Source organism: Serinus canaria, chromosome 3 (genome assembly GCF_022539315.1).
Source record: "Serinus canaria isolate serCan28SL12 chromosome 3, serCan2020, whole genome shotgun sequence".
NCBI classification, from domain to species: Eukaryota; Metazoa; Chordata; class Aves; order Passeriformes; family Fringillidae; genus Serinus; species Serinus canaria.
Window position 1 is genome coordinate 94,428,687 of NC_066316.1, and position 72,089 is coordinate 94,500,775.

The window sequence follows — 72,089 nt, forward strand, 5'->3', positions numbered from 1 at the left end:
GAACATAGATACAGCATTGGTCTTCATGTGCAGATTTAAATCTTGAGAATATAGCAAAATGAACAAGTCAATTTAAAACTTAATGATATTAATATGGTGAAGGTTCACTGCTATTCTCAAGAGTTCTGTTTAGCATAAAGACTGTTTTATACTGGTTTTGTACTCCATGTTTAGACCATCATTGGTCTGTGCAGTTTCACTGCTAGGCATGAAGGCTGAAACCCTTTCTGCAGGGAGAATGGCTTAAGACAGACAGATAATAGAAAATCTGTGATGAAGGGGGTACATTCAACAGGATATTCATTGAAATTTTCTGCACTTATAATGGCAATATGTGAATCTCAGAATAAAAAAAAAATAAGGCTGTTCCTGAGCAACTAATTTACTAATTTTACCCTCTTAATTCTCTTTAATCAGATTTAGATAACAAGATTCTGAATGAGGTCCAGTAAGAATAGGAATTCAGCTGTGCCTGTCTGTGTGAGTCCAGTGTAATTAAGACTTTGCACAGGTTTTAGCTAAAACTGTGTTTGTGGCTCAGCGGGCAGTTAAACATTCATACTCAGAAAAACACAAAATTAATGTTGCCATTCCATTTTTTCATCATAGACCAATTTACTGTATGTAAACATTTAAGGCCCACTGTTGGCAAATACTTCAACTGCAACCAATGAGCAAATGTTGAGAACCTCATTCGTACAAATCTTGATGTAGGTATTCTCTTTTTGAACTAAATGGGGAAGCTTTGATTTTTGGCTGTGAAACAGCAAAGAAAATCAAACCTTTTTTTCACTTTAAGGATGTCTCTCATCTCTCAGAAATTAAACCTTGTGAAGTATATGAAAGGATGTAGTCCAAGCTTTTTATTCTATTAGGTGTTTTGAATGGATTTCCTTTTCTCAGTGCTTAGCTCTGCCTCAGAAGAAGTCAATCTCCTTTATACTTTCTTATGTAAGGAAACATAATCTTAAAAGATTTACAATTTGGAACAGGATAAAGATGTATTGCAAGTTTGACTCTTTGCCTGCAATCTTAAATCCTCCAGCCAGGGACCATAAGCCTACTTTTCCAACAGAGGTCTGTTCCCCTTTGCTCTGTGCTTACTTCTCAACCATGTCCACTCACTTTGCAGTGAACAGGTTATGGATGGTATTTCCAAACTGCTCTAATAACATCCTGGAGTTTACAGTCAGTTCACATGCTCCTAGGTTTCCTTTCACCGCTGTGTACCACAGCCTCCAGCTCAGGATGCTCCCTGCTACCCACTCCCTACTCACCTTGTCCCCTCTGTGATCAAACTCTGATCTTTGGCTCCACCTTGTGATCTCCTGGCCTCACCAGCAAAGAGTGAATGAGGGAATCCTCTGAACTGATTCCATATCTGATCTTGACCTCTCTGCCTCCATAGAACAATGGAAAAAATCCCAGCCAAACAGATTCTTTAGGTCAAACTACTGGCTTTAAAAGAAGTAATAGGGCTGAAAAGTGTAACTAAAGAAATATAGTTAGGCTTGGAGAAAAAGACTGAATAAAAAGTGCTGGAAGGGAGTTGGTGGGCAACCTGGGGATTAGCATCTGGATTCCAAATAGTTGTTTCAGTAAAGCACAAACTATGGAATGCATAAAATTGGACACAAAGCTGCAAAGTTGTGTGTGTGTATACCCACATACAGACACACACACACACACACACACATACACACATATCTATATACAGAGACTTATTTAATATGAACTTATTTTCCTTCTAATTTTAAGGAAAATAATTCTGATGTAAGAACTGACAACACATCTTTTGCTTCCCAGTAGGAAAAAATAAACAACTCAAGTATTAACGTCAGTTTCTGCTTTGTGGGAACATAACTGTGGCCAAAAAGATTTTGAAATCATTTGCACTGCTAAAGCTTGAGTGAGTACCAGTGCATAAAGCTGATAGCATAAACTGGGCCCCAGGAAAGTACTTAGCTTTCATAATTCAGAACAGTTACTGCCATCGATAAAGTACAGAACTGTTGAAGATAATCTCCTCAGCAGACAAAAGGTCAGACAATAAAACTTTTGCTTGACATTTTCCAGAAGTAATTCATCATATTAACTCATGAAATGTAAAAGAAAGGGGTGTTTTCACATTGAATTTCTGTGGGCACTATAGTGTCTCTGAATTTTCAGACTTGATTTCTTTTTTTAATTTTGATAGGATATGGAGCTAAAAGTATTTCAAATATTTCAATTTCCAGTCAATATAGTGCATGCGAAAAATGATACCTCTTGGAGAGTTTATATATTTGCTCTGCTCTAAGAACTGCTAGAGTACCAGCACTGAAATGGAGAATGCTTCTCTCTTCAGCAGAGTGAGCATATTCACTGTGCTGCTTTGATACCACAGTAATCTATGGATAGGAGCATAGATTAGGGTCTGACTAATTGTTATTAATTTGGCCACTTCATTATCTTATGTGCAATCATTAACTTACAATCAAATCAGTCTAGTGAACAGAGAAGTTCAAAAGGAATTGTGGTAAAATGATGATGAATTTCTAATGTATAGGCTAAGTGCTGCCTTTATTGTGAGAATGTATTATGTTATAAAATAAAGTTATGTGTATCATTGTGCTAGAAGCTTCTCAAAATGTAAAAGAATGTGAAAGAAAATGTAAAAGAAAAGTAATAAGTAAGGAAGGGAAAAAGAGAAAGTGAATTACTTTGAACTTCAAAAAATAGTCAGAACGTGGCTGAAAATCTAATTTTAAAGTAAAATTTGCCGTATAGAGAAAATTATTTATAGTCTGGTATATAATTAGAAGATGAATGTATATGTATTTGCAACCGTTATTTCTTCTTTCTTGTAGATGAAAGTTTTCATTATTTTGGGATTTTCAGCAGCTATAGCCTTCACAGCTGTTTTCTTTTCTTTCCCTAAAATAGGGAAAGATACCATCTTTGGTAAGTAACAGTAAAAATGCACATTAGTTTCTTATGTTTACTGTTAAGCTGAAAATACACAGGCACTGCAGACAGTTTAGCAGCAGCAGTATAGCTTAACCTCTTTTGTGTGCAAGATGCACTATCTGGTTTTTGTGAGAATTATTCCATGGAGGTGATCTTTTAAATTGCAGTTTCATAAACTCAGTAAGTAAAACTTTGTGTAGGGTATCTCAATCACTGCTTTGACAAGGAGTGATTTTACTTTCTTAGTGGCATTCATGTGTCAGATGGCACGTTGCCAAGCACCATTGCTGGATTTCTTTCCCCATCTGCTAATCATCCTGGCTGAGAGGTGGTTGCCATAGGATGTCCCACCTGGAACCCTTCTGCTGTCCCATAAAGGTGCTTCTCTCCTGTGGATCTGTTGGCTGCTGGCACCCTGAGGATTTTAGAGCATTTCAGATTGCCTTATTCCTTATGTTCAAGAAATGTAATCTTGTAATTTTCACCATCATTTTGCATCTGTTCAATTTAAATCAGTTAAATCTAATAAACTAGAAGAGTAGCAGACACCAGACTGAATTTTAAAAGAAAACTGCAGAAACTGATTTTACATGAAATTAGGGCAAAGATAGTAAAGAAACAGGAGTTAAAACCACAATCTCATATTATATAGCTGTATGCATGATTCATAAGTCTTGGTGATATGATTTCTTAGGAAAGTATTCACCTGAATTTAGTGTAAAATCACAAATAAAATGAAACTATATGCAAAAAAAAATTAAATTATAAACAAATACCCAAGCTATTACTTCCTATGAGAAATCTTTTTTGAACCATTACTGCAAAACAGGAGATCAGGTTTTATTTACTTTAAGCTACCATACAAATTTTTTGGAAAGATGTTGTCTAAAATGACCACATTATATGTTAGTTAATCCAAAATGAATCCAAGAATAATAGAATGGTTTGGGTTGGAAGCAACCTTAAAGATCATCCAGGTCCACACCCTCTGCCACCAGCAGGGATGCCATTCACTAGCCCAGGTTGCTCAGGGCCTCATCCAATCTGGCCTTCAACACTTCCAGGAATGAGGCATCCACACTTCTCTGGACAAGCAGTTCCAGTGCCTCACCACACTCACAGTAAAGGATTTCTCCCTAACATCTTATCTAAACTTGCCCTCTGTCAGTTTAAAACCATTGGCTCTCATCCTGTCACATGAAAAGTCCCTTTCCCTCCTTTTTATATTCTTCCCCAAGGCACAGGAAAGCACCAATATATAAAATATACATGGACTACAAATAAATAGAATAGATGCAATGTGATTCTTTTTTATAGTAAGTGTTCTTGGTCTGATGAGACAGTACAAGATAATGTTTATTATTCAAGAACCACATATTTAAAGACATGGTATTGGTACCAAATTCATACTTCTTAGAAGAAAAGGAAGAGAGACAATGGAATTTAGATATAGCAAGTAGATATTCTCTTTTACATCAGAGTATGAATTGATATCACAGGATGAGCAATACTTCAAGCATGTTATATTTCTCAGAGCTAAGCCCCTAAAAAGTAATTTTAAAATATGCTATATTAAATTCTAAAAGAACTACTTATTGTATGGCCTGTAAAAATCAAACTTCTTTTTTAACATAGTACTCAAAAAGGTTTTCAGAAGTAGTGGAAATCCAAATGATAATACCAAATGAATCATCTGAATATTTTATTATGCATAGGTGAAAAAGAGAAATAAGTACTGCTATACTTAGATACTGAAAACTTTAGTAGAGTATAATTTAGCCAAGGAGAGATTACTCCTTATCACACATTTCTCTTCCTTGAGCTGAGTGCCCTATTCAAAAAATAGATTATAGAAATAGCACAGACTGTACTACAAATAATAGATCTCCCCTAAGATTAAATTGTACATAAAATGATGAATGATTGTAAATAAATGGTTGCTATTTTTTATTATTTGTTTTCTAAGAAAAAAATGGGCCATCCCACAAAATTCAGATAGAAATAAAGCAGTTGAACTTTAAACATGACTGTTTCTTTTGTTATAAAGTGACATGTACACAAAAGAGGGATAAGCTAAGCCTCATAATAGCATTATACAAAATAGCACAGCTGAAGTATTGTTATGTTCACATATATCTTTCCATTGAACATAGGTGAAGAAATGAGAATAGGGTTTTCATAAACTGGCCCAATCCCAGTTCATAATTTTGCTTGAATACATTCTTGAATTCTTAATGTGGCTCATACCAGCTCATATTACCTGAGGGAGGGTCAGGTTTGGCCTGTCAGTACAAGGACAGTTTGATGAAAAATACAAATGAACCTGAGGAACACAGCTGCATACAGACAACACAACATGTTTCAGCTGGACCTATTATGTTTGGTCTTATATTACATGTTCATAGCTGGATTTATACTTCAAGCAAGGAAATCTAAATCCTCAACTCTTATAAATTATGGAAGAATTTATTTACCACACCTGCCTTATCTTTTAGAAAGCCACAACAGAAATTTCAGGAATAAAATGTGTACATGGCTTTAAACAGCAAAAATTGTACCTTAATATTATAAACTTGTATATTTTCTCATTGTAAATATTTTAATGAATTTTCTATTAACATATTTATCTTTCTTTCTGTTTTTTCCCTGTTGAGAACAAATTGAAGATAACTGCATCACTAAGGCTATCCAGAAGGTTTCTAGTCTGGTGGATTATGCTGCACATTATGAAATTAAGAGGTAAAAAAAAGAAGTGAATAATGTATTCAGGAAAAAGGCGTTCATAACAAAAAAATTAATGTCAATCTTTCTGTTTCTTTGAGAACCCATAGAATTAAAAAATCACTGCCCCCATTACCTCTGAGGGATCTGATCTAGAGGAAGATGTCCTCGCCCATGGCAGGGGGGCTTGGAACTAGGGGATATCTAAGGTCCATTCCAACCCAAACCCTTCTATGATTATGTCACTGATAATGTGATCCAATAGGTCCTTGTGCATTGTCACCATATAAGTTGCTCTTTTAAAATGTGGGACAAAATAAATAACACAAATCCAAATGTGGATTTTTTTCTGAATAAATACCTCAAAAATCATACTTTTATGGTCCTATTTTTGAACACTGATTATGTTTTTCCAATGTAGTGAGACAGGAACAGCTCCTATGCCATCAGGAGCCAAACCCTCTTGCCTTAAATTGGACTGTTTAAGTGAAATTCTTATTTCCTCTTTCATCTACAACATGTGTGAAAAAAGATAAGGGAAAAGAAATGAAACATTTGTCTTGGACTGTGGATAGGCAATGAATTAGAGGAAAGCTCCTTTGTGCTTGAGTTACAGTATGAGAATGAGCTCTTTCAACCATTTTCTGACTAGATTTCTGTGCAACACAGAGTTAATTTCTCTCCAAAATTCAGAACACATTATCTAAGTTTTACAGGGTACAATCCCCACACTTTTGCACCGACTTTCCCTAAAGACTTATCACTGTGATTTGAAAATGAGTCATGATTTGCAGAGTGTTAACTGATTTTATGGACAGAACTTGCAAGAACTGTTGCCCCTCTGTATGTAGAGACTGAGGTCACTCTGGGTTTTTAGTGATAGTATTTTGGTGGCAATCCTAAGGCATTTAAAATTTAAAAACATAAGTCTCAAGCTTTCAGTGGCTCAACTGCTTCATTTAATAGATGGAGATACTGATATTTATGTCTCACAAGATATTGTGGCAATTATTTGGTCAATATCTTAAACGTGATAAATGCTAAGAGTTGTTAAAGATAAATGCCTAACAATGCTTATTTCAATCAGGAATTGAAATTTTATTAGGAATAAAACTGAGACCACTTACCCCAGACTCCAGACTATTAAGCTTCCTTTGAAATACTGTGTATGTGGATATATAGACTTTAAAGGGAATTGGTGCTCAGAAGTTGATTGAGGATGGTCTTGGGTATTAAATATTACATGAAAGCAAAACCTACTCACAGCAGTGAGTTGGGAGACCTCTTTTGTGACTATCCTGCACAAGGTCTTCCACTTGGTGCTGCAGGCTCTGCTCACCCCAAAAGTTTCTTTCTCATCCTAAAGACTTCCCACAGGATGAACTCTGGTTGTGTGTCCAACAGAAGCACAGTTTCTCTTTTAGAATTTTGCTTGCAGAACAAGGTCACAAAGCAGCCTTCCTCTTTGCTTTCCCAGTGTTCTCTTCAATCAAAATATACCCTAATACCTTAAATACCTTAAACTTACAACATATCCAGGACAGACAGCTTTATTGTTATGAAAATATTCTAAAAATGCATACATTGCAAAACCTTCTGTATTTATCTCAATTACAGAAAGATCCAAGGAAGTGGAATAGCAACCCCTACCTTACTGCTGACTTTCTCAAAATTTCCTGAACAAGAGAGCCAAGAGATTTCCCAAGCAGCTGAACGAATGGAAATGTCAATTCGGGTGCTGAAACAAAAAGTTTGCCAGAAGCACAAGCGTTCATTGCATCCAACTGGTAAATGCACTGTATTGACATTGGCAAACCACACTATTGATTCGTTGAATGCTGTCTTTTAGATTAAAGTTCAGTTAAGTTCGCTTTTTATTTTATTTTTCACTTTCTTTTGTTCTTGAAAACACCTCAGATAGGTTTGCATTTTTCTTTGCTGGAGTGTGGGTGGTGTTTTTATAGTTGAGGAGAGCAGTATTACACTGTTGGCACCCTATGAACTCATGTCTGTATATTTGTATTGCCTATAAATCAGCCTGCATATCCTCAGTGTTGCAAGCTTCTTGTTTGCAGTGAAATATCTATCTTCCCCAGCAGTTTGGGTTTAGTGCTTGATCTTTTATCACACTAGGGCACTGGCATTTTCAAGCACACCTCCTCTCAACATATGCATATCGCTCTTCAAAAAAAAAAGTTCCTATTTCCAAAACTAATATTATAATGAACTGCTGCTGCACATCTATTTCCACTTTAACTGGGTTTTTTTTATATCAAATGGGAAAAAAAGAGAAAGTTCAATTTTGTATAAGTGAAATACTTGCTGTTAGTTAGATCTGAATTTTAAGATGTCCGTCTGGAGTCTGGAAGGCTCAAAATATCAGAACCATTGACTTTCTTCCCCCCTTCTGTCACTGACACAAACTGTTCTATCTTAGTATTAGAACATTTTTTTCCAAGATATAGAAGCATTAGAGTGCTGTAAACACACATAAATCACCCACCGCAGTTATTATTTTATTTCATTGCAGAAATATCTGGCTTACAAAACTAATGGGACGTTTGTAGAAGTAAAAACATATCTTTATGTATATGGATATGTCTGTGCATATATTTATATACACACACACATACACAGATGCAATTATTTTTGTGCTGTGCAATTTCAAAAGAAGTTGAATTTCTAAACTGCAGAAGTGGACAAAGCTCTTGTTAGTTTTCAGAACTGAAACAGCATTAACAGAATGTGAATAGACACTGTACAGTCTATGTGCCACAACAGAACAGTTTTACATGAATTGAAGAACTAAATTGACTTTAAAGAAAACATGTGAGTCTCTAACTAGGCAGCCCAGATAACTGGGAAGTTGGGCTCTGAGTATAATTTTGAACCTGAACTAACATAGAAGTACAGCTCTATTTGCAAATTTGGCACGAGTTGCTAGTACATAATGACAAGATTATGTAGCCAGTCTAACAACCTATTCTTCCTCTGTTCTCACTACTGCCTTATACAGGTTCTAACTGCTCAGCAGAACATGTTTTGAGCTGATTTGGTTTTTAAACCCCTGTTCTTTTTTTTGTGGCTTAATATTTTGGTTTGAACAATGGACTAAAGCAGCTTACTTCAGAGTTGAATGGGCAGAACAAATAGATATTGGAACTGGATGGCATGCATTAGCCAGTGGGGAGACAAAGGCAAGAGTTATAAGTTACCTCTACCCTCATCCTTCGTCATGTGATGATTGTAGTCACTTTGAATGTCAAGGGTTCTCTGAGTTCAGGCAGGATATTCATAGAATTGTAGAAAGGTTTTGAGTTGGAAAGAACCTTTGAGACCCCCTGGTTGCAGCCCCATGCCGTGGGCAGGGTCCTCTAGACCAAGTTGCTCCTATTTCATGGGTACATCCACTTCTAACTGGCCACACGTATTTCAGTACCTGCAGAGGTGAGAAGAGGTACCAGCTCTCTGCAGCTTGCACTATAGTGTGGCTTTATCCCTCATCATCAGATGCTCACTGGGAGACCCATCTTGGATGGCATCAGAAATCTATAACATGCTGTCTACTGGTGCAAAGGGACTTGATTTTACCTAGCTTCCAAATTCCAGCTAATAATTCTGATTCTCTTCCACTCAACACGGAATTCTATGGTCAGCTGCAGGGTCTTTAAATTTCTGCATCTTTCCAGTCACACATTTTTCTTCTTTGACATATACTTTTGTCCTTGAATGGCATTTTTTTTCACCTTTGTTGCAAACACAAGGATCAGGCAAGTAAAGGACTACAACACAGGGAAAGAAGAAGCAGCAAGCGGGTCAACCTCAGTTCTCAGCTATTGCTGAACCTCTTTCTTCTCATTCTTTATGCATCAGCTAATAAAACCAGCTCTTCCTCTAAGTCCCAGACACAGCCTCTTGCAGCACTTCTCACTAAGTGCTCTTTCCGAGGAAGAGGGAGAATTCTGTAGATGCAGCTGACAATAATGCCTTTTCTGCTCTAGCAGCTAAATCCAATACAGCAAATTGCTTCTCTGGGTTCTTCCTTTCAGATCATTTATCATCTGATCTGCTCACTATGATTGCTAATATTTCTGGATGCCTGCCTTATATGTTGCCACCAAAATGTCCAAATAATTGCTTAGCTAATGAATATCGACTCATCACTGGTGCCTGCAATAACAGGTATGTATGATAAAAATTGTGTCCTGAAAAATCTTTCCTTCTCATTCTTTAAACTCAAGAAGCTGTGTTTACTTTTTTCAAGGAAATTGGTGAAGGGGGACTGGTGTTACTCAGTGTCTGTAAATGAGGTGCCTGCGAAAGCTCCTGGAGGAAGAACTCATTATTTAAACTTTGGTGCACTACTTTTTGTAAACAGGCTTTCCCTCTGAAAGGTTCTAGGATTATGTGAAGAACTTTATATTTAGGGAGAACTGATCTAGTAGATGCCTTCTTCTATATAAAAAGAAAACTTAATTCTAACCCAGCATTTATTTTTGATTCAATTGGATAAAATTATATAAAGCAGGAAAGCAATATTACTTCCCAAGGAGAAATATTTTTGCATTTTCCCACAATTCTAACAGTTAAAAAGCATGAATTTAAATGTTCTAGGTGTTATTTTTAGTTTTACATATCTGGTTTTATATGTTTAGTGACTATATTTATAACCAGTATCTACTTGTTGCCTAATCTATTTGGCAATTGTTTCCTGAAAACCACATGTAATAGATGTGCTCTTCTTTTCTGAACCCTCCAAATGAGTGTAAAACTGAGAGCAATGAGTGTAAAACTGAGAATGAGGGCCCTTTTAAATAGCAGGGTAAACAATATCTGTACTCAGCAGCCTCTGGATACATAGACCTAAGGTCACAAACTGAAAGTTGCACTGTAGGTTTACAGGTGAAGTGCTACTGAGATGAAAATGGAATGCCACCATCATTGTACAGGTTAAGGTACTCTGCAATGTGGTGAATAAAGAGCAGTACAATTCTGCAGTTTTATTATTCAGTGAGTTTGGTTCTAGGAGATGAATCTGTTTTGCTACATCACAAGTCATTTGCAAGGAACATGCCTGATAGACTCTTTGCTGAAAGGACACAACCTGATATGCATCAGTGTTATAAATCTAACTATGTGGATATCCATAATTTCCCCCAGGCATGTTAAGAGTTGCTTTGAATCTGAACTAGCAGCTAGTACAATATTTGCACTGACATCTCCATCAGGCCTTGAATACATTGGCCAAGATTTGTGCAGCTGAACACAGACACATGGATGAAGCTCTTAATTTACAGGAGTGGCTGTTTAGTCTTTCTCCCTAGTGATGGAGAGAAGCACTCTGCTATAGGTAAAGGTAAAAGACCTTTTTCTCTTCAGTGACTGATAATACTAGGATGTGTACAGGCATTTCAGTCTGCTATCTAAAGCTGGGTGTGGTAAATATGATTCATTGAGTCTGGTCTGTAGTCACTCTGTTGTACTTTTCATATTTATGCCTTGCACCACATCAGAACTTAAACCCTGGTAGTATTTTAGACTCTGCTCTAAATGTCTGTAAAAGGTGTAAGGTGACAAAAAGCCCTTCAAAACCAAAGGAGTTGAAACCAGTGAATCAGATCTTACCTGAATCTAAAAATTTTTGAGCCCCTTAAAATACCTCTAGTTCTACTGAAATACATCAGCCTAAAAAGCCCATAACACTGTAATGTAAATAACATATTCTGTGATGTAAGCCAGCTTTGAGGACTTCAGACATTAAATGAAATACCAGTCTGTGCTTTTTCCTGCTTTACAGCTTCCACTTTCAGGCAGAAAATACATCAAGACCTATGTTGCATTTGTACTTTTGTTCACTCTGTTTGAATCTATAGCTGAACTATAGATCATGAAATTCTGCGTTTCATGAGTGAAATTTAGAAATGAAATTTTTAGATTAGAAGGGAGCAAGGAAATGCTTTACAGATATTATGCTAAATCAGTTTGCACGTTTGGGACAAAACAGATCAATTGCAAAGGATGTTTTCCTTAGCACTGAGATTGCTTTGTTTTAGTGTGCACTTCCTAGAAAAAAGGTGTAGTAGAACAGCATAAACGTGACCTTAGATGGACAGTATCAACATAACATGTGGCAGAAATATTATCCTCTTTTATTAGTAAGAGATATTAACAGATTTAATTTCCTTTCTGCCTAAACAAGCAAAATAAAATTGGATTATTTTAAAATGAAGAATAAGGAACAGAAGGAAAATACAAAGAGGTGGGGTTTTTCCCCATTTTTTAATCCCAACTAGCTAGCATTGATCTAAGTATTTTTTTAGTGTCTGGTACAAGGAGAGGAATTCAAGGATGAAGGAATTACAGGTACTAAAGGAAGGGACTCTCACAGTGCAATTAGCTTCACCTCATCCTAGCTTTCAGAGGTAGTTATATGTCTACTGCAAGGCTGCATCTTTGGCTGCTCCTGGTAGTGAGAAATAGAATGGAATGACAGGATGGCACCCAGGAACTGTCTGTCCCTCTGGCTTGATGGACAAGTTGTTCCACGACTACCTTACTTTTTGTACACTTAATATTTGGGGCATCTGGGAGGAATTTTATCTGCAGCACTTCTATTTCCTTGCTGTGTCATTAACCATTCTCTCAGGTAAGGACCTGATGCTCAGTCTGGAGATCCAGTACCAGCAGAATTAGGAGTATGAGTATGGCTCACCTAGTGGAGGGAACAAGCAATCCTGACTGAGTCCATTGACTTCCAGAAGAAGGAATTGAGATGTTTCCTTTAGGTTAGCTACTTCACCTCAATGCAAGCTAAGTGTTCAACTCGTCGCAGACTTTTCTTCCAGAAGTGTCCCATGTTTCCAGAAGTTACACACAAGATAGCTCAGCACAACATAAAACATCACAAACTCCAATTATTAAGTTGCCATATGGCATTCATTCCATCTACTTGAAACTAGGAAGAACATTAAAATAAAATTCAAAAGATAAAAGTCTGGATAGTAAACAGTAGCTTAAGACTCCAGGTTTCTTCTCAGGCAGCCAAAAAAAAATCCAAATGGTACAATTCCAGTATTTCAAAAGTAAATGAAAACTCCCACTTTCCATAAAAATAATATATAGTAATCAAATTTGAGTACTTTATAAATCTGTATGGTAGTGATATCTCATTATTTCAGCTGCCTTTTTAACTCAAGCAAGATTCCAAGACATTAACATGTTTAATGCAATAATAAAAAGGCATGTGAGAAGGGTTTTACTAAAGTAGCATTCCAGTGATCTGCTAAAATACAAAAGCAATCAGGAGAAAAATCACTGGTTAAGCAGTTACATTAACATTTCATTATTTTTAATTGAGTGAAATAGCACTACACTATGTGCTGTATTTTATGCAATTTCAATAAAGGCAAATCAACTGTAACTAATTTGAATGCTTTATTAAAGCATACTTCAACCTTCAAGTGTGAATTATTGTAGATAATTAAGTGTATTACAGCCCTATATAGCTTGGCAAACTGAGTCTCTTCAGTGTGCTGGAGATCAATGAAATAATAGTATAATTGTTTATCATCCCAATAGACATGTTAATGTATATTTTAACACTATTTATTTCCACCAACATTCCAGAAATATTTCTGGTTCTTTGTGGCTTACCTTACAAGTTTAGTCAACTTGAATGCATTGAAAAAAAAAAAAAAAAATTATTTTTTTCTTTTAGTATTGCTATATATTTAACAATTATGAAAAATATTGAACAGGGTGATCTGAAAAACAACCAAAAAAACCAAATCCTAAAATTTCTAATAGTCATGAAAGAGGGAAAAATAATTGGGTCAGACTCAAGACTCACTGAGTATACTAATGAATAGAAATTACCAAGAATCATTTGCTGACCCTCAAATTAAATACAACCTGATTCTTGTCACCTTCTAACTTTTACACGTTTGACTGCACTTTTCTACTCCTCTTCCCCCTTCCAGGCAGGCTGATTGTGGTGTGACAAACTGGTATGCAAGGATGCCAAGATGTGCTTAGGGAGGTGATATTCAAAGAAAGTATTTGTGAGGAAAAAATACACTGCTGTTAATATTGACAACCTAGCAGCATAGTTCAGAGCCTGGGATTGTGCACAGGCCCTCCCAAAGATGGACCCAAGAAATTGGTACAGATTCAGCCAGAGGCAGCATTGCCACTGGATTCAGCTCCCATCTCCTCTGCCCTGGCTCCTTTGGTCTTGCTAAATTATTTCTTCTCTATGACTAGTGTCCAATTTTCATTTAAGTTTTCTTCATCTTCACATTGAAGGGTTTCTTCATATTTTCCCAAGTTTTTATTTCCTCTCTGTTGCTTTAACACATGTTTTTAAAGAGCATTTTTGTTGCTCTAAAATATCTTTTTAAAGATGCTAGGAAAGGCACTTGAGAGTATATCTGACTTTATGAGGAATGAGGACACTATCAGAACTCACCTTCACAGCAAGTATTTAAAAAGTCAAAAGGTATACAATTGAGGTTATAAACACGAATAAAATAGTAATAATTCATTAGCAATTTAAATTTTCATAATTTTCCTTTTGAGTAAAATTAATATTGGCATACATGAAGACAAGTATTTTACGCACTTTCAAAGATTGCGACATGAAAATCATATTATAATGGCATACTGCTCTGTGGCTAATGATTATTTCATATTATTTTGTTTTTATGGTCAGATCTTATATTCAGAACATATATATTATATAAATATAATATAAATATATATATGTATGTATGTATGTATGTATCTATCTATCTATCTATCTATCTATCTATCTATCTATCTATCTATCTATCTATATTTTATTTATTCAGAGGTTCTGCTGCTGCTGCTGCTTTTGGGGCATTTTTAATTTTGTTTTTCTTTTCACAGGGAACATCCTAGATGGGGGGCATCCAACACAGCTCTGGCTAGGTGGCTTCCAGCAGCCTATGAGGATGGCCTCAGCCAGCCTCGAGGATGGGATCCCAGTGTCCGATACAACGGATTCCAGCTCCCCTCGGTTAGGAAGAGTACCTCCAGATCACCTGAAACACTTACCCATGGCCATTATCACACCTGCCACCACAGACCTCCATTTGCATCAGTAAAGGAAGTGTCTGTGTAAAATACTTCAAAAGTGTCTGTTGAGCCCAGTTAAGAAGCCAGTGGCTTTGCTAAAGCATAGGTTCAGCCCCATGGGGAGAGGTTCCCTGCCCCCAGCTGTGCAGAGGGCACTGACATTCCTGAGGGGCAGCCCAGCACTCCAAAGATTGCTGTAGGGGAGAGGGGCAGGACAGGAGCCAGCCAAGTGCCCGGCCTGGCAGGCACCAGGCAGCCAGCAGACACAGGGTGATGATTGCTCAGGTAGAGAAAAGGTGCACAGTGGACCTAATTCTGACCTTCCCATGATGAAATAGATACCAGGGAGGCCTACAAGGATGCCTGCTGCAATGGCAAGAGGCAATGGTCACAAGTTGATCCAGAGAAAAATTTGTCTTGAAACAAGAAATTAAATTTGTTGTAAGAGCAATAAATGATGGAAAAGGTTTTTATTGGAATATGGATTCCAGCCTAGAGAGCTTCTGGCACATCCCTCATGGGAAATACCCAAGATCTGTCTTCATGGGGCTCTTAATAACCTGCTTTTAATTTAAAGTTGCACATTGTGGTCTCAAGAGTTTCCTTCCAGCCTAGATTTTCCAGCAATTTTATGATTCTTTGTTTTAATAATGGTACCTTATTCAGGGAAGGAGGGAGAAAGAAGGTTGGATGTTAACTAAACAGATATAAAGCACATGGACATGCTAGCATGTGTATAGGTGTGTGCATGTATGCTATTCCACACGGGCTAGCAAGCCTTAACTGAAGAAATATTGCTATCAAATCATAACTTCATTTGTTAGCTAGTCCAACTTACTGGTCTTAGAAAGTATTACAATATTTATGGATTATAGCACCTCATATACTTAAAAAATAGCAGACCTGCCACAGAGGGAAGTTTGAAAAAAGAATATTTGCACAGAGAACTGGGAGAAAAATTCCCCAGTGCAGTCTACAGTGATTTGGGCTGGATTTACAATTTGTGATTTGTCATCATTGCTTTGAAACCTGACTTTTAATGGACTCAAAGTCTTGTTATTTTAACCATTGTATGTTTAATAAGGATAATCAGGAGAATTTAGTGTTAATGTCACCTGCAACTCATGTTATTAATTAAATAACATTGTCTCCAAGTTGCACAATTTAGCACTCAGAGATGAAAACCTGACATTTACACAGGCAAATTTCCAGTAGATAGTACAAACTGCCTTTTTCTAGATTCATTAGGGTACCTGCTTGTAAAGCAAAACTCTCTTTGGAAAAGATTATATAACTGTACTGAATCTGAGTATCAACATCTGACCATCAGCAAGGTTCTCTGCTTTGTTTTGGAGTGTAATATGTAAAACTGATGTCAAAAGTGTTTTTTCTCACATACATAATTGTTCTTTTTTTGTACTTTTAGCTATCTGACTATATTCTTTCAAAAGTAACATGAAAATATTTTGAAAGTGATAGATAAGTGTGAGGATTACTATAAAGTAAAACAGTGATAAGAAAATTTTACTAACTTCAAGAAAATATTTGTGGCAACCAAAGCTATTAAAACACTGATCTAAAGATTTGGATTCCTGATGAGCTGTAGGTGGCTTGCTCTCGACTATTTCAGTATAAATCCAGTTGTTCCTAACGAGTCCCATGTTGCCTGTTGTCCTTACCAAAACTATTTAACTGAACCTGCCTTATACATTCATTATTTAGCCCTTATATTTATTGCAGGCTCTGTGAGTCGATTTTATGTGCTGCCCTTTCAGTTGCTTGACTTCCAAGGCAGCTGCTATTTGCTAGGGAATGTTTTGCAGCATGAGGGAGGAATCTCCACAAACTGAGCCCTGATTTTGCCCTTATGGTTTTGCTTGGTTGTTTATGTAGGCTGGACATGTAGCATAGATGTCCCTATGTGCTCCTCCTCAGAGCATCTGTATCTCTGTGCATCTTGCACACAATTGCATCAGAAATATTTTTTTGGCTTCTCCTTGCTTGGGAAAAGAAAGTAAGAAAGTTGAACTTTCAGCTACTGTGTGTTTGCAACCTGCCTCATGTCCTGAGCTGCATAAGCTCCTTCATTTACATATTGAGCTGCTCAGACTTTCTGAGTATCAACAGTGATTTGAGATTTCCCAGCAAATCCTTTTGTTTAAGGAGGAGAAAACAGAATAAATAGAAAGACAACTTTTAGACTGTCTAAAATAGATGTGTGGTTTTCAAAATTCTCTGGAAAGGAACAGATGAAACATACACTGCTCACTGGCAAGAAATAAGCACCAGGTAGAGGTTGGAATTTATATTGTTGTTGGTTTCTTGGTTTTTTGGGGTTTTTTTGGTTTGGTTTTGTTTTAGTAAAATCATTAGAAGCACTCTACAACATAAGGTTGGGGAGAGGGAAGATAGATTTTATCACTGTCCCCCCTACTTTGTAGTGTTTTATCACTTTGTGAGAGGTAAAAACTGTTTGACACTCAAGGTAAATTGGTTCTCTTCTCAGGTTCGTGAAGTGACAAGAAAAATTATTCATGCACCTAATGAGGCTGTTACTGAAGACAGCCTGTATTCTGATATCATTATGGTATGGGGACAGTACATAGACCATGACATTGCATTCACACCCCAGAGCACAAGTAGAACTACCTTCCTAAGCGGGATGGAGTGCCAGATGACTTGTGAAAAACAAAATCCATGTTTTCCAATAAAGGTAAGATTCTAACTTAAATTCTTCAAGAGAAATTTCAGGCTCTAAACAGGTGAACAAAGTCAAGAAACATTAGAACAGATAGCAACAGAAAAATAAAAAACAGTACCACTATTAAATGAAACAGGTAGACATTTAATTTTTTTTTTTTTTTGTAGAGATAACAAACTATAGTTAATGTACTTAATAAAAGCATCAATTTTTAACCTAAGGTTTACATTGCAGAGAAGCCTTACTGGTGTCTCCTAATGTTATTGTTCTCATGCTTCAAGGTTTTAAGTTCCATTGGGGAATACAGCAAAGCAGTCACTTACACTTTGAGTCAGATAAAATAAAGGTTCTTAATGTTATTCATTTAAAGCAAAGATACTTCTTCCAGTTAATGCAAACTTTCAAAGAGAGCTGCCTTTTCAATGTATGTATAAAAATGATCTCCAGGGAGCTGCAGAAACCTACATACATCATATCTTTGCTTTGAACAGATGGAAAACATGAATTCAAAGCTTGTTAGAGGGCTAGAAGAAATAAATAGGTATAAATTTAGGATACTGTATTTTTGATCCTTAATTTAAAAGTATAGTCCTTCTTTCACTCAAAAAAAAAAAAAAAAAAAAACCACCTAAAGTAAAGTAAAACCATATTTTTGTTTCTCAAAGCAGAGCCTATCCAACTCAGGCTACAGGAAAGCCCCATGCCCATCACAGCCCTTGGCAATGTTCAGATCAGAGCAACCTAAATTGCTTTACTTAGTGCTGGAGCTTGATTATTGACCTGCTTCTCTTAGTACTGCCATGTAGAGCGTCTATCAAAATAGAAAACCTTTTTTGCCTCAGCAAACTGTTGTTGATAAACATTCCACAGTCTCCTTTTGCTTTAAGTGCCTCATTCCTCTTTCATTAAATGTAGAGGAAAATATTTGGGTTACTGTAAAGAGAACCAAATCAGGTTGGGTTAAAAGGTGGCTTGTCTTCCATACAGTGGGAGAATTTCAAATACAGGGAAGGTTAAGTGAAATTAATGAATGACTACAATTTGACCACAGGCAGGTAAATCTAGTCCCTCTCACCCTGGAGATATGGAATTTGAAAGTTTGCAAACATATCTTGACAGCATTCAGAAAGAACAGAGGCTTCTTAAAGAACCACATTCTTTCAGACAGTGAGCAACTGAGAGTACTGAGTAACCTGAATCAGCCACCACAGCCCTAATTACTAGGAGTATGTCATAGTTCTGACAGAAATCTCTGGTTTGCTGTGTTTCAAATTTCCATCTGGGGCAAGAAATTTGGTTTCTTCTGTTTATGTTTTTAATTCATAGTCTTAGAAATATTCCCATTTCCAAAGTCTTACCAAGAGAGGTTAGGGTGGACATCTACTCCCTGACTGGCAGAGCTTTGTATGATGTGAAGATGGATCCATCTGAAACATATACCACAATACACTGACTCCCTGTTTTAAAAAGTCAGTTTTCTGTAGGTATAAAACTGCGAAAGTCTTCAAAAGTCATTAGTGTTTACAATAAATTCTTCAAAATAGCGTGACTAGTATTGATTTCTAAGTGCAAAACCCCCACATTTTTTTTATTACTACATGGGTCTTTTGATTGAGAGGAGACCCATACTGTTTCCCATAACTTGAATGAAATGTGGATCACCGGGGCCACAGCAGTCTAATTACTGAACCTTGACTAATTCAAGTCTTGAAATCTTATCTACTTTAAAAAGAGGACAAAATAAGGAATCTTTAAAAAATACTCCAAGGTTACCATTATTCATGTGGTAGAGGCATTCAGTGCAGAGGGATAGAAGGTGCACAGATTGTCATGGCATAGACTTGCAAGTGCATCCTTCAGTGCTCTAAACAAGGCACAGACTTTGGATTTCTATCTTGGAGCTGTGACGAGGTTCAGAGAGCATGTTTCAAGGAGGCTCTTGAGTTATGTGAACATGTACTAAATCTATCACTGAATATTTAATGTGTAGCTAAATCTAGAACTGGATGCTCCTCCTACTCAGCAGTGTAGGCCAGCAGGAAGATGACTCAAGGCTACCTTCGATGTATTTTATTGTGTGTGTGTATATATATATATATATATATATATGTATGTATGTATGTATGTATGTATGTATGTATGTATATAAATATATATACACATTTACACATTGGCCATGGCAGGGGGCATACAAAGAAATTCAGTCACAGCTCTGAAAGTATCAGATAAGTTTCCCTTTACATGGTTAGAGTTCTACAAATTTTTCAGCTCCATTTTGTTATTAACCTGTTATTCACAACTTTGACGGACAAATACAAAGATGGTTGTTCTTTTGCTTTTATTATATATGGTCAGTATTTTGTGACTGTTTTTTCTCAAAGACAGAGAACAGAGTCTGTATTAAAAAAAAAAAAAGAAAAATATTTAAAAAGGAATTTGTTTTGCAGAATTACTGCAAAACAATTTATTTGTTGCAGTAAATGCAGCAAATAGTGTGATCAGCAAGCTAATTTTTGAACGCTGAAACAAAATGAAATTACCCTCTAGAACTACTCTCCTTTCAGAATTACTAACTAAATAAATCTCCACATAGTAAATATTTGGAAAACTGCCACAGTCAGTTTTATACATTAATTTTATGTATGAAGAAACTGTGGTTGGTTTCCAATGACAGTGAAATCAATAGCATATCATACAACAATGTAGACATAGAGGCTGCAGTTTGCACTCTTGCTGTTCTTACAAAAGCAGCACCCAAGGGAAAATCCACCCACAGAAAAGGACAACTGTGTCTGCAGCTGCACATCCTCTCTGGGGGATTCAGCAGGGAGAGGAGGCTCCTGACTGCACAGGTTAGGGAATCTGCCTAGGAAAATATTCAGTCAGTGCAATTCAATGAAGGATCAAAAGCTGCAATAGTGCATTGATATTAATAACAAGTGTAGGTAAATGATTCATAGGTTCCCAGGAACCATTGTGATTTTCTGTTCTGGACATTTTTATAATAAATGCTATAGAATTTCTCTCAGCAATTCTCACATAGAGCCTGTAATTTCTGGTAGAGCCTGAACATTCTTTTTCCTGTATATTTTCAGGGGTCCTGCAATGGGAAAAAAAACCCCAAACCCACTAGCTTTAGTTTACACTTTTTTTTATAACAGCCTGGCATGCAGAACAGGGCTGTGGAAGAAAAGTTGTCATTCCTCAGATTATTATTTCAGGTTAGGGCTGAGACAAAAAGAATCATTAGAAAGACTTTCATAAGAGAGCTACTGACTTTATTCAGTATTAATTACATTGCTGCCAATAAGATAGACACGATGCATAGTTAGCATGACACAATCCAGAAAAGCTTACAGTTTTGCCTGAGCAAAAAAAGGTGGAAAAGAAACAGAGTCACAGAAAATTGAGGTGATTTGAAAAAGGTGAGATGTAACATGACAGGTTACTGTCTCAGCTACAAATAGATCTGTCATCTGCACTCAACAACCAGCAAAGTGAGTTCCTGCCTTCTTCTTCTGTTTCAGAAGCAGCAGCTTGCTGTCAGATGGGACCATGCACTCGTCTCCAAGCATTAATATTTTCTTTTTTTTCAAACTTTCAGAGGCCATAAGCTAGGTTTTCTTTTAAATCTCCTGTAAAAAACCATTTACAAGGTCATTTCCCACAGGATGAATTCACAATAAGCAAGATTTTTTCTTTAAGTGAAATAACAGTTTAGAGATTGCGGTACACTTAAACAATTATTACCTTTTATTTTCCTTCACATAGAAGAATGTCTCCATAACCAGGTTTGACCGTGCATATACAATAACCATTTAAATTAACATGCAGCTATATAGGAAAAGTATTGCAGCCAAACAGAGTTTTGTTGCAATTTTTTCCCTTCTAGAATTATGCAACACAAACAAAAAAGAATCACATTCATTTTAGTCCTTAGTTTAGAAAAAAAAAAATGTTACTCAGTACCTATTTCAGTAGAAAAGGGTCTCTTTTTTCACTCCAATTATTTTTAATGTCTCTAAATAATAATGTAAGGAACTTCTATTTTGCACATTCAGCTGCTGGCTGCAAACTACTAATCCTATGAAAAAGGAAAGGACAGCATAATGCAGCTCTGCCAGTCTCTTAATGTTCATTACTGCAGTTTTTTTCTCCACTGGGACCAGAACGGATTGAATTGAAATTGCAGAGGCAGTTAACTAAAGATTATTCAGTATGAACTTCACTCAGTGTTTATGTTTTGCTGCAAGCCTTGCTGTTTAACAGCATAAAGGCATCTCCTACATTCTTTTCTCAGTGATATTTGAATTCTTCCTGGAATATCTCATGATGACTAGAAGCAGGAGACACTCAAACACATACAGGGCTGTGGCTGTCAAGCTCAGATATTTGTATTATGAGATGAGCTGCCTGCTTACATTACCAGCTGAAGGGAAAAAGAAGCCACACTAATAGCAAAAGACATAATAACAAATGCTAAAAAGAAAACACAAGACAGAGAAATTACTGATTTCAAAAATCAGTGAAAAAAATTACTTGTTTTTTTCAAACACAACCTACCTTGATTTGCTAAAACCTAGGCAACGAAGAAATAATGGTGGAATTTCTTTACAAAACAAAATTAAACCATTTCTTAATGTAAATTACTTTTTGGTATCGATCTCTACAGACATGAGCTCCCAGTAGTAGGAAGATTTTACCTGGTATAATAAGTAACGTTATTATATAAAGTTAATTAACTTCATTCCACAGTAAAAGTTGTTTTGTTACTGTTAACCCAAATTCAATGACTGTTCTATCTTTGCAAACTGATCTCTGTATTATTAGAAAAATGAAGAATAAATTACATCACATATGTAGCATTCACTGTCTTCTGCCAAAGAGTTCTGAAAAAATAGAATACAAATAAGACAGAATACAAATAAGGGTTAGCTCAGGTGTCTGTATAAAACATTTCTTTTCTCTTAGTCAGACTTTTGAACCTCATTATTTGACCTCTGTGTCTTAACTGTGTGGGGTTCAAATCAATAAAGGACTGGGCAATCTTTCATTTAGCCAAGTCTATGTGCCGCCTTTGCTTTTTATAAAGATGGTCAGAATTCAGTACTTGTAAGACAACTGTTGCAGCAAAATAATGCGTCAGAAGACTTGTGGGAGACTGGCAGAAAGCAGTTAGGAAGCTGAATTAGAACTCAGTATTGAACCAAAGCTTTCACAGAGTGCTGCTGAAGACACTGAAACTCCTCATTATGTTGTGATGCATACAGGTAAACCTGCTGTTTCAGCTGCTCTTCAGTAGAACAGAATTTGACCAGATGTTCACGTCTTCACTCTGATACGTTTTATGATGAATTTTCATTGTAAAGCCAGACTGACTTAGATGTAGATGTATTACATCAACATCTTATGATGAAGTAAATGTTTTGGGATTTGTTTGTCTCTGCTTAAAAAGGATTCATATTTTTCCTTCAGTCTAAGGAAAAACAATCTATACATATTCAGAATATGTCACTCCAGTAGATGAGGTCTGAGCAATGAAAAACTGAGAGAGTGAAGGTAAATATTTAGACAAGACTCAATTCAGCATCTATGGCTGTTCTCCTCACCTCAGAAAATACCCTTATTTTGTATGCAGGTAACCACCAATGATACATTATCTGCAGGGAAGGATTGCCTGCCCTTCTATCGCTCATCTCCCGCATGCGGCACCGGTGATCATGCTATTCTCTTTGGAAATATATCCATGCTAAATACAAGACAACAGATCAATGGCTTAACTTCTTTCCTTGATGCCTCTACAGTCTATGGCAGTACCCCTGCTGTTGAAAACAAACTGAGGAATTTAACAAGCAAAGAAGGCCTTCTTAGAGTAAACCTAAAGTACCATGATAACCATCGGGAGTACCTGCCTTTTACGGACCAGATCCCATCCCCTTGTGCACAGGACTCAAGTGCAAGTGCAGGTGAGAGGGTGGAATGTTTCCTGGCTGGGGACAGCCGCTCCAGCGAGGTCACCTCCCTGGCTGCCATGCACACACTGTGGCTGAGGGAGCACAACCGCCTGGCCCGAGCCCTCAAACGCATCAACGGCCACTGGAGCGCCGAGACCGTCTACCAGGAGACACGCAAAATTGTTGGTGCTCTGCATCAGGTTGGCTGCTTGTTTGCTTATCTACACACTGCAGGGAATATCTCACAACAGAACACACAAAGCTTCACATCTGCTTCTGTGAGGGGCTTTTGAGATCACGTCACCTTTTCTTTCCCACCTATTTCTGTGCTTCACATACGGCATGTTTAAAGTTTGTTTTGCTTTCCACTTTCCTAAATGCAATGTCCCAGTACTTTGTTTGTCTATGCACTTCAGTGCTCTGATTTTCATGGCAGTTTCTACTCTGACACATATTTATGCAGGCAACTACAATGTCTGTTTTGTCTATAAATGAGGCCTTTTCAGATGCTTTTTTTTTTTTTTTTTTTTTTGGTAAGGGAAATTATTGAAAAGTAATGTATGTCTCTGTATTTATATAATGTACAAAATGTTTAATTTCTCACAGGTATATCATAAATAATAAATCCTCTGTGTAAAAATGGCAGTGACGTTCTCAATTAAGTTGTGATGCCTAAACATCAGGAGCTACTGGTGACAGGAGACTGCAGGAGAAATAGGAATGGTAAAATACAGAAGAGTCCACAAGGATGTGTATATTAGACATGTTTTCTGACTTTTATAATTTTTTTTTTCAGTACCAAAGGAGACTTATTTGAAGATAAATTGGGGAAGGATGCAAAAATTTTATTTTTCTGATAAAACAATTTTCCTTTCTTCTGCCACAATTTTTAGACAGTGGAATAGAATAAGAAGCATGTTTCCTTTAAGAAACCACCTACATGATCTAATGCATTGTTACTTGCACTCAAAGCCATATAGCTTCAAAGTAATACACTTAATTGTATTTAGTCAGCTGTTTTGAAATGTTTGGCTTTTTGTTTGCTTTAACCAAGTCAGCTCCTCTGCCATAAATACACAATTTTCATTAAAAGAATGGCATTGACAAGGCAGAATAGTTGTTAATACTTGTTAGAAGAAAATTGCATTACAAAAGCAGGCTTCTGTGCATCATATCCTCCCGGTTTGCATCTGCAAACATAACAGCCTGAAAGAAACAGTTCTATGCAAGGCACTGCACTGCATGGATCAGCACTGCTCATTATCTCTGCTGGTATCACAGACTAATGAGATTTGCCTGTGGCTCATTAAAAATGGGTTTGAGTTATCTCTAGCTGGTTTAGAAACATTCATTCAGGACAGATAATTGGAGTATCTCTATTAGTGTGGTATGTTAACTGGCACACTAATGACAGCTCTGGTTGAATTTACCTTGAGATTTCCACTATCAAGTTTTGTTTCAGTTGCTAGACATCTCTAAAATTCTCTTTTTTTGGAAGGAATGCTTTCAAGCATGAGTCCTGCCTGTGGGTGTGTAATTATAGAGAATTGAATAAAAAGCCTATTCTTCTTTCTAGAATAAAGAAGATGAAAAAAAAAGATCTATTTAGACCATTCTTCCTGGATATTTTTTTGGCACCATAAATATCTCTAGTGACAAGAATTTGATAATAGAAACTTGACAAAGTTAGCAAACATAACAATTGTCTGTTGATATCCTGCGCAAAACAGGGGTTTTTGGCTGCATTACACAGTTTCACTGACAATGAGTAGTAACTGTCCTTTCTATTTCATGGGAATGACACATGCTTAACTTTATAAAGTATTAATACTGCAGTATGCAGTGTTAAAGACATATATTCTTATTTACCTCATGTTTTGTGCAAAGAAAATTTTTTCATTGTCATTAAATATCTCAAGAAAAAATGTTCAATTATGCAACTGCTAGTCTAAACATTACTGTCTCATACATACAAAGTTTGCAGACACCTATGCTGCTCTTTTTGGAGAGAGTTCCCCCTGATGTGACATTTGGATTATGAGAGATGGACTATTTGGCACTAGTCAGATGGAGCAGGACTTCTGCAGATCAAACTGAATCCAATTCTCTTTGATTTATTACAGTACCAGAGAACCATCTCTGAATGAATGAAGTTGCTCCCACTTAATCCAAATTTTAGGTGACAACTGCCTTTAGTTTTCAGTGTACATGTAGGTGTTTATTTTGCTTCCTTCTGCATTTGCTTGTGTTCTCTGAGCATCTTGCATGGTCCAAGGCATGGGTTGAAAGTGGCTGAAAGTCTCTCTTCTGAGACATACATTAACTGCTTAGATGAAGCTTGTTTGTGAAATTAAATTATTAGGTAGCTCCTCTCAGAATATGAAATTATAAAGAATAAATAGATAAACAATATATCTTATAAAATAGTATGTATTGAATAATGTCAGAACTCATGTTTATAAAGTGTATAGTTTAGACTATTAACAAAACTATAATAATGTGTCCATTTTTTAAATTAAAAATTGAATTCTTGTAAAATCACCTTTTACCCAAAAGTTTAGGACTTCAACATCATCTTCATCATCTCTAAATCCTTTATTATTTTCAATGAGAACAGCAAACTAACCATGCATAGCACTTTAATGAATAAAACATCTTTGCTATATTTGATAGTTCTCTATTTTTTCTGCAATCTTTTCCAAGTGCTGAAGCTTCATTTAATTGGCACCACACGATCTCAGTGAGATGCTATTCCTCTGCAGTTACAGCTGGCCAATGGCAATGACAAGACACACTTTTGGCCTTACTTATCCTTATGGTGGTTCACACATTTTTATATTCACTCTTCCAACCTTTTTTTTTTGTTTTGTTTTCCTGTTCCAACCATTGTGCCCCACTTACACCTACTTTGAGGTATACTTGTAGAGGCTTTTGAAAGGAAAGTCTCCTGAACCCTATGAAAAGTGATAAGAATTTCTGGATCTTTTTCATCTAATTGATAAAAAACATTTAGCTGTAATTCTGCCTTCTGAATGAGAAGGGTGCTGCCTTTAACAGTAACACCATGTCTGACTTGCAGTGTTCTAGTGTTTACAGGTCAGGATTAAATTACTTTTTCTGTAAACCAGTGCACATAGGTTTCATGATATGATGCAAAATCTATACAAATCCTTTTTGTGACACTCAGATGCTGTTTCTGTCTGGATACTTACCAAATGATTGGCAGAATTGTTAAGAAATTAGTATTTTATTTTCTCTGGTATGACTAAATGAATAGAATTTAAATGATCCTAATTTCTCAGTTAATATATGGTTATATAGATGAAAAAGGTCACATTAAAACACCAAGCATATGGGCCTCTGTTTAAAACACAGTGCTCATTTGTCATAATTTTCCACTAAATTAAACTATTGGAACAATGACTGCCATGAGATAGCAGAAATATTGATGTTACTGATTAAAATTGTTTTCTTTGTGAGGCTTCTGCAGAGTTTGGATGTGATGCTATGAGGTGATGAATGTAGCCTAAGAGGAATTTGGATTACTACTAATCTCGTTAATGTCACAGAATTGAGACCACTCAGTACCTTGCAGGTTCAGACTTAGGATATCCACATACATTCCCTTATGCTCCTGCAAATGCCCAAAAGTTAACTTTTTTTAAACAAATAGACTCAAAGTAAGCCAGAAATGATGAAGCCATTCATTAAGCTAGCTTGTGATTTCTTTCTCACATAGTTGCTTGCTGAGTTGCTTTCTGTCTGACTTTATTGACGTATTTTGTAACAAGCGCATTCCTTTCTTTCCACAAGAGATCTCATTTATTGAAGAAATACTCTACTGAAAGAAAGTACTGTGCTTATTCATGAAAGCAAATAAACATTTTATGTCATTATCTGAGAGAAGGGACTGCATGCAAAAGAATTTTAACAAAAATAATTTTGATGCTTGTCAGCTTTTAATATCTTCTTTGAAATTTATATAGGTGTGAGTTGTAGGAACCTGTATTGAGCCTCTCCTTGACTTCCCACAGACAAATTTGGCCACATCCAGAGACTAAAAAAAATTCTAGATGCCATTTCAGATGGGGTTCTTTGGCAGATTCCAGTAGCAATATTGTAGTCTTCTGTATTAGTAACAACTTAGCCTGTATTGTCTAAAACTCACCTCTATTTGATGGAGCCTCATTTAGCCTTTGGAACTTTCCATCAAAGAGATGCCTCTCCTAGTGGAGGGTAGGCAGGCATAGGACACCTTTTTACCCTTAGCTTTTAATTTTTGTGTCTTGAAATGGCAACCCCTCTTTCCCTATCAAGAAAATTAGAAATGAAGATTCTGCCTCTGGAGAAAATGAAAAATCTGAGTTGCCCTTTCCTCCAGGGAGTCCAGCCTTTCTGAGCAGCTTAGCTTGGGATTTCATTTAAAATGAGCCAAAAAATTAGTCATACCAGGATTTTTGTATCCATGACTAACTTACTCCTCCATAAGGTCTTTGATTGTAAAAACTATGTCTAAAACTAGAACTGCTGTCTTGCAAAACCTTTGTGAATAAAGCAAAAGATTAGCTTTTCAAATGACTTAGTGTCAGTACTAATTTCTTGCAATAATTTCATTTGTTTCTTATGCTGCACTAAAGGAGATTCTAGCATATTGTCTTTTACATATTTTGTTCACTGCACAACCTAACCTGAAAAACTAAACCTCTACTTTCTGAGAAAAGTGATCAAATTGTGGAAAGGTCTGCTTGTCTGTGCTCTGTGCCTAAAATAAAAATACAAATTTTTTATAAGGTTATTTCATGCCAGCTAGCTTTTCAATATGCACTATATCAAGTTCAAAGTACCTTTGTCTGTATATTTATTGCATATTATATTGCATATATGAGGTATTTTATTGAGTTCATTATGCTTCATATTTATCTCATATTGCTTTATTGAGTTCAGCATAATCTTTAACCTATAATGCATTTTCATTTTATTTGGTACATTAGAATATTTCCCCCTCTTTCCTTTTCCTCATGATTACTCCTATGCTTTTCCATGCCACTCTAATACTATTACATTATAAAAGCATTTGACAGAAGGTGTTTATCTGTCTTTTCATTTTTGAAGTGTATTTTTTAGAAGTCTATAAATTGATTTAAGTTTAGTATAAAATGTCTACAAGGAGATTTTGGGCATCAGTATTTTAAAGCCTCATAATTTCAAATAAAAAAGAAAAAGAGGATTTGTGTCACAAACATATGTCTGAAAATAGCATCTGTTCACATTAGAAAGCGTTCTTGAAAGATATTATAGTGTTTCTTGCTTTCATTGCCATTTTTAAGGCCATTAAAATTTACATTTTTAATCTCAACACACCTCCGGTGAGCTGGATTATTCCTGTGGTTTGTAAATGAGCAGCACTGGTAATCTCTGCTCAGGAGGCTTTGGTCTAGCATACCTATGGTAAGATCTAACAGGGCCTGACTGTTGCACTGCTTTGAGCTGCACCACCAATTCTCTCTGGTCATTTGTCCCCTTGCTGCAAAAATAAGACTGATATTGTTTTCCAGGTAATATTGCACTTACTTATGCCAAATGATTGGGCATAGATGAATGAAGAAAATAGCATTTAGCACCTGGGATTCATTACTATTCACCTCTAGAAAAGCTGAAATATGTTTCTTTTTCTTTTCTTTTAGATTATTACTTTAAGAGATTACATTCCCAAAATCATTGGTCCAGATGCTTTCAATCAGTACATTGGCCTTTATACAGGTTATGATCCCACAATCAATCCTACAGTTTCTAATGTATTTGCAACAGCTGCTTTTCGTTTTGGTCATGCAACAATCCAACCAATAGTAAGGCGATTGAATGCACAGTATTTAGATGATCCTGAACTCCCAAATCTTCACTTGCACCAAGTTTTCTTTAGTCCCTGGAGACTCATTAAAGAAGGTATGGTCTTATTTAAATTGCTTCTGTTGTTTTTTGTTCTTTTTCTCCCCAGAATACTGTAACTTTTTTCAAAGTTACTTATCCTGAATTAGGAATTGGAGCATTTATTTAATTAAATTATTTATTTAAGTTGTTGACTGGATTCCAGAGCACTAAAAAGAACTTGAATTATTATTCTCAATTAAATAGTTGACTGAATTTGAAGAACATTACTCTCCAGATTAAACCAGTCTGGTAGATTATCAATAGAAGGATGAGTGATGATAAAGACATTTCTGGAATTTTTTGTGTATGAATTTATTAACAGGTTGCAAGTTCTTTTATACCTGAAGAAGATGGAGCTCTTTCATACCACTATTACTTTTTCTTTAAACTAAAGGAGATTTTTGCATGTGTCTGCATGTAAAAATCTGTGTGGACAATGTTATAAAAACATAGAAACATATATGTATTCACATTTGTTATGAAAGTTAAAATACCATCATTTTTTTATTCTTATAGGAGGCTTGGATCCTTTAATAAGGGGTCTTCTAGCACATCCAGCAAAACTGCAGGTACAAGATCAACTGCTGAATGAGGAGTTAACAGAAAAACTGTTTGTGCTATCCAATAATGGTTCACTTGATTTATCGTCATTGAATTTACAACGTGGCCGTGATCATGGACTCCCAGGTCTATTGACTTTTCTTCCAGCTCTAACTGAAGTATAACTGATTATATTTGGGATGTAATCATAAGCTTTTAAATAATAGTTTTAATAATCAGAAAAGCCACTTAAGTCTCTTTTAAAATATACATTGCTAATATTCTTAACTTTGATGGAAAGTATATGACAGTTTTGAGATTAAAATAATCTGGTAAATCTAGAATTTAGAATAACAGTACAAGTGAGTGGATTGGGTGAGCACAGTGTAGGTACCTGAGGCTGGTTTTTGCTGGAACCAGCTCTGAGAAGTGGGGCTTTCTGCCTGAAGCAGCCACTTCCCATTAGCAGGCTGTTCCCAGCCTGTGGGATAGGTCAATTCAGGCACAGGCTCCCCAGCTCCACCAACCACAGAAAGTGTTGACAGATGTCTTCGGGAGTGGTATAGATGGCGTAGTTAGGTACACTCCGCATTTTGAGAAATATTAAATGTTTGTCACTGGTTTTTGCATTAGATTTTCTACTCCAGTCAGCCCAGGGTAAGATTGAACCAGCAGTCAAAGAGTTAATAGCCCATCAGGCCATGGATAAACCTGCTTAGAGAAAGACTGCTGGAGCATAGCTCAGATCCTGCCATAATTTCTCTCATCAATTTAACCAGTAATAATATACCTTTTTTATACATAACAGTCTATGACTATGATCAAGATTGTCAAAATACAGTCCTTATAATTTTTTAATTTTCATATATCATGTCTAACAGACAAATCTAATCTTCCTTTAAATATCATATTTGCAGGTTATAATGAATGGCGAGAATTCTGTGGTTTACCAAAACTGGAAACTCACACTGACCTGAATACAGTAACAACCAATCCCAATGTCACTGAAAAAATCATGGAATTGTACCATAATCCTAACAATATTGATGTTTGGCTTGGCGGTCTCATGGAAGACTTTCTTCCAGGCGCTAGAACTGGTCCCCTGTTCGCATGTATAATTGGAAAGCAAATGAAAGCACTAAGGGATGGTGACCGGTGAGTTTATTATGAGTCAAACCATGTGTAGAAACCCAGTAGCAATGGAGATTTTACAGACACTTAAATATGCTTCAAACAAATCATTCTCCACCCCTTGCACATTTTCGTCTTAGCTCCCTCAGTTTTGCCGGGTGAGCTTTTGATTATTCCTCTTTGGCTGGTACACAGTATCAATTCCAGATGACATGGAATTTCTTTCTATGGTACTGTGGTATCCAGCTGTGCACTCCTGCTGAAAATGCAAGGTGCCACCAGAAGTTAATTGTGGCAGGGGCCAGTAGCTTCTGCAGGGTTGGATGTAGTACTGTGCAGTCTTTATTCCCCCTGAGGGCTGCCCTGGTCTCAGGAGCTGAAAGAACCTCAATATTTTTCTTTGGCAACTGCAGGAAAGTCAGAAGGGATAGGAAAAAGCTGTAATTCAGTCTTCATAGAGGGGATTAAAAAAACACCATGTACTTGGCCTTATGTGAATTGGGACTGCAGAGTGTTCCCAGAGTTACCTCATTGGACACAGCATAGGATGTCAGTTCAACCAACCCTGCACAAGTGCCACCAGGACCTTGTGCCAGTACAACCCTTCATACCAGAAATGCAGGAGGAATGCAGCTTTAGCTCACAATGGGGCACAAGAAGCTGTTTACATCTTGCTTCTGCTCATGAAGCAATTATAAAAACAATTTTTTTTTATTTCTGTCATGTACTTGTGGCAGTAATTTTGGATGTCATGTGACATCTAATTTAAAACTGCTCACACCATGCTAGCAGGGGTGTTTAAGTACATCTAGTCCTTACAATGACCTTTAAGCTCTCCTTATAAGTCACTGTTATGGAAAATAACCATTATGGAAATAATCATCCAAGGCAGAATTTAAATCTGAACTTTGAAAAGTGTTAATTAATTATCACCCAAGAAAAAGCAACGCTAATCATAAAGGTAACATTTTATTTGCAGAAACTGTATAGACAACAAATATTCTACTCCTCTGTGTTAAAAACATGGTTGAAAGCCCTCTGAATTGTACAGGCATACTTTTCCCTATCTGAGGAAGGAGTATCTATGGAGGTCTTTTCAGCCTCCATTCTATTATTCAGTACCTTACACAGTTACTTAACATTCAGTGTCTTATAATGCTACCTGCATTAAATAAGCATAAGCCTAATTTAATACATTAACTCCAAATTGAGAAAAAGAGAGTTCTAATAACGAAAGAATTCCCCACTTTTCTGCCACAAAGTTTGTGGGAGTTAACTTAAATGTGAAATGGTATTCTTCATTAATAATAAAGAAACCACCTAAGAGAAGTTAGAAGTATGTAAAAACATGTTATAGTTGTCACAAAATAATAACAGAAAAGTGTCTGGTCATTTGGGTGTTACCTATAAGTGCACCAGGGACACTACATACACAAGATAACCCAACTGACAGATCTGTAAGCAGGGATTTAAAAATAATTCTTCTAATGCAGTCTTTAGGTTCAAAAATCAGGACTACCTGGAATTTTCATCTGTCTGAACTCTGAATTCTGATGGCCCAAAAAACTTTTTTTCAGTAATCTCAAAAAAAAAAAAAAATGAAAGGTTTTCTTCTTCCTATCTACCAAACTCAGGCACTGTCTAAACCACATCCCTGAAACATCTTGTTTTTAAACCATTAGCCTTCTTCCACCTCTTCCTCCTCTGAATATTTTTGCGATCTCAGGATTTGAAATATTTGGGCAAAACTTCTGAAGTTTTGACATACTTTGCATAGGGATTTGGTCACCTCATACAGACAGAATGAAGTAAATCAAAATGTTTGTTAAAGTAAACACCTATCTTTTGGGTAGATTAAAAAATAATTTTTCATTTAGACCTGTAGATAAAACTGAATTTTGTGATGAAAGTAGAATAGGTTTTAATGTACATGAAAGGGGACATGACAGATGTAGAACTGAGTGGAGGATAGCTTTGGTTATAGGAAGGGGCCTTGGAATCATCAGTGAGGTTTCAGGATGCTCTGAGTAGTTTAGGAACAGTGTGCAGGGAGATACAGCCTTTAGCCCCTCCATCTCTCCTGCATTTCTTGCCACAGTGCTGCTGAGGTGTGGGACATTCACTTCACCCCTGGTTCTGTACACTGCCTCCTCCTTCAATGTAGGCAAAGTGGGATGGGTTTTTTAACAAATCAGGCTCCTGAAGGTAACTATTGACCTACAAATAAAGCCAGTTTTCCAAAATTTCACATGCACTTACCTTATCCAGCAGGTATGCTCCTGTTGGCAGCAGGATCCGATTTTCCCTGAAAAGCCACTCTAGGGCACACTGGCAGTCCTCCCCAGAACACAAACACAATTATCAGACTTCCCATTTGCATGGAATCTTTACAGACAGCTCATAAAAATCTTCAAATGCTGCTCATGTGTCAGGTTTGCATAGAGTCCACAGTCAATACTGCCGCTCTGTTTTATTTGGGAAAATGTAAACACAAACTCACAGACTTTCTAGAAACCTCAGCCATGAGCCCACTGTAGTATGGATCATAAGTCCTCTGTTCAACCTGAGCTCAGTTTCTATAGTGTGATCATTCCCATACTCTACTGCTGACTATCCTCAGGCGTGTTATCACCAATCCTGCCTAGCATTTGGGAAAATCCTAACTGGCCTGGCCTGAGTACCACAGGGAACTAAGCAGTGTAGCAGTGCTTATGACCATTTAATTTACTAATAGAGATATTAAATCAAACTCTCCAGAAGTATTTTTGGCATTAATGACCCTTCTTTATTTACGAAATGTTTGTCTTTCCTTTTCTCCTCATTGTTTTCTTTCCTTTAACCTTTGAATGTATATTGTCTATGCATACATATATATTTTTTATAATGTCACTATTTAATAGATATACATTTGTAGCACCAACTGGTTCCTCTGTTCTGACACCACACTCCTGACAAAAATAAACAGGTCTTGTCTGTTCCAGAGAGTCCTCTTAGCTTACTTTTTGTATGATCAAAAACATAACTATCTTATGTTTTTCTACTATAATTACTCTGCATATCTACAGGTTTCTTAGCAAATTAAACGTTCCTAGTTAACCAGAGAAACATTCAACAATACCTGTTTTCCTACCAACCATTCAGTAAGAGCAAGCAGAATTCAAAAGCTTTGGAATGGGGAAATCTATTATTGTTACTCCTGCCATTCTTCTATAATTTATGCTTTAACAATTTATGAGTGAACAGCACAGGAGTAAGGATCCAGTCCAATCAAGTCTGTCTCAAGTTTTTGTCTCAGGATTGTAACTTTTTTTGTGGACCTGTTTAATCAATGAAAAGCAATTCTGTTGGCTTTAACACAAGACCTGAGTTGACCAGTACAGGCTCACACTAGCCTTTTTATTAATGGTTCGGTATGGCCATGGCGTTTACTCTTATTATTGTTATATTCACATATTTTTGCTGTAATTCTTATTTTTGGTCTTTTATATAATGTACTGTGTAAGTCAGAATAACCAGCTCTTTGAATTTGATCTTTTCAGAAAAAGTTTGTATTATTTTTTCCAGATTTTGGTGGGAAAATGATGTTTTCACAGAAGCTCAAAAGCAGGAACTCATAAAACATTCACTGTCCCGCGTGATTTGTGACAACACAGGAATTTCTGAAGTTCCAGCAGATGCCTTTCAACTTGGAAAGTTTCCACAAGATTTTAAGCATTGTAACAATATACCTGGGATGAATTTAGAAGCTTGGCAAGAATTTTATCAGGAAGGTAATCTGTTGTTACCAATCGTTTTGGAGGGGAAGGGAGGGGTGGAGAGAGAAGGGGAGGGAAGGGGACAATAAAGAACAGTTGAAGTACTGATCTTGGTTCTGGCAGATCTTGAATTACTGGCCTGGGTGAGACCTTAAGTATTTCTATCACTTAGAAGTGGGATTATAGAATCATAAAACATTTTGGCTTGGAAGGGATCTTTATAAGACATCTAGTTCAACTCACCTGGAATGACGAAGGACATATTCAACTATATCAAATTGTTTAGAGGCCTGTGCAATCTGAATCCAAATGTTTCCAGGGATGGGGCTTTCACCTCTCAGGGCAACTTGTGCCAGTGAGGACTCTTGTGTGGTAATTACATATCCTTTGAAGAGAGACAGACATAATTCTCTCCCAGGATTTTCCTGGGAAGCTGTGAGAAAGCTCAAAAAAAACAATCCTTATCTCTACTTGCTGCACCTGTTGTTGCACACATGTGGAATGTGTTATGGAGATTGTTTACCAAAGGGTGATTTCTTAATTGGACTCTGGTGATGGTGTTTTGATTGATTGACTAATTAGGTCAAAGTTGTATCAGACTGTCTGTCAAGGGCAATGGGTTTTTAATATAGTAGAATATAGTATAGAATAGTATAGTGTATCAACAGTAACAATAAAGTGATCAGCCTTCTGCAGTCATGGAGTCAATGCTCATTGTTCCCCATTCAGGGGATTGCTGCTACAATACTCTTTTAAAAAACTTGTTCCTTATATTTAATCTTAATCAACCGTCTTTTAGTTTAAAAACATTATCCCTTGCCCTATTGAATGAGGTTCTGGTAAAAAGTTTGTGCCAATCATTCTGAAAAGACTTGGTTAAATTAGCAGATGGCAAAAAGGTTTCCCTGGAGCCTTTTCTTCTCCAGGCTGCAACAACAACAACAACCCCAACTCTCTCAGCCTCTCTCTTCTCAAAGGAAAGGTGCTCCAGCCCTCTGATTATCTGTGTTGCCCTACTCTGGACTTGATCCAACAGGTCCATGTCCTTCTTATGTTGTAATGCTAGTTTTGTGAGGATTACACGTCAAACCTGTGGTATCCCATATAAATTCTTTTCCACAAATGAACAATGAAAATCTTGATCACCTTAAAACATGTGAAAATTTTCACTGAACTTAATGTTTATAGCAGTAATGAATACCATCCATTTGTAAGTATAAGGGGATGTCATAGTTTGACATGGGATGTCAAAATTTAATGTTTTCAAAGCCTGTTATACAGATTTTCTATTTGTAGATGAGCTATGTGGAACACCAAAGAGTGTGGAAAATGGTGATTTTGTATACTGCTCAGAATCTGGAAAATCTACAGTGACTTATACATGTCACTATGGATTTGAGTTACAAGGAGAAGAACAATTAACCTGCACAAGCAAAGGATGGAACTTTGAGGCTCCAATTTGTATAGGTATCTATTATTACTATTCTTCTTATTTATTTATTTATTTATGAGTTTCCTAACAGCTAAAGTCCACCATAGCTCATCAGATGTGAATTCACTCCTATGCTTCCTTGTAGTTAGCATCCAGGGGTTATAGGTGTAATAGCACAAAAATGTGAAATTCTCTCCAGAATTGCTATCTCAATTTCTACCCATTCTGATTCAGCAATCAAGCTGATGATAGGAAAATGGCACTAAAAATTGCCCAATTAAGCAAAAATCAAGTCTATTAACAGCCAGTGGGAGGGAGGGGGAGGAGAAAGTGAGAAAAAAGGCAGCAAATCAGAATTATACATTGCTTCCTCCTACATTGAACATAACAGCATGACAGAGAGTTGTCATTTTTCTGGCATTGTTTCAATGGATCTTCTAGATAAAAGTTGAACTATGCACGACTAGGTCATGTGTCATGCTAATAATTTTAGTAAAAGTGAAAAAAAAACATTCTGTGAAGTGAATAAGTGAAATTCAGAAAAGTAATAATCACTTTAGGTCCAACCTCCCTCTCCCAAATAGCTGTGAAAAGATTTGCCAGAAGTTAATTATTTCTGCAGGTACAAAAGTAGAGTAGGTAAAAAATCAGAAAAAGGACTTATTTCTGGCACATTTTCTCAGTAACCCTTTTCTGTTCTTTTAATAATTCTTTAATCTTTATTTTCTTTTTGCCTTTTAGTGTTTAATAGAATAGCTCAGAAAGAGAAGGTGGCAAATATTTCGACTTTCACTCTTCATGTTATGAAAAATGAATTCTCTCTGTTCACATTTCAAATGTGTGCATTTACAATGGGGGTGTGTGTACATATATATGTATTATATACGTATGTGTATGTGTATGCATATTCACACTCTTCTGCTTTATAAGAACATGAGAGAAAACTAAACCCAAAAAGGCTGTATTTCAGAATACATTATGGATGGTGGTAAAATAATTTGAGTGCAAGTGCTGCAACTCATCCACAATAAAGTCTGCTTATCGGTATTTCTGTGATAGTGGAATAGAAAGCTCTTCATTCTAATTGTATACCTGGTATGGAAAAAGTGAAATGAAATTTGCAGCTCTTTCCTTTATTCACATCCTATTTATCCACTGAATTCCTCCCACATAAATACTATATAAAGAAATAAAGCTGTTAAGTGAATTATAATAAAACCTTTTCAATAGATAAATGTTCTGGTAGTGAATGGAATAAATAAGCTAAATGAGTGAATCATTCCTTGTCCTAGTTTCTTTTAATATGTTCAGTAATGTAAACAAAAGACTGTATATCTGCTATAGGAAAACAAGTTGCTGCATATATTAAAAAAGCAATGCCTTTATTAAAGGAAAACCATCAAAACCCACTTATGCAGATGCTACTTGAGTTTTACAGTAGAAAGCACTTTGTTCCATGCATGCCTGTGCAATATGTTCCCATTCTTTTAAATATTCAGCAAATTAGGGATAAATCAAGCAATATAATGAGGAGGATAGAGCTTAGCATTTCTGCAGATGGTTTCAAAATTACATGCTGCTCTGGAAAAGACAGAGTGGCTTGCTGGCAAAAGCATAGGATTCAGAGAGCTGTTAATTCCCGCTTACTAACTTGGGCTTTGACTGAAATCATATCTATTGATTCAGGAAGCCATTTAGTGCTAGAATATGCCACCTTTCTTTATATTAAGCGATGTCATACTCCTGATAGATAACTCTTTATTTTGATTTAGTAAACTACAGCTCTCTGATTAACAGGGTAGACTGGTCAGATCTGACATGCACTATTTGGTGATGAAGAAGTGTTAGCTACTTAGCAGATAGCATGACTATGGATCTGCAGAAGTGGAAGTGGCACATTTGAATTACAGTGCAGGCAAGGGTGCAGGTTTTCCTTCCTGGATGATGACTAAGGCAGTGAACATTGACACAAAATTTAGTTTTGAAGGGAGTAATACTCAGAAATCTTCATCCTGAACAACAGAATCTTTTCCTGCTTCAAAGTGATAACACTTTGTTATTGTTATTGAAAGTTATTGTTTCTTAAGGGTTCTCAAGTTTTAGATTTTTCCTCCATGTTAGTCTTTTGACCATCTTATTTGATAATTATCTTTGGGCACAGCGACTTTTTTGTACTAAAATTTGAGAGAATCAGGCTGATCCTATTTCCAATGATGGAAAGTGGTCTCAGTGACAATGGTAAACTAAGTCAGTAAATACAGGTCAGTTTCTTATACTGACTGAAAATAACTGCTTATAATTGAAGTAGCAGCTAAACATTGTAGTAGAGAAGGAAAGGAATAAAACCAAAAAGAGAAGACACTGAAGACTTGACTACTTGTCCACATGGGTTTGCAATGCTTCACAGGACCATTGGTCAGAGACATTAAACCAGCTGTCAGATATACAGAACCAATTGGGAAGTACCTAAAAAAACACTAGACACCTACTTTTAGTCAACTGAATTCAGTCATGCAAGTAAATATTACATAGAAAGAAGAAAGTTGCAAAATTATGAAAAGACCCCTTTCTTTCTTTCTTCTTTCTTTCTCTTCCTTCCTTCCTTCCTTCCTTCCTTCCTTCCTTCCTTCCTTCCTTCCTTCCTTCCTTCCTTCCTTCCTTCCTTCCTTCCTTCCTTCCTTCCTTCCTTCCTTCCTTCCTTCCTTCCTTCCTTCCTTCCTTCCTTCCTCCTTCCTTCCTTCCTTCCTTCCTTCCTTCCTTCCTTCCTTCCTTCCTTCCTCTTTCTTTCTTCCTTTCTTTCTTTCCTTTCTTTCTCTTTCTTCCTTTCTTATTTTACTTTCTTTACTTACTTTCTTTCTTTCTGTACTTTCTCTCCTGCACTGTTGTTTCCCATTTCATCACATGACCAGTGATGAAAGTGAGAGTGAAAGGTCTTGAAAGGCCTCTAGAACAATATGTGTATCCACATTTTCCAGTGGATAATTGTTCATCTGCTCAACATTCTGTCAGGATATTGTCATTTTACAGAATTTATATAGCATCTTGAAACAACCATCCTTGCAGTGGTATCATAAATCGTGGTTATAAATTTTGTAACCAAAACTTACCTGAAAATTTAAGTCCTCAAAAAAATGCATAGAAGTGTAGAGAACTGTGTCTGCATTACTATTTTCATTATTGTTATAGAGCACAGGATGAACACATTTATAGAGGAAGTCAAATCCTAGGATATAAACACATGCAAGAAGAGCTCTCAAGTTTAGAGTTTGCATTTTTGACAATTCAGCCAATTTCCATTTGTAGCTTTTGGAGGATTATGAAAGCAACATTTTGTTTCATCATTTCCAGCTTTAAAATAAACAAACAAAAAAACAAAACAACAACCCTCTACTTTGTCCTTTAAACAGTAACAAGACAGATTTTTATCATTATCTGTCTCATTGAAAATGTACAATGCCTTTCATTTATGAATCCTTGTAAAAAGTGTTTATGAGAAATTAGTAATCCCTTTGTAATTTGTAATTATTATTGATCAGTGTGCGCTCATTTTGCAGACATTGATGAATGTGAAAATGAAATTAATCCACCATGCCAGCCTTCTGCTACATGTGTTAATACTAAGGGCAGCTACAAATGTCTCCACACTGATCCCTACAAGCTGGCAGAAGATGGAAGAACATGCACTGGTAATGGCTGTGAACCTACTGACCATTAAAATGTTCTCTGTTCCGCTTTACAATATTGTAAGAATTCATCAGATTACATTTTATTGAAGAACTGTTAACATGTGTGAATAATCTCTACACAACCATGGGCATAAAGATACAGACAAATTCTGCAAATGAAGGTGTTGAATAAATAATTCTGATACATAAATAAGCTTTTTATTTCTATTCCTATTGCATATAAACACAAAGTATTTCCTGACAGTGCATATGAAGAAGGAATCAAATTTGTCTCAGTTTCTCCTAATTAGTATCTAAATTCAGCATCTAAATATTAACTAAGTTCTACCTGACACATTCCAAAACTGTCTACCCTTTCAGAACCAGCAGAAATGATGCATTTTCTTGGGGTTTTCTACTTTTCAGCATGCATGGAAGCTGGATGGTAGAAATTTAGGGGGAATATAAGTGCAGTTGTCCTCTGAAGCTGAGCAATACCTGTTCTGGGGAAAGCTCCATGAAACCTACAATCCAACCTGAAGTGAATGGGTATTTGCTTTACCTAAGTGCCCAAGGGAAGCACACAATGTTTAAACCACTCAGATCTTGCAGACAGAGTGCTGTACAGCACACAATCATAAGCACACTGAATCTCACTGGTAGCACATTATTTTTTTCCTATTTCATCAATTCCTTGGTTATGATGTGGGACTACACTGTCCCTTGTTATTAATTGCTCTAAGAAAACATAAGATGATAATTCCACAGGAAAAAATACCTAGTTGCAAACAAACATCTCTTCAATTATATGAGGTATATCCAGTCAGTTTTCCAGCTGTGTTTCAGGGTCACATGAGCAATCCAACCAGTGAGACTGCATTCTTAAAATACCACCTTAAGCAAGGCCACAGGACTTCATCAAAGGCCCAGGAATGAAGTACAATGGGAGACTGCACTAGCCCAGAAGGCACTCCAGTAGAAAAGCTTCCCCAACTAGAGGTTGCCAGAAGGGATCTACCTTTTTCTTGCTGTAGAAAAAGCAAATGCAGGTCCTCAGAGCCTATTTTTTCATGAGACTAGACATAAAAAGTTATTGTGGCAACCATTCAGAGTTTTATCTGAATCAGAAAATAGAAAAAACCCCACTTTCTTTGGGTGTTCCTTAACTTTATTATTTATTCCTTTATCCAATCAACCATGGTTACATTTTTTTATTCCTCTAAATTCAGAGACAAAAATCTGCTTTCAGATTAATTTAAAGTGGTTAATTCACTGGTGTTGAATGCAACAATGATAACATGAGGACACTGCATTGGCATATGGCTGCTGTTGCAGTGGGAATGTGCTATGGACTTCCTGATCAGGAAGAAATAGATGGGTCTTTCTTCAAACAACTGAAAGAATTCTTGTGTCCACAAACCCTGGCCCTCATGAGGAATTTTACCCACAGTTGTAAGGACAGTACAGCAGGGCACATGCAATCTGTAAGATTTTTGGAGAGTATTGACAGAAGTTGATCAAGGAGACAACAAGAAAAGGAACTCTGTGGGACCGTGCTTAAAAATGGAATCACAGAATGGTTGAGGTTGGAAGGCACCTCTGGAGTTCATCTTGCCCAGTTTTCTGTTCAAGCAATATCACCTAAAGCCAGTTGTCCAGGACCATGCCTAGACAGCATTTGAATCTCTCCAAGTGTGGAGACTCCACAGCCTCTCTGGGCAAACAGTACCAGTGCTCACTTACCTTCCCAGTCTCAGTTTCCTGATGGACACCCACTGGATACCAGTTTGTGCCCATTGCCTCTTGTCCTGTCACTGGGCACCACTGGAAAGGGCCCAGCTCCATCTTCTTTGCACCTTTCCTTCAGATAGTTACGCAAATTTACAAGCTCCCCCCTGAATCTTCTCTTTGCAAGGCTAAGCTGTCCCAGAGCTCTCAGCCTCCTCTCATAGGAGAGATACTTTAGATTCCAGTTGTCTTTGTGCCCCTTTTTAGGACTCTTTTCAGTCTGTCGATGTCTCTGGTGCACCCACCCAACTCCAGACGATGTTTCATCCAGAGCAGAGGGCAAGGGCCGCCTCTCTTGATCTGCTGGCAATACTTTCTTTAACACATGCTAGGATACCATCATCCACCTTTGCAGGAAGGGTGCATTGATGGCTCACCTTCAGCTTGGTGTCCACCAGGTCCCACAGATCCTTTTCTGCCAATCCATTTTCCAGCAAGTCATTCGCTGGTGTGGATTGGTGCCTGGGGTTGTTCCTCCCCACATGCAGGAGTTTGCATTTTCCCTGTTGCACTGTCAGCCCATTTATCTCATCTGTAGAGGCCCCTGGGCAACCTGCTGTAGCTGATTCTGCTTGAACAGGGAAATTTGTCTAGCTGTCCTCAAAGGTCCCTTCCAGCCTCAATGACTCTTTGATTCAATGTTGAGGTAAACAGAACAGGTTTTAGCAGTGTTTTGTATGGTTTCTCTGTAAACCGTGGTTCTTAACATACTAGTGTACATCTCTCACCGACGTTTCTCATATTTTTTGAGTTGGGAAATGAGTCAATGAGCTACTTGATAGTACATTGCTTACAAAAAATCTTTGTATTAACAAGGGAAAGGAGAATGTTACATCTGAGTGTATTCTACTTTGTTTAATTTTCATATTAAAAAAAATGAAAAATTTACATAGGACGTTTGTGTTTTTATTTCAGACAATAAGTTTTTATCAAGGCCATTGAGTGGCTTCATTTGTTGGTCTATTGTTTTTGCATTTTTAAGAACATCATTCATAAGGCCTAGCTAATTTCATCCTATGATTAGAGTGAGGTTTTCAGACTTGGTGAAAAAAGGCAGTGCAACACTTTTCTAAACCAACATATTGGTGATAATAGATGAGCAGCTGAAACTGACAGTGATAAGAATTTGGGAGTCTGCAGTATAGAGTGATTTAAAATTGTGAGAGCACTTCACATTATTATGAGCATTTCAGTCTTCAAAACTAAAAAGCTTTTATAAATTTTGAAGAGCTCTAGTAATGCTAACTATTCAGTACTAAAAATCTATATAACCTTCAATCCTGCTTTCATTGATGGAATTGATCAGTAGCCTCAAGGCTTTTTTTTCTAAGTTTGGATAATATCTTTGACTCAGATGGAAACTTGCATAGGATAACTTTATTCAGGAAGTAAATGTGTTTAATGGTCTTAAATCAAAGTTGCTCATTCCTTACCACTCTGGCCCATGGTTTGTGATACTTTTAGAAGTAAAAAAACCCAAACCAAACAAACCCCCCCAAAACACAAACAAAAAAAAAAAAAAAACCAAGAAAACCCATAAAATTCCCAATTATCCATCTATTCATACTCTAATGACATTAAAAATACTATCACCTTCACTCTTGATCCACAATTACTTTACCTCTGCACAAAATAATTTACTCTCAGGATTTCTCATATTCATGCAAGCCAAAATATTTTCATTGGCCTCTAATTTAAATTACCTTCAGTTCTTGTTTTGAGTTACATGACAGTGACAGATTGTAACCTTTGGATAAATGTGCTTAATTTTTTGCATGTTTTTACTGCCATGTCAAAGGAACACATAAAGGAACACATTTATAAAATCCTGAAAATGACACTTCCTTAAACTTTGATGGAATTATAATATTGGACCAGCTTTCTTTGCTGTGCTGCAGAATGCTGTAAGTGACTCATCACAGCAGGTGCTTTAGTCTGCAAAGTCAGTTGGTACACTCAGCACTGCACCCTGCAGGGGTGAGAAAGCCAGCTGGTTTGAAATGGCAGAAAACAAGACTTTTGACACTTTTATCAAAACCATAGAAAAAATATGGCTCATTTTGGGAAAATTTATAACAGGAGCTTTATATTCCATGCTACTCATGTTTTTACAAAATTGATCTTTTTTGTATGCTCGATTTTGTATTTACCAGTGAAAGGATATGGTTGTAAAGACTTAACTGAGAAACTGAGATAAATAGTGAGGCATATTCAGGGGTGCGTAAAGAGAATAGACTGAAGCAAAATAGTTCAGCACTTCAAAATAAATATGTACTAAACTCAAAACACAGTTTTATTCCACTAATGATGTGTAAAAGCAAAACTAAGAATTTTAATTAAAACAGAATAAGAGATAAATTTTAGCAGCATTTTTAGCAGCTATATGTCAGTTATTTTCTGAAATATGCCCTTTAATTAAATTGTTTCAATGAAAAATATAAAAACTCTGTTATGATTTCTGTGAATGTTCATAGCAATTCCACTGTGCCTTTCAGCATACATAAGAAAAGTTTTTTACATTTATAGTTAGTTAAAAGCATTGACAATTAAAAAGCTAAGTTACCAGTGTAATCAGTTTTTAAATCTGTACAGCTTTTGGTGAAAAACTAAGAAGGAATTAACACTCTCATTACTATTCTTGATTCTGACTCACAGCCTGCCAATGAAATTGGTGTGCCTCTCTTCAGAAGTCTATCAGTCACATGCTTACACCCTTTGGACACTAGAAGTCAAGAAAAAATGGCAATCGGACCTCCCAACCTGGAAGGTCATTTTTATTCTGGATGGTTCTACATGGCATTGGAAGCACACGCATCTGCCAAGCTGATGGCCGCCTGCCCATTCTCAAAACAGGAAACCAATTTTGTAAGGATACAGATGGCAGATGAAGATGCATGGCGTGCCCATCACTGCAGAGGCAAATTCCACCCTCCAGAAAAGTTTTGTTGTTCCATCACTGCGTGCCAGTTTGTACTTTATCATGTTTTCCTCAGAAACACAAAGTGAAAAACATAAAACATACTGTGGCACTTGACTCAGCATAATATATTTGTTGTAATGGGCCACATGCTGGATCCCCAATTACTGAACACAGTAAAGCCAGCCAACCTCCAGCCAACCTGTTAGCCCGGGCTAAACTCGGAGGCAAACACTTCAAGAGAAACTCAACCACAAGGCTGACAGCCTTGTCCAAACCACAGGGCTGAACTCATGCTGAAAAGCCAGTGGCAAGGCAAAGGTTTGTGTACTGAGATTTCCCCAGGAGGTGTTTGCTTTCTGTTCCATAGTGCAGCCTCAAAACTGTGATTTTAGATTCTGTCTCACTGTAGAGCGATGTCCAGGTGCCTGCCCAATGCTTGGAAAGGGGTTGGCAGCCCATCCTCCATCAGAATTATCATGCTCTTCCCACTGTCCTTTTGGGTGTTTCACTCACCTGCTTGCTTATCACACACATGACCTGCATGCTTCTTCTCTGACTTTATATGACAAAACTGTGGAGCTTTTATCCATTATTTTCACTCATGGTTTTCTTGAGGTTTCTGTATTAATTGTAGTTAATTATTATTAATTGTAGTTAATTATTATTTTGCTGATTTGATTGCAGAATGAGATTTTACCACAAGGGAAAGGATGAACATTATATTTTGAAGAACATAGAGAAAGTTAATATTGGATGAGTGCCATGAAAGTACCAAGAGAATCTTCAGCCAATGTTCAAAATTCACTGCAGTTTTCTCAGTTATTTTTTCCCAGTACTTATCTGTCAATCAGCTTGTCTGAGCAGTACACATTACAAGTGGCCAGTTCCAGATCTTTGATAATTTTTGACATGACTGAAATAAGATTCTTGTATTCCCTTTCCTTTTTGAGCTCCTAAAAAAAAGAATAATGCTTGGTACCACTCTCAGTATAGCAAATTAACAGTAAAGGTAAACAAGTACAGGCTGAGGTTAGGGCCCCACTAGATGAGCAATAAATCAAAGGTAGTGGGTCATTAAAATCCCATGATCCTTCATGTGAATGGAAGGACTTAGAGCTATGGATCAAAGTTTATTCCACAATGCTTCAGGGATTTTTTGACATTTTTCACTATGATGGCAAGTAACCAAGATGTCAGCTGGAAAGCATTCAAGAAACACTGACTTCTTTGACAAAGAAAAATACATCATCATCTGTGACTTTTTTCTCTTTCACCATTTTCCAGTCTGTGAGAAAATTTGCAGTATTTTTCTGTCTTCTATTATTAATTTTAGGAAAAATACAAAGCTCTCAACTTTGGGTCATTTTGCAGCCCTAATACCTCTAGCAATACCCTTAGATTTTTAACACTTCTGTGTCAAAACTTATACTAGGGATTCTGATCTGCTGCAAATGGTGTCTGAATAGAAAGCAGGTAGACTGCTGACCACCCCAAAAATTTGTGAGCTTTGAAAGTAGAGTTGGTGTCAAGATTGTCAAGTTGTTGCTGGCTACAAAGAGCAAGCTGACTACATTTCTCAAAAATTGCTGGTGTTTACTTGAACCCAACAAAGTCAAACGTGACTCTTCATTTTAACTAAAATATAAGAAATATGTGACGATGACAGATTTTCCAGAAGGAATTTAAATAATTCCTGTATGTTTCATTCTAATAATAATCATTCTATTCATAATTAGGTCTGGCCCATTTTGACTGTTTCTGAATTAACTTTCCCATTATATTCCTCTGACATATTATTAAAATAAACTCACTGAATTATGATATTTCAGGTGGAACAAGTCCTCACACTGTAGAATTCTGCCATTTTCTTCCATGGGACAGAAATTCTTCCTTTGGCTCTTCCCAAGTAAAGCAGCACTATTTTCTTGGACCTCTTTCTGAGCTGGTGATATGTGGCTTCTGTCTGGTGTGTATTACACTTTCAAAATAAAAGGCATCTGTCTGTTTAGTTGAGGTAAATAAATTGGTGTATTTAAGTGAGTTTATTGTATAGTGATCTTCATGGGTTTTGTGGTATTTTTACACTTTTTCTTGGATTATAGCAGACTCTGGTGACAATTCTCCTTATGCAAAACATAAACCCAAATAAATATATATATACCTTCAGTGGAAGAAACCTGGCAACAACTGGAAGAAGGAATTTAAGTGACTGACTCATATAAGGTGTCTCTTTCTCCACAGAAACTTTAGAAATCTTCCTGACGCAGACATGGCTGTTGATTTCTCACAGTGGAGGGCACACTGCATAAAATCAAAATCATAAGTAATTTGGTTTAAAATAAATGAGGAAAATGATGACACGTGAAGTCACTCATGCTTGTAAAGTGTTCTGATGTTTTCCATGAACGGTGCAACATCTGCTCTTCTTCCATTTTTGTATTAAACTACCAGAACCAAAACTTCTCTATATATGTGTGTATACCCATATGGATGTAACCTTTGAGATTATAATGGGTAAAGTCAGACAGAGGTCCTTCTGTGAGGTCCATCTGCTCTATTGATTTGCTTAATAAAGATGTATTGAATTCTGGCAACATAATGTTGCATGTTATGATACACTATGCTATATGTTGTTATTCCACATGCCAGATAAAGTTGGAGAATGGGATTTACACTGCTTGATTTTAGATTTCTGACTGTAGCTAAAGTTGGTCCCTTTGTGGGGTTCTGGGGGAAATGGACTCTTTTGGGGTACAGCTCCTCTGATACTCTTCTGATTTACTTCAGTTGTCTACATGAGGATGAAGTTAACGTTCCATAAGCTCACAGCACCACAAATCTAGACAGACAATGCACAGATATCTGCATTTATCTAATGAACTTTGCATGAGGGGGGCTGGAGGCTGCTTGAGAGTAGTTGCTGGAGATGCTGGAGGCTCCCTGGGCTGGCAGTACAGGAGTACTCAGGCAGCGCACGTCCCACCTCCTGAGCAAGAGCAGGGCAGCCAGGGGCACCACAGCAGCCCCAGCGCAGGCACTGGGAACATTGCTGGGGACTGGGGATGGGACAAGGCTGGACTGAGACATGAGCCTACAAGTGAGGTTCATGTTTCACATCAACAGAGGACTGCCATGGGCAGCTGAGCAGCATCTGTAGCAGAGAGCAGGAGGGAAATAAGCAGGAGGGGGCCCAGCTTGAAAGCAGGTCCCAAGCTAAAGAAATTTCAGAATGCATGCAAATGCTAGAGCCCTATTAATTTTATTTTTCTGAGAAAAATGGAGGGGGCGGGGGGCGTTGCAATCTTTATGCAACCTCTTTATCTTGTCAGTCTGAGGTTTGTCCCTTTAAAATAAAGACTGCTCAATATTTAACAGCTGAGACACCTCCTGTGAAAGCTGTTTCCAGCTTATGCTAATTTGTGCTGCATTTTAAATACGTAGAAAATTTTAGGTGATTTTTTAATTTAATTAGCTGGTCACTACAAAAACTTGATAGACAAGACTGAAATTTGTTTAACAAAATTAATATTTAATAATAATATATCTACAAGGTATTTTTCTGCAGGCTCTAGAAACTTTGGAGACTGCTAGCCCAATCTGAATTAGGAGTAGGACTCTTACTCATTATACTTCTAAGCAATCTTTCCTTACTAGAAAAGCTATGAATGAGATATTTCTATTTATTTTTTAGAAAAGGAAGCAACACAAATTCTTCAGTTTTAATGGCAGAGCAGAATTAGATTTTCAGTACACTGGAAATTTAGGAGCAGCAACAAAATTAATACTTTGAAAAGTGTTGCTGAGACATACTTACATTTTCACTAAGAATTTGCGATGAGGAAGCTGGATAATTATTAAATATATGAAATATAATCCTCTTATGAGATCCAGTTAGCCTATGTACGTAAGATTATTGAACATGTGGGCATCTGACTCTTTTCCCTGTTTTTGAGACCCAAACTGCTTTCCTGGGTACAGCAATTTCACATCTACCCTCATTTCATCATGACTGAACTATATTCCTAAATTCTTGCACTCATCCCAATTCTAGCCTATTATTCATGATGATGCTATTTGGATATATACAAGAAAAAGAATATAACGATTAGACATATCTATATATATATATATTTCAAAGAGTTTTTTAATGGTTTCTGAAGAAACTCCAGTTTTTTACATAGCACCAAAAATCTTTAGTCGTATTATTAAAAACAGGAAGAGTACTGTGATGGTAAGTTAATGTTAACTACAAGCCTGGATTTACTTCTGCTTTCCTGTCCTGAATCCATTGTCTTTTTTTCACTTCTCTGCCCCGCTTTGTCCTTAGTATGCTGTCTGCAGCTTTCCTTCAATACAGTTCAACAGAGAAAAACCCCTTGCTTTAACACCAATGTATTGGAAACCTCTAGGCATTTACAGGTAACTAATTTTTTTAATAAAGATTGCTCTCCTAATCTGTGTTTTGCACAAGACAGGAATTTACACAAACCACTGGAATTTTCCATGCTAATTGCAAAGTGAAACTACATTTACTATTGATCATTTCAACAGAAAATCTTGGTTCATTTTCATCAGACAATATTTATAAAGCACGTAGGAGTCCAAGGGCTAGATCAAGCACAGCAATCAAGCAGCTAAGCCTAGGCAGTCCTGAAACCTCAGTTCCTGGCTGAAAGAAAATGAATTTCTGCACCCAAGATTTAAACCTTTGATTCTGACCCTGGCATGAGTTTTCCTGAACAACTAACTGCGATCTGTCTTTTCTTTTGCAAATAGACCCTTATCCCATAACCGCTTACAGGTCAGAGAAAACAAAATTTCACAGGAACTCTGCAGCTACATGCAACTCATCCCAGAAGACCAGGCCTGACACTGTTAGAGTTGCACCATATTGGACTGATATACAGGGTTAGCAGTATAAGGAGGTCTTGATTTTGTACATAATTTTATTTCTGGTTTTATTAATATATGACATTAATTGCTTATGTAACATTTAAAAAGTATCTTTTTATTTTTTTTTCCCATAAGCTTGCTAAGCCTGGTAGGCTTTGTTGCATTGCCCTCCCTTTGCAGAAAAAAAGCTGTGATAAGTGGACTCTTTATCAAAATAAATTTTGGTGGTCCTGCAGGAAGTGCAGACTGCATCTCCATTAGGCGAGAGAAAAGGATCAATGTAATAACTCCTGCACTGATCTAATTTGCATGTTTGACCCATTTCTACAATCCCTGTGCAAAACAGCCAACCTGCTTCAGGAGAATTGTATCGATCATGAAGTAACATTTGCTTATCAGCATTCTCTGAGAATATTGTGTTGAATCCCTGCCTTAAATTCACACAGCATGGAGAGAAACACCACTGCCGAGAACTTATTTTGTACTTGGTAATTATTCTGTGACTGTAGGTGCAGACATGTGAACAGGATTTAAATTCACCTTTTTTTCTTTTCAGTTTCCTTCCTTTCTTTCTTTCCCCAAATTTCTGCTGAGGATTCATTTTGATTTAAGAATCCTTTCTGAACTGTTTGAATGTCCGTAACAAGGAAAGCTATGTCACCATATGGTAAACCATATATGGGGGTTTTATTCCTTGTTTTACAGTAAATTACTCTGAAAAGAAGAATGACTGCAAAGTGTTAAAACGGATCTGTTTCCTTGCCTGTGCACATCTGGGTTTTTGCCTGTGTGTACACATGCTCTTTGACAAAATACTTGTCAATTAGATGGAATGAGATGAAAAACAGAGAAATTTGAAGGATTTTAGAAAAGTATTTTGAAAGCATCTTCTCTGCTCCACTTAACTGATATAAAAGAATCAGAAAATCTTTTCAAGAGCTAAGGCTGAAACCTGAACTATCCAGACAGCCACCAGCACTGACATTCAGGTCTCAGAAGCTTCACAGAAGTACCCCAGTTATGCTGTGTAATTTTCCTTTTCCTTTTAATGTTTGAAAGCTGATCTAAATAATATATTTCTTTCATTACCAAATTTTGCTCAATAATTTCTTTAGGCTTTACCTGAAATGACCCAGAAGATATGTTTCAATTCATGCTGAATTGCTCTTTATTGGCTGTGTGAGAAGTTCAGCATGTGTCTTTCTTTTGTTTTAAACAGAATATGTTTTGTTAGCACATCAGGTCTGTTGAACATATTCAATAGATAGAATTAATCTAGTTAGTGAATAGAAGCTGCAAAAAACCACCATGACAATGAAGATATCTCAATCCACCAGGCTGGCCAATCCAGCCAGTAAGGTCTAATGTCCCCAAAATTAAAGCATCATAAAAAATAATTCTGAAGTGAAATCCTACATCTGATCAAAGTTTATCTACAGGGAAGATATTTATTCAACTACAGCAATTCCTTAACAGAAGGGTGGGCAAATAAACATAGAATTATCCCGTTTCCAAACCCAGAGTAACAGTATAGAAAAGATACAGTTGACAGTGAAGTGTTTATATAAAGTCCTGCAGATGCACTGGGACTTTCTTACATGTTTTACCCATGATTTATTTGTTAGTTTTGAGCAAATTATTGGATTTTGGTTTTAATATACCTTTGAAAATAAGTAGAATATTTGAATCACTGCCAGAGGCAACCTGTCACATGCTAATAAAAAAAAAAAAAGAAATTTAATCTCACCCAGGAACTTGACACCAAGTGAATTCTTTCCTTCCACATGAGGTACCACAGAAAGGAGGATTACAAATAAGCCTTGGAGACTAGGGATATCAACAGGACACTGCATGCAAATTGGGGTACAAACCTGCTTGCAGACTGTTCTCTGAGCTGAATACTAAATTAGGCAGGGAGCTAGTGAACCTGTGTGAGATTGGATTTCGCTGGTTTTGGACATTTGTGGGTTTTAGCACACCCATGAAAGGACAGATGACAACTGCGCTCTGAAAAAAGGTAAGGGGCATGGACTTTGGGATGCAGAACATGTTTTTTTTAAGAGCCAAGGTAAGAAAAGATGAATGGGTGCAGGAATCTATCAGCAAGTTGCAGAAACAGCCATTGTTACAGAATGAATGCTGAGAAAGGTGCACAAAAATTGCAAGTGGAGCTCATAGTTCATGGCATATATTGTATAACAGTAAAAGTTACTTTGAGAAAAAATAAAATCAAAAGGTAAAGGACAGAGAGAAAAAGAAAAACTCTCCTCAGTGGCCAGCAGGAAGAGAAGTGATGGAGGCTCCCAGGTAAGCAGGCCCCCCAAGGCTCCTCTCCAGTGCAGCAGGGTTTCCCCATAGCACTCTTGCAGTAGAGACACAAGCTTTATGTTTGAACACTTGTTGATGGCTCCTGACTCTGAGATCTTATCTCTAATGTGCTGACTGGGGCTGGTGCTGCATCCTCACTGCTGCACTCAGTATTAAGCATATTATTAGCCCTCCTATTTACCCTGAAGACCCAAAAGAGGAGAAAATAGGTCAAGATTGAGCGTTTCTCCTGCCTGGCACAACTGCTTCCTTTGAGAGCCTACCACAGCCACATTACCAACTTAGCAGGAGCAAGAGAACAGATCATGGAGAGGAAAATCCAGGCTCAGGGAGATCCTTCCAAGTGGCTCAGGTGATGAGCACCCCACCACTGCTGGGGGAAGGCAGGCTGCACATCTGCAAACAGGAGGCTCCCAGTACAAGGGAGGCTGTGTCATCCCAAGGGCTGCAACCCTCTGCACACACGCAGCAAGTTAGCGCCGAGCATCGCCACTGTCTGATGAGGCTGAGGAGAATGAAAACTCTCTTCTGAGCTGTGAGTCATAAAACAATTTTGTTATTGCAGCCATTAACCAGCCTCAGCTCTCTAAAATTAGATATTTGGGATACAAATCTGCAAAACATTTTATACATGTGCATGGACTTCAGGCAAAGCTTTAGATACCAAATTTAAGTACTCTTTTCCTTGTCTTTAGGACCATCATAATCTACCTACCATGTAAAAATCCTAAAAAGTCCTAGAAGACAATGGAAAAATTCAGAAAGAAATTCACTATTTTGGAAGCATTCAGTGTCCAGACACTTCTGAACTTCTTTTAGCAAAGAGTTTCCATAGTTTCTTCTTACTTTAAACATTTTAGAGTTTTAGTGTCCTTTATCATGATCATAATGATAATATCATAAGATGGAGTATGTTAAAATTTCATGTGTGGGCTCTTCCAGTGCTTCCAGTGAAATAATTGAAGAGCAGCATAGTATTTGCTCTGGAAAATCCAAGATGTGCTCTTAGTTTCTTTGTGAACAAAGCCAAATAGCTCTATTCTTCTCTGACTCCAGACAACTCTTTAGTAAAAATAAAATAAAAATAAAACCCAACCAACCAAACACCTCCACAAACTGAGATACTCTCTTAAAGTCAAATATTTTTACTTCAATAAAGCAATAAATGCTTTATTCTCAGCCACTAACATATTCACTTGAAATATATCTTCCTTGCCCTCTGTTTATCCCAATTGCCCCTTTTACATGCTAGCCATTTAGAATCTTTAGAGATTCTGCAGTATGGTAATCTTTGTCCAAAAACCAAATTATTAACCTATAAGAAATACTGATTAATAGTTTAAGAAATGTAGATTAAATTAATTACATTTATAGCAATGTATGGCAATATTTCATATTTTTTGCTTGTATTTATATCCTCAATGATCTCTACACATGACTCATAGTTAACACACTGTGTCTTGATTACAGCTATCTTTTTATGCAAGTTTGAAGGTGACTTTTTAGTTTTCTCATGTGTACAGCTACATGCAAAAATGCCTATGAATTTTCTTTACTTTTTTTTATTAATTTGACTGTGTTTTCAGAAAAGTAAGCTCATTTTTATTGCTGTTGGTTGAGTTAATTTTAAACCCAATCCCATGGCACTCTAATAAAACTTGAATAGAAGCACAAATGGGTCAATTCACCTCACTGTCCACTTACCTGGTTCACACTTTCTGAGTTTACTTATGAGGATGTGTCAAAAGCCTTGTTTTGTCTATTACAGTTACTCCTCCTTTCTGAGCTTCTCTCTGGATTTTCAGGCACCAGTAGGATATGTCATTTTTCATATCAAATTCTCATTTGAAAGAAGACATGATAAAAAATATATATTTTAAATGTTTTGTATTTAACAACTGTAGAAGACAGATAATCTGTAAATTCATTTTTTAAAAATTTATAGCCTTGTTTGTGGGATGCAGCAATTAGAAAATAACCAAAACCAGAGTCAATGCAAAATACTTTTCCTGAGGGTTATGAATTGCTACAAACATGAAAACATGCACAAATCAGGGGAAAAAAAACCCATACTCTAATACCATCTAACCAGAGATAAAACAAGGATTTAGTTACAAAGACTGACAAAATATTTGAGCTGTGTCACTGCCAAAGGATATAAAAATATGTTGTAAGTAGTCACACTGAGGCTTTCCCAACTTCACTGTGCCTTCACAGTTTTTCTTTCCTTTCTGTTGTCAAATTCACATTGTGTTTTCAAAGGGACAGTTGAATGGTGCCCTGTTTCTGCATTGTAAGACATAACAGCCATGTACTGTGGTACAATGGATTTACTTTAAGGCATTTTAAGATAACAGGGAACTTCTAATGAGCTCCATTTATCACTTGGAAGTGAAAGATTCACCCACACTACAACAGAGAGGGAAAATATTAAACTCTTGCTACAATACTGGAAAAAAACGCCAAAGAAAACTCAATTGGTCTTGAACTCTAGTTTCTTGCAGCAAAAAGAATCAATTACATGTTCTATAGGGTCTATCATTTAAATGTAGAACCACAAAGGAATACTCAGTTTAACTCCAAAAGTGTTGCTAGTTCTGCACAACATAGAGACAGTGTCTCAATTCTGGATGTGTCATTGAGGAGCCAACTTTGGGGTTCTTCCCTGCCAAAAGCTACATAGGATGTTGCAGATATGCCTGTAGGCTTCTACAGATTTGTGAGCTTGCCACAAGACTGACAAATTGACATCTACTTCCCATTGCCCCCAGAAGGCACCATTCAATAGCAGGGCTGACCCTGTTCATTAGCAGCAACATGTGTCACACACACTACACCTTCAGCAAGTGTGCAGATGTTGTCAAATTAGGAATGACACCAGATCAGATGGTATCATCTGTAGCAGAATAAACACTGTCAAACCTGTAGGTTAACAAGAAGCTAACAAGCAGATGCAGCTCCAGGACTGCTGCAGACAAGAGTGGTCAGTATAAAGGTGATTTTATCTTTTTTCACAGGCTCCATCTGCACTAGGAAAGAAGGCCCAGGCTTGTGGTTGATATTTGTCTCACAGTCATCCATGTTTTGATCCATATCACTAAAAAATTTCTCTTGTTGGGGCTTCAAGCATCATTTCTAGCAACCAGTGTGATTTGCTCGAAGATTGCTCCAAGACTGACTTCTGAGTACAAGATATTAGCATGAAAAGTACAAACAAAAGAATAATTCTGAATTAGAGCTGAATTTAAAAGGTGTACAGTGACTATGGCACAGGGCCACATATGAGCACAACAAGAAAGCACTGAAGGCCATAAGCAATGCTGTACTGATTTGTGTGGAAAAAAAGATACAAGCATATAGCTAAGCAAGAAAAGCATAAACACAAGGGACAAGTCATTGACAATCTTCAAAATGTCATCCCTATTTGAATTTGCTGTCTTAATAAATTTTTTTGCTGTTGTTCCTGCTGATTTTATGTAGCAAATATTTTCTTATTATTATTTCAGCCTGATTTCCTCTACCTTCCTGTTGCAGATCTTTGGGATAAGAGAATATAAAATTCTGCTAGAAGCAGGAAATTAGCTTCTAAGAGTAAAACTATGCAGCACTATGAAGCTTTCTTAGAGATAGAAATAAGGGGAAGAGCTGGAAATCACTCCCACATTGCATTCCTGCCCTGAGTCCTGAGTGGACTGAGTTGGTTCCACTCAATTTTTCTATTTCCCTCTGTGTTTGTTGTACATGGCCCAATTTTTGGTAGCAGGGGGGAAGGAGGGGCCAGGCATAGAGGTGGCTTCTGTGAGAAGCTGCTAGCAGCTTCTACCATGTCCAGCAGAGCCAGCCCCTGGAGATGGACATGCTGCTGGGCAAGGCTGGGCCAATTAGAGAGGTTGGTAATGCCTCTGGGATAACGAAGTTAAGAAGAAAATCAAAACTGAGTGGGCCCACACAGTCTTTCTTCTGGTCAGAGGAGGGGAGGAGGTGAGACCTTGCGAGGGAATACAACATGGAGACGCCAGAAGGAGGGGCAGGAGGTGCTCCAGGCTCCAGAGCCGAGATTCCTCTGCAGGCTGTGGTGAGACCATGGTGAAGCAGCTGTGCCCCTGCAGCTGTGGGGATCCACAGGAATGCAGAGATCCACCCACAGCCCATGGGGATCCACAGGGATGCAGAGATCCACCTCAGCCTATGGGGATCCACAGAGAATGCAGAGATCCACCCACAGCCCATGGGGATCCACAGGAATGCAGAGATCCACCCACAGCCCATGGAGATCCACAGGGAATGGACGGATCCACCCACAGCCCGTGGGGATCCACAGGGAATGGACGGATCCACCCACAGCCCGTGGGGATCCAGAGGGATGCAGAGATCCACCCACAGCCCGTGGGGGAGGTGCCCATGCCAGAGCAGGATGCCTGGAGGAGGCTGTGATCCAGTGGGAGACCCAGCAGAGAGAGGGCCATTGATTCCAGGCTGGAGCAGCCTGTCCTTAGAGGACTGCATCCTGTGGAAGAGGGACCCATGCTGCAGGAGTTTTGGGAGGACCGTGTGCCTGTGGGAGGGACTCCCATTGCAGCAATTTTGGCAGGATTTGGAGCCACACAGGAGAAATTCAAGGAGAACTGTCTCCAGTGGGAGGGACCCCACAGTGAAGCAGGGGAAGGCTCTCTCCCTGAGCAGTGGAAGAAAACCTGGGATGATGAACTGACCAAACCCCCATGTCCTATTTCCCGCACTGTCAGTGGGAAGGAGGGAGAGGTTGGGGGGAAAAAAGGTGGTTTAAGGGCTTATTTTATTTCTCATTATCCTCCTCAGATTCTGTTAGTAAGCTGAGCCTGTTTTGCTCTTGGAATGTTTTCTCCCAGTCCTTATCTCAACTCATGAGCCCTTTGTTAATTTTTTTCTCTCCTCTGCCCAGCTGTGGCAGAGAAGGGTGAGCCAGTGACTTTTGTGGGTGCCAGGCATTTGGCCAGTGTCAAACCACGACACCCTCTCTCCCACATCTGTATGAGAATCAGGATGTCCCACAGTGTTGACACTGAAATCCACCTCAAGTTCACAACTACCTCCTGCCTCTACTTCCTCACGAGCTCTTCTAGCTTTGACAATGTCAACACTGCAGGCATACACATCCCTGTATACTGGTAAGCATAAAAGTAAATTTAAGATTTAAAATATTTTGCAGCCACTGGAAATCCTGCTCTTGGTCTCAGTGAGACTGAGATGTCTGCCTGAATAAGCAATAAATGCTGGCTTGTTGGTTATAATAGTCCTTTTCATAATTAATCTATCATCGTTTTCTTAAACATACTTTAAGTGGCAGCACAATTTCCAGCTCACTTTGTCACATGGACACTGCAAACAGGCAGTCTTAACACTGATAGTGTAAAGGCGCTTTAATACTTATTTATTAAGCCAACATAGTTTACCATTGATATTTGCAAAGAATTACCTTGGTAAAAATTAAGTCCAGATTTCACAGTCACATATAACAGGTTTCTGTCATGAACCATCCTTGGCCTCCTCTGTAAAAACTTAATCAGCAGAGACATACAGATTTAGGCTTGCCTGGCTTATAGCCACATGTCATTGGAGTAGGACCCGGTGTTGGGAATCAAACTTTCTGACCAAAGACAGCTTGAGTGAGAAATCACTAGTTTGCAACTCCTGACAAACTAATTCCTATGTATGGGACTCCATAATAATTTGTCTATATTGATCCTGACTATGCTGTGTGAATTGCTAATCTAAAACCCTGGAAATCCCTGCATTGTGCTCTATTTAGCTGTGTAAATGTGCTTGCCATTTATTGCAGAGCTTTTACAGTGATGGCTGTTCTGCATGGTTTCAGGCAATAGTATTGGGAAGAAAGAATAAAGAGGGATTCTAGAGATGATACATCTGTGATCAGCCAGCTCTACCAAAATTTTCAGGCAGCATTACAGATGAGTACTGCAACTGCTTGTTTCACCTATATGAATTTTTTTCATTGTGTAGGAAATCTTCAGTATCAGTGTGAGGTTTTATAACTTTTAAGAAATGTGATTACCATATAAATAGTTTTCTGTATGCAATTGCCATTGATTTGGGCAACATCCTGGGGAAGCTTCTATGGAAGCTTCACTTGTAAATATTTTCATAAATCATTGTATTTGCTTAAGTAGTCAGGAAAAGCAATCACCAGTATAATTTTCTACCGTCCTCCATGGCATGGAGACATTTTTTCCTTCATCAAGAATAAATACTTTGGGAAGAAGGAATTAAGACAGCAGCAGCAATTACCATTTGGAGTGTGGCTGTGAATGTCTGGGACAACTGTGAAAGCTTTAGAGATAAAACTAGAAAACAGAAAGAATGAGGAGGCTTTCAAATATTTCCAGTGATTTCAGGCACATACCATGTACAGTCTGCCCTAAACAACGAGAGATAGACAGTGATTTAGACTCCAGATATTTCTGTGAATGAACTTGATCATGTCACAGCAGTTGACAGAAAATTGAAACAGCAGTATTCATAAAATACTGAAGATAAAAAAGAGAGGGGAGAAGAAGAAGGAGTACAAAAGGAAGGAGGGAGGATAGTATAAAAAATTTTTATTGCCACAAGTTGTAGCAATATTGGGATAAAAAGCAGAAGTAGATTATTTTAGCTAAATTAAAGGCACATGAAGTGGGAAAGAAAGAAAAGTAATTTACACAAGAAAAATTGCTAGCATTGTTGGAAATAAGCTGAGTCAAGGATGTTAATCTTTAATTTTCAAAGCAAAACTTACCTGCCACTGTAATAATTTATCCAGCTCTTAGTATCAAGAATTCATAAATCATTCAGGCTGGAAGGGAACTCACACCATCTGTACTGCAGCCTTCTGCTCCAAACAGAGTCCAAACCAAGTTCAGACTAAGTTTCTGATGTCTTTGACCAAGTGGGTCTGTAAAGCCTGCAAGGAAGGGAGTTATGGAATCTCACTGGGCAGCTTGTTCCTGTTTTGCATACTGACTTGTTTTTCCACTCACCCTGGACTTGAGCAGAAAGCCTGGCTCCATGTTCTCTGTAACTGCTGTGCAGGTGTTGCAAGGCTCTTGTCAGGTTCCCCCAAGGCCATCTCTGCTCCAGGCTGCACAGTTCCATCTCCCTCAGCCTCTTCTCTCAGGACAAGTGTTCCTAACCCCTAAGTATGTTGGTTCCCTCCAATGAACTCATTCCACTTTGTGCTGGAGTCTCTCCTGGACAGAGTAGATCAGAAGCTATTTAACAAGTGCTGAGGGAAGGAGAGCAATCCCTTCACCCTTAGCACAGCCCAGGACACTGTTGATTGTTGCTGGTGCCAGGGATCAGTGTTGGCTCAGGCTCAGCTCACTGCCCACAAACTTCATGAGGGTTTATTCTCCCTCCTCCTCCTCTGCTTTGCTAGTTAAGAGATACAGAGGAGAGTGTCCTGAGGGACTCCACCTGCTTCAGGCATTGAGGTGGAGCACAAGGCATTGACCCCTACTGCCTGGACTCAACAACTGGGACAGTTTCTGACCCTGCTGGAAGTGTCCCAGTCTGAACAGTGATCTACAGCTAAATATAAGAATCAGTGTTTAACCAGGCCTCTCAGATTGAAGATGACAAGCAAGGAGCTCCTCATGCTGAGAACAGCCTGTGGTAAGTGCAGTGACACAACTGGGTGCTGCAGGTGTTGAGCCAAATGTGAGCAAAGTAAAACTCTTCACTGGTCTGGATGATTTCACGAGTTTTGGTTGCCTGCAGAAGGCCATAAATTAGCCTAAATCAAGCACCTTAATATTTCTAAGCATCTACTGGAAGCTTTCAGTCATCACAGTCCCTCCATGGGTCTTCTTAGTCATAAAATGGCAAGTGGCCAAATATATCTGTTATTTTATAATTACTTCCAGTATTTTTCATGTCCACACTGAAATGCAAATTAATGCAAATGTTATTGTAAGTTCTGCTACATTTTAAAACTAAATGAATATACCATGGATGGCATTGCATGTCACGGGAGCCACTGAACAGCCTGTTAGAGAAAATGATACTGCATGCAATCAAGATCCTCTGCTGCTGATCTCTGCCCAGAAATGCAACTACGTCTGACAAGTGGAGCTGAAAGAAAGTCCCTGAAGCCAGCACAGACATTTCTTTCCTTCAAACCTTTGCCATTACAGCTGAAATTTTAATACATCACTCTAAATGAAAAAAGGGGGGTGAAAAGTCTCTGTTCTTCTGTGCTTCATCTTAGACTCCCTACTTCATAATTGCCTTCATTTGATATTGTTAGAGCAACGTTTAAGGTGTCTGAATCAAAGCCTATGTTACACTGCTAGTCTGCAGTGTTTATTGCAGAGTGAACATTCTGAAGACAGAAATGGTTTAACTATAGATCAGATTTAGCTCTGCTGATAGGTACATCAGGCACTGCGGGCTGGCTGGGAGATTGGTATCTCTGATATTTTTCATTCCTCCTTTGTATCATTTAGATGTATTTGCTTAAGTGAAAAAGCATGAATTATGGTAAAATGATCCCAAGTGTTTTTTCTCCAACTTCAATCTTTGAAAACAAAATGAGGAAAACTTCTTTGGTTTTCCCCTTTCTCTTACATATGAAGTTAATATTCACCTAAATGAGAGCCTTGTCCAGTGGTTGAGTTTATGACATCATTTTCAGTTAGTATATTTAGTATTTTAAAAAAATAGGATCACAGCTTAGTTATGTTGTATTTTATATCTGATGTAAATGTGTCTTTGAATAAAAATTATTTCAGCATGACCCTGTCCAAAGGACTTTGGCATGCAGGAAGTGAAGTGGCGCCCAGTGGTGAAAGTTTAAACTCTGTCTGTGGAGAAAATATGTTATAAAATTAAAATTAAATTCTGTTGCTAAATTAAGGGACATACTTATGAATTTCCTCACATAATTTTTATTCTACAGATATAAGTCTCTGAATTCTCTGTACTTGCTCCTAATTTAAAAACCTCTGCAGTGCTGGCTGATTCACTCAGGCTTTTCAGCTCTTCAAAGTTGCAGAAACAATTGTTGAGGACTTATACCTGCTCCTTTTAATCATTAAAAATAAAAATGATGTATGGGCTGGTGAATCTTTGCCCTTGAGAAGATGGGATTTTCATATTTGCTGTTGAAGTTCACTTGTATCCAACCTCATTAGTTACACTTTTCAAAAGACTTGTGTTTTGTTTCATACTGTAAGTTATGAGTCTAGGAGCCCTATGAAACCAAACACTACTGTTCTATATATAGTTCAGATGAAAATATACATCATAAAAATACCCACTAATTAGGGACTATCCACATAAGATATAAATAATAGTGAAATTCAAAAAGGGAAATTCAACAGAATTTCACTTTTACATAAAAATTCTAAATTAGTGCTATTCTGGACAGATATATTTAGGCTAACTGCATATCTTCCAGTTTAATTACAACATGCGTACTTCTATTATGGCTAAAAATATAGAGAACAGATCAATGCTATACTATAAAGTAGATAAGGTATTTTATCAGAGGTAGGAACTACTTAAATTAACTAGCCTTTATCTGTGCTATTAATTTTTGTCTTAATTAATTATATGCTTTTATGGTAATGATGCTAATTTGTATTCAAGTGTCCTTCTGTAACAGAAGACATTCTTTGCTTTTTCTAGCAGTCATAGGAAAGGATACAAATGAAAATACAGTGACTTTACCTGAACATATGGGAGAAATGACATAGCTGTATTTTTCAGGACTGTATTTGGTCTGGTGGCAATTATGTTAAACTTGATTTATTAGTTCCATTAAATTGGGAGCCATCAATAGGTCAGATCCCTAAATGCAGTATTTTGGCATCGAAAACAGTGCAGCTAGGTTGACTTACCCTATGGATCTGGCCCACAGTTCAGAAGAGAATGTTCCAGAGACTTCCATTTACTCAAGACTAAGAGTGAAACTCAAATTCACTTTTAAAAGATGAAATCTATTAGAAGAGTAAAAATCTTTAGGTCGACTAGAAATATAAGAAATTTATACAACAAGCCAGATGTGTACAAACTTTTGAAACTCAATAATGCTGAAATGTACTCAGTGGGATTTTAAAAGCATCAAAAGCCAAGAATTCAATGTTCAAAACTATCATCTAAAAGCTTATCCATAACCTGTGCTATTTTGTTCTCTAGGTTTGGTCACTGAGATAAATTGCTTATATCAATATATTGAACATTTGGAAGGGCACTGGAGTGGTTCAGCTACCGTGAACCTGTGTCAAGGAAGTCATTTATAATAAAGCTAAAGCAGACATACTCCCTGATAGATACCAATGATATCATATCAGTTACACAAGTGCAGAAGAGAATTCCCTTTAAAAATTACATGAATTTTATTTATTTTTCAGTAGTCACTCAAAGTAATGGGAGTTTTCTTGGTGGTGGTTTTGGGTTTGGTTTTGGGGTTTTTTGTATTTTTTTTTTAATATGTAATTATTCTTGACACATTCTGGTTATTGTACATAGATCTAACACAATTAGCAGAAGTGTGACTGTAAATTCAGGCTCAGAAAGACAAATCAATTATTTTTTAGAAATATCTTGTGACTAGACTGGGTTTTTTTTATTGACACAGCACTTTATCAATGCTAAACAGTTTTCTCAAATAATTTCAAGGAGCTATCAGAAGTGACAACTTCTGCTATCATATTTGCATCTTAATGAACTTTCTACTAATGCAGGCTGCTGCTACTCCAGTGTGTGACTGGAAGTGGCATATTTTAAATTTTCTTCTCTGCTTCGTCCTGTAAAATGCTTCAGAAAAGGGGGTGGATGTGGGAAACAGCAGCTAGGCTTGGAAAACAGGCAGGTGAGGGCAGAAAACACAGCTGACCTCTCAGCTTTTACACAGAAGATAGATAGTAGTGCCTCCAGGGTCAGTCCCTCCTCTTGCCCTCAGCCTGACTGCCCCCCATAAGAGAAGGGGCTCCTGGCTGTCCAGACCCCAAAAACAAGACCACTACCCTCTACAGTGCAAGCACTGACAGGTTGACCTCAGCTCCCTACTACAATCTCTTCTCTCAGTCCTGCACCTTTTGCAGACCAGACTCTCTTGAATTGCCTAGCCATGTGATTCAGCTTTTGCCAGTCTCTTGATAATTTACTGAGGGCATCATTGTAGTGGGGTTAGCCTCTGACTGCTTAACAACCTTGCTACCAAACTACTATTTGGACAGTCTGCTTCTAGACCATCCTATCCCTGCTTTTAACCTTTTCTGTCCATGTGCAGAAGACTGGAGCCAGAGGCACATGAGCATCTTTCTCAAAGCAGTGTGTAGAAACACGGTTAGACTTCACTTCATGTTCCCTGTGTCCATGAAGGCAAAACAGGTCACTCTCCTGCAACTCTCTCTGCTCTGCTTCTCCCAGCACCACCCAGAAGATTAAGAACAGGAATTTTCCCTGTGCTGTTTCCCTAATAATTTAAGAGCTGTGACTGACAATTAATAGAGAGGTAGGATGGAGAAACACCCTACTGAGTAGAAAACAAGTACAAGCTGATGATTAAAAACTTACATGGGATTTTACCAGAATATTCATTCTAATGTGATGTTGCTGATAGTCAGTGTACAGTCACTTTGCATCACTTCCCTCATGTCCCCTTTTGGCATACTACTTTCTTGGCTTAGGAAGTGGCCAAGAATGAAGTGGTGTTTCCCCCATGGCTAAAAGAGTTGGAATAAAATATACAGTAATGTGGGAGCACTTGGTAAAATAAGCTCTGTCACCGACATGTTCTATGAAAAATCCTTTTCTTAGGATTTTTCGCTCCTGAAAAGCTGAGAGGCCTCAGGAACAAACTGTAAACAATTCTTATCTGCTGCTGTGGAATGCAACAGGTGGATCTGGGATTGGTCTCATCTGGTTGTTTCTAATTAATGGCCAATCGCAGTCCACGTGTCCAGACTGTCTCGGTCAGAGACAAACCTTTGTTATTCATTCCTTTTCTATTCTTAGCTAAGCCTTCTGATTAAATCCTTCCTTCTATTCTTTTAGTATAATTTTAATATATTATCTTGTCATAAAATAATAAACCAAGACTGCTGATACATGGAGTCAACTTTCTCGTCTCTTCCCTCCTCCTGGGACCCCTGTGAACAATGCCACAAAGCTCCAGGCTAGTCTCAAAGGCTCAGGATGCAGCTGTTGCTTCCAAAATGTTTAGCAGATATTGTACTATAAACACTTCAGTTTTTCAAATGTTTTTTTTTTTTTTCTGGAAGTCTGACACTAGGAGGAAGAGATAAGCAAGACTGGGCCTCCTTCAGTCACAGGTGTATGGGAAAATTAGGGAAGTTCTTGGCCTGATGATTTCAGAAATCTGGCTACATCAGAAATAACTTTCATTTGAAACTAAGTCTGGAATTAGGAATTAAGAGACAGGAGCAAGTCTCTTGCAAGGAAAGGCTGAGGGAGCTGGGCCTTTCATCCTCCAGAAGAGGTGACTGAGATAAATTGCTTATATCAGTTTAAGGGGACCTTATCAATGTCTGTCACTGTCTGAAGGGAGGGTGTCAAAAAGATGGACCAGGCTCTTGTTGGTGGTGCCAAGCAATAAGACAAGAGGCAATGGGCAGAAACTGATGCACAGGAAGTTCCTCCTGAACAAGAGGAAGAACTTAAATGTGCAGGTGACTGAGCACTGGAACAGATTGCCCAGAGAGGCTGTGGAGTCTCCATTCCTGGGGATATTCAAGAACTCTCTGGACACAATCCTGTGCCATGTACGCTAGGATGTACGCTAGGATGGGTTTGCTGGAGCACAGAGATGACCCTCTATGGTCTTTTTCAACCTGACCCATTTTGTGATTCTTTGAAATAAAACGTCAGACTGTTTTTTGGTATGTCTGAGCACCCACCATCTGTGCACACGCTGCTGGTCAATCTAGCAAGCTCCTTATCTCATGCACTCTGCACTTCTGAAAGCTCTTGTCTTCCATCACAGACATCTGCCAAGCACAGACCTGGAAAGAGGAGCTGCAGCGTTTGCGACCGGAAAAGAAACATGAAAAACATTTTAATTCCAAAACAGGTAGCACAGACAATATGCAATAAAAACGTGAACTCCTCAAGATCCTTTTAGAGAAGGGGGCTGGTGCCTCCTGGGAATAGGCAGGGACAGGACAGCACCTGCCCTCCTCTGCACCAATCACTCTCCTGGGGTCCCTCCTGCCCCTGAGGCCAGCCCTTGTTTGCATCATAACTGGGTAGGTTTTTGAGACTTCTTTGGAGTAAGAATTGCTTGTGGCATATGCATTGAACTTGATTTTTTGCCATCACTCTGTGTTTGTCCTGCATAGAGAAAATTATTTTGCATTGGTTCTCAACAAAGGAAGAAAACAGTATAAAACAAAGAAAAATAGATTTATCCTTTTTAACAAATATGTCCCACAGATATTTCTAAACCTTGGTATGGCATAGCATATCATAGATTCATAGAATCTTTCAGGGTGGGAAAATCTAAGACCATCGAGTCCAACCATTAACCCAGTACTGCCAAACCCACCATAAAACTATGGCCCCAAATGCAATATCTGCATGCTTTTTAATTACCTCCAGGGAATCAACCACTTCCCTGGGCAGTCGGTTCCAGTGCTTGATACCCCTTTCAGTAAATATTTTTTTTATTAATATGCTGTAATACACCATCATATTAAATAATATAGAAAAGAAATAGCTTTTCTTTTTAACAAATACTTGCTCACATAAGATCATGCATTAATTGCAACATGATTACATAATCCCTCACAACAATTTGTGACTCAATCCTGTGCACAGAGTGACTTGTATGTTGGCCATAGCTAAATAGTTTAAAATCAAGACTTAGAGTGGAATGCATATTTTATGCTACAGCACCATCTACAGTAAAGACAAAATATCTCAATGGCAAACTTTTTATTTTATCAGATGTTAAATCACAATGTCCTTGAACTTATATTTGTCTGCAGATTTAACAAATTTATTCCCAATTTGCAATACAAAAATGGCTTATTTTCAGATTAATTAATAATACTGTTAATTTCCTCATCTGTTCTTTTTCTTAGGCTGCCTTGTTAGTATTTTATAGGCTAACTTGTGTACTTTTTAATTTTATAATAATTGTATCGTATGTGATAACTCTTTCTAATCCTATGAAACATAGAAAGTATTTCATTTACATCAGTTGTTACAAATAAAATAACAATCCACCACTTAAACCCTGAATTATGTCACATATTATGTTCCAAGCCCAGATCTCCCTGCTTCCTCCTTTTGTCACATTTGTTGCCAGACAAATTATTTGTCTTCCTGTGCCAGCATCCTGGTTCCGAGGGCATCTACATATATACCAGTTCACTCCCAAGTTCTCACTCCAAATAACTGATCAGCTTTGTGTGAGCACAATTCCCAGCAACTTTTCCTTGTTCCTTGTTCTAAGCAGGAGAACAGAAAAAGTAATATTTTTCTTCCATACCATACAAGTTTCTGGAAATGCCTTATCCATAGAGGGCAGTACCATACAAAAATATCTTTCAGTCTGTTTGACCATATCTATCCTCCATCTCCTCAAATCCTGGCAATTATACAGCATCAGTGCACACCGCATTGTAAACATTTAAATTTAGAATTTCTGCTAAATGTGCAAATTCTGCTGGACTTGCCAGTAATTTAATAGAATTTTTTTATTTCTCTTTTGCTTATAATATTTCCCTTTATTTTTATTTTCCTGCAAGTCTTACCTGAAATATAGCAAATACTTTCTCTAAGTGTTGGATTTTTTTTCTTAGTGACCTATACCAATTTGCACTGTGGGATCCAGGGAATCTGCTTTTCCCTCCAAAAGGCTACTTATTGCAAAATTTTATTAGGTGACCAAAAGAAGCTAACATTAACCCTTCAATTCTTTATTGCTTACCATTTAAGTAGTAGAAAATCTAACACTATCACGGATAGACCAGATGCTGGAGAGCATGAGACAAAAGTCCTCTTTTTGTAGTGTTTTCTGTACTATTATGAACCCTTTACTTCTAATCTGAAAAAAAAAAAAAAAAAAAAAGGCAGGTGAAAAGAAGAATGTAGGACAAGTAGGGGCAGGAAGTGTGGGAAATGGCAGGCAGGTCTTTATAAACTTTTCCCTGCTGTCCCACAGCACCAAATTCTGAGCAATTTCAGCAGATTATTTTTCTTCTGACAATTTATCATAATCTTAGGTGAATCACCTCATACTTTTTCCTATTAAGCACAGGAGTTTGACCTAACAAACAGGTGGAATTAGAATAACAATCTTATTTAATTTAAGACAAGAACTCTATTTATGAAAGGCTCTGGTATAAGCTGGAGTAACAGCTCCTCACAAGCAGGATTTCACAGTTAATAACTTTACTTCCGAAGTGTCAGAAGAGTATTAGCAGAGCTAATGAGAAGCTGTAAGAGCTGTACCAGAGGCCTAATGCAGTTTCATAAGTGGAATAATTCCTGAAGGTATGTGTAATGTAACATGCATGTGAAATGATAAAGCAGCTGCTCCACAGTTTGCTCCTTTTTCACAATAACCTTAGCAGAGGACTCATGAATTGAGAAGCCAACTATTGCTTCCTGTAAACAGGGCAGGGCAACAGAGCAGCTAAAAAATCGCTAATTTTCTATAACTTATAATTTCAGGTGATTGGATATGGCATTTATTTCACTTTTTCTATTTTTTTAACAAGTTTTGAGTCAGTTTAAATACTTTTCTTGACCATAAAGTCATCCGAAGAGTGCTATTCCATCTTTATATCTCTTCCATATCTAAAAATAAGATGGCTTTTTAAGAGTGAGAGGATTTTATTATATACAGCCTAGTTACTTAAAGGCATAAGGTTTGAGACAATTACAAAGCATTACACTGTCTGGTCTGATTTCCCATGTCCGACACATTTTTCATTTTTGTACAGTTAATCTACCTATTTTATGAATTACGGAAAACCACCAAAATTATGTTTAGACTAAGTTTGAGAAGATTATCTGATCTTTTTGTAGCTGCACATCAGTTAAGGAAAAAGTGAGGACCCTAGATATGACTGGATTTGGTCACTTGTCCACCTAATTTTGTACTGCCCGTTCTATGTTCTCGGATTGCTGCCATGCTCTTACAGATGGTGCCTCTGGTTCTTCCCCATCTGTAAATGGTGATGAGCTTCAAACTACATTTAATGCCTCGTTTGAGTAATGATTGTGCCCCTTGGCTTGGGAACTAGTCATGATTATATCATAGAGGGAGAGGAAGTATCCATGACTGCTTGTCAGCCCCAGCTGTTAATGGTGCTATGTCTTGTTTTATATACAAATTCTCTCACTTCAGGTTTCACTTGCTACTTCTTGTTGCTTTTCTCTGCTGCATATTTTCTCCCCCTGTGGATATTAAGGTTCTGTCAAAAAAAAATCTTTGTTTTGTCTTTTTTTTTTTCCATTAAGTAAACTGGATTTATTAATACTCACAATTTCTTATAGTCTTCAACTGATTTTTTTGTGGCTCATTTTCCACATCTTCAACTTCTTCAATATTTTTTTTAAAATACCGTATATGCTCAGTATAGATAGAAAATAGTTTCACTTATGCTACTAATTTTAATTTAGTAAATTTTTACCTATCATATCAGCTATTTTTGAAACAATAGTATCTTGAAAGCTTCTGTTGACTTACTTCTCTTCAAGACTTCTCTCAGTTACAGTTTTCCAGAACAGAATAATTCTTTCATTAGAAACAGGCTGTGTATTGGGTTTTCTTAGCTTTAAAATCACGTCTTAACTGTTAAAGAAAAAAAAAAAGTAACTGTAAAAAGTTTCATTCCCACACTCCTTTCTTTCTGTTCCACTGCTCATACTGAATGTGGAACTCAGAGGAAACTGGCTGCTGAAAGTCAAAGCCATTGGTTCTCTCTCAGTACACTCTGGATCCTGTTCCTGTCCCAGATTCTTTCACAGCATTGAAGATCTACTTGCATGCCAAGTTCTGTATCAGTTCCATAGGCTGGTGGTCCTCATGCTACTCATACTGACCCGCTTGTCCACAAAATTGCCCTTTTGATGAGTCAGGAGCTGGACTTTGACTTCCAGGATTTGGAATAATGTCCTGTAATTTGCAGCAAAATAAACTGAATTTACCACAATGTGTAAGTGCTTGCCAGTCATTTTCATCATTGTTCATTGTACATTGTTGTAATGACTAAGTATTACCAGCCATAAATAAGTCCACCCCTTTAACCTGTCTTTGAAATTCCAAAAGGGAATTGTTTCCAGACTTTGAACACAAGCTCCCATGTGGTAAAGCTATTTTCTTGCTTTGGTTTAGCAAATACAGAGAGTCCAGGCACACATTTTGTTGTTTCCATCTTTTTCCACATTATCTGTTATAGCACCATGCATAATGCTTCTCACAGCTGTGAAGTATTAAATTTTGTTGAGGAAGTTTTTGATTTCCTCACTCTCTCCCAGCCGTTGCCAGCAGACTGTGTTCACTAGCAACCATATCACAGAATAAGCCAGCATGACAGTTTTGGACACAGGTCCAGATCATGATTCAAGACACCTTTGGAAATTACATAAACATCAAGATATATACACAGAAGTAATTTTTCCTGATATTTAATTTGAAATTCAACAGGAAAAACAAATAGCCATTGCTAAGAAAGGGAGCATCAGCTTTTATAAATGTTGCCAGTGGCTTTCATGATGAAAAATACATAGGCAGCATAGTTCCCATCTCAGAAGGAGATGATCATATGGGACAAGAAATCCTGGCAACATTGATTCTCCTTTGCTTTATATATATATTTTTTTCCTAATGGTATCATACTTGAGTGCAAAAATGAGTAATTACTTTTATCACCAAATAATTAATTTCATTGAAAATGAACATGCCACAATAAATATATGAAAATGTTCTTCTAAAAAATATTCAGCCTTCCCTAAACAAGTAAGGTTTGGGATTGGGGCATGGGGTTAAATGCATGTGTGTGTTCAGAGGTTGTACAAAGGATTGCTGAAGTTATTTCAAAACCATGCACTTGAAGACAAAAATAATGCAAAACACAGCTTTTGAGTTTTTCAGCAGTCTTTTTTCAGATGCTAACTAATAAATTGTGAGAACCTGAAATCACTGATGAATAAATCCTTTGATTCTTATCTTTAGGGAGAAAGGCATATTCAGTTTGTTTTCTCTCAAGTATTTATGTGATCATGTTGATTGTCTTTGTATGTGTCCTAAAGTTTTCTTTGTCCTTGGTGGCGTCTTCATTATTGACAAAATAGACAGATTGATATGATGGAGAGAAGAAGTTTCAAAGGAAAACAAGCAGGGATGCTACTGATAGCAACTTGGGCAGAAGAGATGGAAGGGGTCTGTGAGTGTCAAGGAATGAGCACTGACATCACAGCTGCAGAGACCAGACTGAGTAGTCCTACCACTTGGGATTCAGTCTTGTTACAAGAAAAAAACTAGTGAAAGGCAGCCTGGTAAATTTTGCTGATGTTGTGATGAGCCAGGAAACCAGAGATGACTGGCAGTTGGGGTTGTTCAGCCTGGAGGAAGAGAAGGCTCCAAGGACACCTTAGAACACTTTGTAGTATGTAAAGAGGGCTTACAAGAAAGACGTAAAAAGACTTTTGGCAAGGGCATGTAGTGATAAGACAAACAGGAATGACCTTAAACTGAAGGAGGGGCAATCTTAGATATTAGGAAGAAGTTCTTTACTGTGAGAGTGGTGAGCCACTGGAACAGGTTACTCAGAGAGTCAATGGATGCTTTATCCCTGGGAGTATTCAAGGCCTAGTAGGATGGAGTTTGGAGGAACTCGGTCTGATGGAAAATGTCCATGCCCATGACAGGGGAGCTGGAACTTGATGGTTTTTAAAGTCCATTACAACCCAAGCCATTCTATGATTTCCAACCCAAGCCATTATAGGATTCCACTCTATGATTCCAAATGTACCTATGTAATTGAATTGAAGAAAGAATAAATCACCATTGTCTATCAAGGCACGTAATAACTGCCTCACTCTAACTCTTTATAATCCATCTTCATAATAAAGTATTACTCTGGTATATTTTAAGATGTATCACAGCATTTGTGCCATAATATTTTATCTGAATAACCTGTATTCTCATAAATAGTGCTCAGTGTTTCTTGCACTAACTTCTTCTGGGTGACAGAGTTGGATAGACTGCTAACCTTGGTGTGACTTGAGGTCAGGAGGAGGAGGGCTCACATTACTTTGCAAGTTGTATAAATCTATTGCATTCCCAGTAAAGTGTTTATATCTTATTTTATTCTGAAATTGTTTAGGTTTAGCTGACAGTCCATGGACATTTTTATGCCATTGTTTGCAAGATTGATGGTTTTAATACATTGTTAAATCACTTTCCTGCGTAGATACTTACAGACATTGATTTAGTTACATACTTGGCTTAGATTATAGATTGATATCAGCTGTTTTAGCATTGCAGTAAATGTTCATGTCCAGTTTGTTATCTACCACAATCAGACTAATTCCCTTTCTGAGTCAGTGACATTCAGAACATATTCCCCCATTTGGAAATAGCATCAGACACTAGCATTAGTCTCTAGAATATAGCTTCAAATCTGCTGTATTAAAATACTTATTATACAAATTAGTTCAGGTGGCTGCTCAAGGAAGTTTTGAGGGTTTTCTGCAAAATCTTGTTTCTTTTACTATTATTTTTAACTCTGATATTTGTTTCTATTATGTACAGCTATGTCAGCATAGGTTGGCATTTCCAATAGTTTTCTTCAGAATAGTAAAAGGTCAATTACATAGTCTTCATTAATCCCACTTGAAATGTACCAACTGGAAAATGATTAACCATTAACTTATCTTTCAAGGAACTAAGAGCTAATCGTTTTAGTGTAGACTTGAAATGATACTGTCAAAATTTTAATTAAAATACCGTGCAATGCTATATCAACCGACTTTACTAATTTAAGCATATTTTATCAAACCCTTTGTTAAGTCAAATCTGTAATCTTACAATGAAGATTTGCTTCAGCTGGGATGATCTACTAGCAATAAAGTACTGTTGAGTGATATTAATAAGGTTGCAATTCTATAATTGTATAATACTTCTGTATAGTGCTTTCAGAAGCATCATGCATCAACAATTTCATGAGAACTGCATCAATATAGATAAAGAATATAAGAAGTGGAAGCTGTCTTAAGATCTGGCAACTGTTTTAATAAATACTTTTATACCTGCCTGATATACCTGC

At 37.4% G+C, this 72,089-nt stretch overlaps 1 protein-coding gene across 1 annotated transcript; it reads left to right on the plus strand.

The window, feature by feature from the left end:
- The first annotated feature begins 2,849 nt into the window (after positions 1–2,849).
- Positions 2,850–39,922, plus strand: TPO (thyroid peroxidase). The gene is made up of 13 exons (XM_030235777.2): positions 2,850–2,943; positions 5,604–5,688; positions 7,288–7,457; positions 9,720–9,852; positions 14,578–14,707; positions 17,273–17,479; positions 23,106–23,621; positions 29,106–29,364; positions 29,866–30,036; positions 30,807–31,044; positions 34,585–34,790; positions 36,072–36,242; positions 39,762–39,922. Exons 1-13 carry the CDS (start codon positions 2,850–2,852, stop codon positions 39,920–39,922), a joined length of 2,541 nt encoding a protein of 846 aa, XP_030091637.2.
- Positions 39,923–72,089: the final 32,167 nt, after the last annotated feature.

Bases quoted from the DNA above. Each gene is read 5' to 3' on its own strand.
- TPO (XM_030235777.2), top strand. From the start codon at position 2,850: ATGAAAGTTTTCATTATTTTGGGATTTTCAGCAGCTATAGCCTTCACA. The intron at 23,622-29,105 runs GTTGGCTGCTTG...CTTTTCTTTTAG, and splicing joins TTGTTGGTGCTCTGCATCAG to ATTATTACTTTAAGAGATTA. The intron at 31,045-34,584 runs GTGAGTTTATTA...TATTTTTTCCAG, and splicing joins GCACTAAGGGATGGTGACCG to ATTTTGGTGGGAAAATGATG.